The sequence below is a fragment of the Lathyrus oleraceus genome, chromosome 2 (genome assembly GCF_024323335.1).
Source record: "Lathyrus oleraceus cultivar Zhongwan6 chromosome 2, CAAS_Psat_ZW6_1.0, whole genome shotgun sequence".
NCBI lineage: Eukaryota > Viridiplantae > Streptophyta > Magnoliopsida > Fabales > Fabaceae > Lathyrus > Lathyrus oleraceus.
This window is the reverse complement of record NC_066580.1, coordinates 459,248,529-459,320,617: the sequence shown is the minus strand read 5'-3', so window position 1 is coordinate 459,320,617 and position 72,089 is coordinate 459,248,529. Positions and strand designations below refer to the sequence as shown.

At 34.2% G+C, this 72,089-nt stretch overlaps 3 protein-coding genes and 2 non-coding genes across 5 annotated transcripts; 2 read left to right on the top strand and 3 right to left on the bottom strand.

The window, feature by feature from the left end:
* Nucleotides 1-31,698: 31,698 nt before the first annotated feature.
* On the bottom strand, nucleotides 31,699-32,732 carry LOC127123725 (uncharacterized). Its single transcript, XM_051053924.1, has 2 exons — nucleotides 32,255-32,732; nucleotides 31,699-31,982 (listed from the first exon to the last, which is right to left on the bottom strand). Exons 1-2 carry the CDS (start codon nucleotides 32,730-32,732, stop codon nucleotides 31,699-31,701), a joined length of 762 nt encoding a protein of 253 aa, XP_050909881.1.
* Nucleotides 32,733-33,452: 720 nt separating this feature from the next.
* LOC127120369 (patatin-like protein 1) lies at nucleotides 33,453-35,473 on the bottom strand. Its single transcript, XM_051050779.1, has 6 exons — nucleotides 35,019-35,473; nucleotides 34,718-34,904; nucleotides 34,472-34,636; nucleotides 34,075-34,380; nucleotides 33,822-33,997; nucleotides 33,453-33,715 (listed from the first exon to the last, which is right to left on the bottom strand). The coding sequence occupies exons 1-6, from the start codon at nucleotides 35,318-35,320 to the stop codon at nucleotides 33,652-33,654; spliced, it is 1,200 nt and encodes a 399-aa protein (XP_050906736.1). The 5' UTR covers nucleotides 35,321-35,473; the 3' UTR covers nucleotides 33,453-33,651.
* An 833-nt stretch (nucleotides 35,474-36,306) lies between these two features.
* Nucleotides 36,307-36,388, top strand: TRNAS-AGA (transfer RNA serine (anticodon AGA)). Its single transcript has one exon. It is a non-coding gene; the product is annotated as a tRNA-Ser (tRNA).
* A 60-nt stretch (nucleotides 36,389-36,448) lies between these two features.
* Nucleotides 36,449-36,522, bottom strand: TRNAN-GUU (transfer RNA asparagine (anticodon GUU)). The gene has a single exon. It is a non-coding gene; the product is annotated as a tRNA-Asn (tRNA).
* Nucleotides 36,523-52,602: 16,080 nt separating this feature from the next.
* Nucleotides 52,603-56,955, top strand: LOC127120368 (uncharacterized). Its single transcript, XM_051050778.1, has 6 exons — nucleotides 52,603-52,870; nucleotides 53,489-53,721; nucleotides 53,800-54,058; nucleotides 55,661-55,840; nucleotides 55,917-56,072; nucleotides 56,258-56,955. The coding sequence occupies exons 1-6, from the start codon at nucleotides 52,841-52,843 to the stop codon at nucleotides 56,423-56,425; spliced, it is 1,026 nt and encodes a 341-aa protein (XP_050906735.1). The 5' UTR covers nucleotides 52,603-52,840; the 3' UTR covers nucleotides 56,426-56,955.
* Nucleotides 56,956-72,089: the final 15,134 nt, after the last annotated feature.

Here is a 72,089-nt window from a genome sequence, read left to right as displayed (position 1 = left end):
AACTACCGAATACGGGGTAGAAGACCACAAACTCCACTGGGGATAGGGTGAATGAAGGCCAAATACTGAGCACTTATTCAACTTTTTCCACAGGGAAACGCAAACTCTGTTAGAGATAAAAACCACAACAACAGAAAATCCACCATCAACCAGAACGAACCACAAAGGTTACCTCTGCTAGGGGAAAAAAGATAGGACTTACAACTACCGAATACGGGGTAGTAGCCATACTCTGGTGGGAATAACCACAAATTAGGGTTTACATCTACCGCATACTGGGTAGAAAACCAACAACTCTTGCTCGAGGAATAAAAGGTATATAACCACAAATTCCGCCAAGAAGCAAGAACATAGGACTTACAACTACCGATTACTGGGTAGAGGCCCAACAAAACTCCGCTGGGGATAAATGAATTGATGCCGGTTACTGGGCAAACCATTCATTTCTTCCCCAGGGAAGCACAAGAAACAACTGACACAACGCCGATTCGGGATTGATCCGAAAAGACAGACTGAATCAAAACACGTCCTATGAGGATATAGCTCAATAGGAAAATCCATCCCAATATATGTGTTGGGAGGAAACGGAAGAAACCGCCATCCACGAGGACATATCTCAGTGGGGAACTGCAGAAGGAAAGACAGACACTTTCTGCTTATGGGCTGACTCTATATGGAGAGATTAACCACCCGACATCTGCTTGGGAAGATCTATAAAGAGATCTACAAAACCCATAGCAAGGGATATATGGCAAAAAATGCAACATGAATATCTGAATGTTTATGAATATGCATGAATATGCGTGATTTATGTTTGATGAATGCTGACAAAAACAGACAATTCTAACACAACCAGGCCCAGGAATCAAACGCCCGGTACTATACTTCCAGGGGAACCAACTGGAAAGCCAATCTGCTAGAGATCCACATGCTGTAAAGCAAAGATCTGCGGGTACTGCAGGGGATCAGGAGAATCCTGAGGACATCTGCAGGGGATCCCAGCATCAACTGAGAAACAAGAGTTCATGGCTCAACCAAGAACTGCTGCAAAGGCAACTCCAAACAACTCCGGGGGACAACCCACTACAGGAGAATCATCCAAGTAGAATCTAACTGCACAAGCAACTCTACTGGGGAAAGTTGTTAGCTATCCTTGCGGAGGACAAACCAATGAGGGCGAAAGCACCACACAAGTAGATTCTGCAACAAGCCACTCTACTCGGGGAGAACATACATCCGACGGATCACACAAGTAGATTCTGCAATAAGTCACTCTACTGATGATCAAAAGTAATCAGGAAATCGCTCCAATCTTTGGGATGCTAGAGCCACCAACCGACCCTTACTGGGGATTGAGAGAGCTTTCAATAGGCAGAAACTGCCACAACAACCATTCCGCAGACTAATCTGGGAAAAATGGAAAGCAACCATGCTGAGGAGAGACACAACAACTCCGCTGGCGACCGCACTGGGGAGAGACTACTGCTGGAGAAGAACGCGAAGTCTTCAACAACATCTCTGCTTGCGACTATACTGGGGAACAACCCCACCAACAGCTCTGCTTGCGACAATGCTGGGGAAAGCGGTAGAGTACCGGGATATCAATCCACCAACCGCTGAATCTACCACAAGGAGAACACCCATGCTGGGGAGATTACTGCTGGAGAAGAAACTGAGTCTTCAACAACCACCTCTGCTTGGGGAACAACCCCAACAACAACGCTGCTTATGGAACAATCCCAACAGCAAAACGGGAGAAAGAGGATACAACCAAATGCCAGGAATATGAACCAATGTCTTACCTGTTGGGAATCATACCACCCTCGGGAGAGTACCGAGACATTCCCGAGTATCCTTTCATCATTATGAATATTCACTTTGTTTAAAACAATGATTTGAAAAATTCTTTGTTTAAAACAATGATATTTTATCAATTAAAACATGCAAAACATTTGTTGAACGGAAACAAATAAGAGTGCAAATAATTGGATAAAAGCTCAAATTTATTCGATGGAATGGTAGCCTGCAAATGGCAAGACTCCATAGATCTGTACAAATTTGAAATCAGTGATATATATTGGAAGAGGGCTACATTGAACATAATGATCCTTTCTCTACCAACTTGAATCTCGATGTATTCGAAGCTTCAGTCGACGACGAATCGAGAATCTCTGACGAACAGACAACTGGTGACCAGAAAGTCTTGTCAGGACGCAGGTACTTGCCAAATCCCTAATTTTTGCCTAGATTGCCCCAGGGTGAGGTACTCAATCTAGCGGGATGCAAATATACTCTTTTTTCAAGTCTCTAATTTTTGCCTGGATCGCCTTTTCGGGTTCTCCACCGAGACGCTCATTTTTGCCTAAGCCGCCCTTTCGGGTTTTCAACTTAGCGAGCTATTCTGTTTTTCATTTGCATATACTTTTTTTTAGGCAAAGTATTTCTTGACTGCATCTGAATTCACAGGACGAGTGAAATCCTCCCCATCCATTGTTGTAAGCATCAAAGCTCCGCCTGAAAAGGCTCTCTTAACAACATATGGACCCTCATAGTTTGGAGTCCACTTGCCCCTGGAATCGGGCACGAAAGACAAGACTTTCTTGAGCACGAGGTCACCTTCTCGGAACACACGAGGCTTGACCTTCTTATCGAATGCTTTCTTCATTCTCTGCTGATATAACTGACCATGGCACATGGCAGTCAATCGCTTCTCTTTAATCAAATTCAGCTGGTCATAACGGCTCTGAATCCATTCAACATCAGTCAACTTGGCTTCCATCAAGACTCTCATTGATGGGATCTCCACCTCTACTGGGAGAACAACCTCCATGTCGTAAACAAGAGAGAAAGGGGTTGCCCCTGTTGAAGTGCGTACAGATGTACGATATCCATGCAAAGCAAATGGCAGCATCTCATGCCAATCTTTGTACGTAACTGTCATTTTCTGGATGATCTTCTTGATATTCTTATTAGCAGCTTCAACAGCCCCATTCATCTTGGGTCTGTAGGGAGAAGAATTATGGTGTGCAATTTTGAATTCAGCGCACAACTCGTCCATCATCTTATTATTCAGATTAGATCCATTATCAGTAATGATCTTATCTGGCACACCATAACGGCATATCAGTTGGTTCTTGATAAACTTCACAACCACCTGTCTGGTCACATTCGCATACGAAGCGGCCTCAACCCATTTGGTGAAGTAGTCAATTGCTACGAGAATAAACCTGTGTCCGTTGGACGCTTTCGGTTCAATCATGCCAATCATGTCGATTCCCCACATAGAGAAAGGCCATGGTGATGAAATCACATTCAGAAGTGTCGGAGGAATATGAATCTTGTCTGCATAAATCTGACACTTGTGGCATTTCTTCACATATTTGCAGCAGTCAGACTCCATTGTCAGCCAATAGTAGCCTGCTCTCAGCGTCTTTCTAGCCATGGCATGTCCATTGGAATGAGTACCAAATGAACCCTCATGGACCTCAGTCATCAACAGGTTTGCTTCGTGTCTATTCACGCATCTGAGCAAAACCATGTCAAAATTTCTCTTATACAGCACTTCACCACTGAGGTAGAAACTGCCTGACAACCTTCTCAAAGTTTTCCTATCTTTCACAGATGCCCCAGGCGGGTAGACCTGGTGCAGGAGGAAATTCTTGATATAAAAATACCAAGGCTTGTCATCATTCACTTCTTCAACTGCAAATACGTGAGCTGGTATATCCAAGCGCATCACGGCAATGTTGGGAACTTCATTCCAATATTTGACAACGATCATTGAAGCAAGCGTAGCAAGAGCATCTGCCATCCGATTATCCTCTCGAGGAATATGATGAAAGTCAACTTCTGTAAAGAAAGTTGAAATCCTTCTTGTATAATCTCTTTACGGAATGAGACTTGGTTGATTCGTCTCCCATTCACCCTTAATCTGATTGACAACCAGGGCTGAATCACCATATACATCAAGATGTTTGATTCTCAAATCAATACATTCTTTAAGTCCCATAATACAGGCCTCATACTCAGCCATATTATTCGTGCATTTGAAAGTTAGCCTTGCTGTAAGCGGAATATGTGTGCCATGAGGAGTAATGATTACTGCCCCAATTCCATTTCCGTATTGATTTACAGCGCCATCAAACACCATCGTCCATCTGGAACCAGGTTCCGGACCTTTATCAAGTGTAGGCTCATCACAATCTTTCATTTTCAAATACAGAATCTCCTCGTCAGGGTAGTCATACTGAACAGGTTGATGATCTTCAATTGGCTGGTGCGCTAGATGGTCAGCCAAGATACTACCTTTGATAGCTTTCTGAGCTCGATACTCGATATCATACTCAGATAACAACATCTGCCAACGGTCAATTCTCCCAGTTAAAGCAGGCTTCTCGAAAATATACTTGATTGGATCCATTCTGGATATCAACCAAGTTGTATGATTTATCATGTACTGGCGTAAACGCTTAGCAGCCCAAGCCAAAGCACAACACGTCTTCTCAAGCATAGAGTACCGAGACTCACAATCAGTAAACTTCTTACTGAGGTAGTATATAGCAGATTCCTTCTTCCCTGATTCATCTTGTTGACCCAGGACACAACCCATCGAGTCTTCAAGAACAGTTAAATACATGATCAGAGGTCTTCCTTCCACAGGCGGAGACAAGATCGGAGGTTCAGACAGATATTCCTTGATACTGTCGAAAGCTCTCTGGCAATCCTCGGTCCAATCATGAGACTGATCTTTCCGGAGGAGCTTGAATATCGGCGCACATGTGGCAGTCATGTGGGATATAAATCTGGAAATGTAATTCAAGCGGCCAAGAAAACCTCGGACTTGCTTCTCAGTTTTGGGTGCAGGCATCTCCTGTATTGCTTTGACCTTGGCAGGATCAACCTCAATACCTCTCTCGCTGACAACGAAACCCAATAACTTGCCGGAACGGACTCCAAATATGCATTTGTTCGGATTCAGGCGAAGTCTGAACTTCCTCAGACGCTGAAAAAGCTTCAACAGATGCTCAACATGTTCAACTTCCGTTCGGGACTTAGCAATCATATCATCAACATAGACCTCTATCTCCTTGTGCATCATATCATGAAACAAGGTAGTCATTGCTCGTTGATACGTGGCTCCGGCGTTCTTCAAACCGAAGGGCATCACTCGATAACAGAATGTTCCCCAAGGTGTGATGAATGTTGTCTTCTCCATATCTTCGGGTGCCATTTTGATTTGATTATAACCGGAAAATCCGTCCATAAAGGAAAAGACTTTGAATTTAGCTGTATTGTCTACCAACATATCAATGTGTGGTAGAGGAAAATCATCTTTCGGACTAGCTTTATTCAAATCTCTGTAATCAACGCACATACGGACTTTTCCGTCCTTCTTAGGCACAGGCACAATATTGGCCACCCATTGAGGATATGTAGAAGTCACCAGAAACCCTGCATCAATTTGCTTCTGAACTTCCTCTTTGATCTTCACTGCCATATCTGGATGAGTTCTTCTGAGCTTCTGCTTCACAGGCACGCACTCAGGCTTCAAAGACAGGAAATGTTGCACAATATCTGTATCTAGACTCGGCATGTCTTCATATGACCAAGCAAAGATATCGGAATATTCTCGTAGCAAGCTGATCAACCCCTTCTTGACAGACTCTTCAAGAAGTGCCCCAATCTTCACCATACGAATACAATCCTCAGACCCCAAGTTAACTGTTTCCAGATCTTCAAGGTGCGGCTGAATGATCTTTTTCTCGTGCTCAAGGAGACGGGTAATCTCATCAGGAATCCCTTCAACATCATCTTCCTCTGCCTCGAATACAGGGAATTCAAAATTGGGAGATGGCGTTGGATCATTATGTTCAATGGGTTTTAGAATCAACCTGCATAATGATTTTGGTTAATGAAAAACTTTTAGAATTTAAACAAGCAAATCATTATGCAGATGAAAAATGTTTGCTTTTATTCTTGTTTTTATGGGTTTTTTGTGATCACTGATTTCATGCAAAAGGCAAAAAGTGAAAACAAATGGAAAAACAAATGTTTAACAATGCATTAATTGAATGAAAACATCATTGTATATATGCTTTGCCAACAATGTCATCACTTCTCCTTTTGGCATGGGAGAAGGGTTTTAAACAAAGTGAACAATTACTCTGATCTATGGATGACTGTAGGAACATCTACAGCGACCCAATTGTGGCAGACACCACCAGGAATGACGAAATTGTTCAAATCCTCTGCATCCTCTTCCAAGATAGCAGCAGCTTCTTTCTCAGGTTGATCGTCATGGATGAATCCTCCACTCGTGAACAGCCCATGCTCATTAAATGCCCCAGACGAATAGCCAATGCCAGCCCAGGATCTATTGTCTTCAAGCTCGATCACCTTCCCTAAACCAGCTACTGTACCACATTCAATGGCCAGCTTTGCATCTTTATAGGAAGAAAATGAAGGAGACTTCTTCTCGATTGGTTCATCAATAGATAAAGCTTGGAACGGAGTTCCAACTTTATCCTCGGCATCAATATATGAGAAAGAAGACAGGTGGCTAACCAGGAGAGCCTTTTCTCCCCCTACCACAACCAGTTTCTTGTTCTTGACAAATTTCAGCTTCTGGTGTAGGGTGGATGTCACGGCGCCAGCCTCGTGAATCCATGGTCTGCCTAGGAGACAGCTATAAGATGGGTGGATATCCATTACCTGGAAGGTAACTTGGAAATCACTAGGTCCAATTTTGATTGGGAGATCAACTTCCCCAATCACGGTCTTGCGCGATCCATCAAATGCTTTCACAACAACCCCACTCTGCCTCATGGGAGGCCCTTGATATGACAACTTGGAGAGTGTGGTTTTTGGCAATACATTCAGAGATGATCCAGTGTCCACCAGCACGTTGGACATGGCATCAGATTTGCAATTCAGGGAGATGTGTAAAGCCATGTTGTGGTCTCTTCCCTCCTCAGGGAGATCAGCGTCACAAAAACTCAAAGTGTTACAAGCGGTAATGTTTGCAACAATACTATCGAACTGCTCGATGGTGACTTCGTGATCAACATACACCAAATCCAAAACCTTCTGCAGAGCCTCCCTATGGGGTTCTGAATTCAACAGCAGAGATAGAACGGAAATTTTGGAAGGCGTTTGTAGAAGTTGGTCTACAACATTGTACTCACTCTTCTTGATGAGCTTCAGTATCTCATCAGATTCTTCATTCAAAGTGCCTCTTGGGCCAACTGAAGAAGTAAGAGCCTTTTGTACAGAGGAGGAGGGTTGTCTGGAAACATCAAGTGTCGGATTCTGAATATTAACTGCCGTCCCAACCGGACGCTCAGCAGCATCAGAAGCAATAGGAGCCTTGAGAGGTGCAGAGAATACGCGACCGCTACGGGTCAGCCCGCTCACGTCGGCAATATTGGTGATAGACGTCGAAGGCAAAGGCACTTCTACCCCATCTTGCACAGCAACGGGATTATACCTGAACGGCACAGCTCTATCTGAAGAATAAGGCACCGGGCCTGCAGGCTTGATGACCAACGAAGGAGAGACCTTCGGCTTGCTGCTATCATAGCGAATAACAACAGGCTCGGGTAGCTTGAACACTGGCGATATAACGTTCACCTCCGGCTCATCCTCATCAACATTGCGATTTTGCAAAATCTCAATGGTACCTTCATCCAGCAATTCTTGAAGCTCTCTTCGTACCTGATTGCAACCCAAACGGTTAACTAAACAAATACGGCACTTGTCGTGGTCATGCTCCATGTGGCTGTACTGACACGGCAACCGATGTAATTCGACCAGCGACTGTCTAATATGGCTTACATATTTGACCTTGTACTTCCCAGGGCACCCCTGGACCATATTAACAGATTTCCCATGCGCGGGCAATGGGTTCTTGGTGACATTCGGGCCTGAATCTTCAAAGCTCAAAATTCCACATCTCATAAGGTCTTGAACCTTAGTCTTGAGTGGATAGCAATTCTCAATATTGTGACCCGGAGCACCGGAATGATAAACGCAGTGCTGGTCTGGTTTATACCACCATTGGGGATTTGCAGGCACGGCAGGAGGATCCCTGGGAGAAACCAACTTCCTTTCCAATAATGAAGGATAAAGCTCTGCATATGACATAGGAATTGGATCAAAGTTGATCTTCTTCCTATCATAATTCAAATTAGCTTGGTTGGTTGTACTTCCACGAGGCTGATAAGCCTGTTGCTGTGGACGCTGCTGTTGCTGATACTGAGGCTGTTGCTGCTGATGCTGATGTTGAGGTTGCTGGTATTGAGCACTGTCTCTGAATACAGGTGCTATATGAGCCACCTGGTGCTGATTGCTGTTGCGTCGTGCAGGCTTCCTCTGAACAGAGGGTCTTTTGGGCTTGGCATGGGATTGCACAGCATGTGCCTCCCCATCCTTCTTCTTAAACGCCCCATACCGTTTAGAAGAAGAGCTCTCATCTTTGGCTAACCGTCCTTCACGGACACCTTCCTCAAGTCGCATCCCCATGTTCACCATCTCGGTGAAATCAGAGGGAGCGCTTGCTACCATCCGCTCGTAATAAAATGAGCTAAGAGTCTTTAAGAAGATCTTAGTCATCTCTTTCTCCTCTAGCGGTGGAGTAATTTGAGCAGCCAACTCTCGCCACCTCTGAGTGTACTCCTTGAAAGTTTCCTTGTCCTTCTGAGACATGGCCCTGAGCTGATCACGGTCAGGAGCCATATCAACGTTGTACTTATATTGCTTGACGAAGGCTTTGCCAAGATCGTTGAAGGATCGGATATTAGCACTGTCCAAACTCATGTACCATCTGAGCGCAGCACCGGACAGGCTGTCTTGAAAATAATGGATCAGAAGCTGATCATTATCAATTTGGGTTGACATCTTCCTGGCGTACATGACCAGGTGAGCAAGTGGACAGGTGTTCCTTTTATATTTTTCAAAGTCAGGCACTTTGAATTTAATCGGTATCTTCACTCCGGGAACAAGGCACAACTCGGCAGCAGACTTGCCGAACAAATCTTTACCTCTGAGGGTCTTCAATTCCTTCCTCAGCTCGAGGAATTGGTCGTTCATGGCGTCCATCTTCTCATTAACGTCCGGGCCCTCAGACGGCTCGGAATGATAGATGGTGTCGTCTACCCTCGGCATGGTATGCACGACAGGAGGAGCAGCAACAGAGACCGGGCTAGATGCCGGCATGTGAGCAAAAGTTGGAGCAGGAATATCAGGCATGAAACCCGGAGGCATACCCCAAGGGAACCCAGCTGGCATGGCGTGAGACGTAAAATGAGCACTGGCGGCTGGCACGGCCGGAGCTACAATCTCAGAGACGACAGTCCTCTGAACAGGGGTTGCAGGCGGTTGAGCAGGCTGATTCTGAGCAGCAAGGAGTTGCTCCATCAAAGCGCCAAGTCTGGCGACCTCTTCCTTCAGTTCTCTGTTCTCTTGTTCTAGCTGATCCATAACTCTTGCAGAATTGGCTCGAGTATAGTACCGGTGAGTCAGCTTGTCTTCAAAATAAATGAAGAACACAGAGTCAGAACGAGAAGACCGGAAACAAGGTACCTGCTTATGCAAAATGATGCATGAAGTGCTAATGCATATGCTTCATTTTATTTTCAAGGAACCCTTAGGGTATTATTTGCAAATTTTGAATTTTTAAGCATTTTAATTTCATATGGAAAATATATCATTCAATATAATCGAGACAAAGAAGTACAACATTTTTGATTCAATTACAAGGAGAAAAGGAAAATAACATCCTATGGATCCCTAATAGCTCGGGATGCTGGAAGACGAGAAACACACAGCTTCTTGATCTCTCTCTCATAGGCAGCTTCCATATCTGCTTTCTCCTTAGCCATCTGATCATACTTCCTCTTCCAAAACTTGGAAGACTGAGGAAGCAAAGAAGTCCACGTATCGTTGGGATCGTCGATCACTCGATGCTCAAGAAACTCAATCAGAGCGTCCTTCTCCTTAAGCTGCTGAAGCAATTCTTCTCTTTCACGGATCCAAGCACGTGAAAGGTCTTCTTCTCTCAACTCCTCTACACGTTGGGTAGGGAGGGTTGAAGGCCCAGCCACATCCAACGGTGTAGGTCTCGGATGATCGTATGGCATGAGGTATACAAAAGCTCTCTGTCTGACCCAAGAGGTATAGGGCTCCAAAGCAATGCAATTCTTCGGACCCAATTCGTTCCTACTCTTCTTGCAGATCTTGCGCCAAGCGCGGACAAATCTGGCTTTCAGGCCTTGGGGATCTTTACCCTCCTGAAAGAATACACCTTCTAACAGAATGTTATGAGGTTTATCCTTTAGGGGGAACCCAAGCTGACATCGTGCTAGAATGGGATTGTAGCTGATCCCACCACATGTACCAAGAAGAGGCACATTAGGGAATTCACCACAATAGTCAATTATCTGAACGGTATCATACACGCGATCATACCAAGAGATATCGTCATTAGTGAGAGACATGAGTCTCTGAGACCACCGTAGACATCCCTTGTTCTCCTTGAAGGCAAATGTTTGCGGCAAGTGCGAAATAAACCACTTGTACAGCAGAGGCAGACAGCAGACAATAACTCCTCCGCCCTTTGCATTCCTCAGATGCAAAGAGACATAGGCATCACCCAACAAAGTCGGAACGGGATTAAGAACTGAGAAGATCCTAATGGCGTTCATGTCCACAAATTTGTCGAAGTTGGGAAACAACACCAATCCATAGATGAGCAGCACAAATAAAGCCTCAAAGGCATCCTCACTCATGGCCTTCCCATATATGGTAGCTTGAGCGACGAGGAACTCGGAAGGAAGACCCTGAATTCCACCTTTGGTAGTCAGATTAGCTTTAATCAAAGATTCATCTATATGCAACAAATCTGCAATCTCTCGAGCAGTCGGAATACTCTCTAGGCCACTGAACGGCACCTAATCCAGAATCGGGATCCCAATAAGGTGAGAATACTCCTCCAAAGTAGGCAGCAACTGGAAGTCCGGGAATGAGAAGCAGTGATACAGAGGATCGTAAAACTGTGCCAAAGTACTCATCAGACCCTCATCAACCTGAGTAGTCAACAAAGGCAGAAGCTTCCCATAGCGAGCTTTGAAACCCAAGGGATCTAATACATAAGATGTCAGATTCCTTAACTCTTTCACATCGGGTTGTCTAAAGCTGTACTTCTTTGTATGCCTTTTTGGTCTTTCCATGTCTGAAAATTTTGCAAATAAACCCTTTTAAGTTCCTTGAAAATTTTCTCTTTTTTTTATGACATGAAATGCAGATGAATGCATGAATGCATGAATGCAACAATCACACTCAAGGATCAAGCAAGTCACACCAAACAAAGGTCATGGGAAAGCTCATTGTATCCCTAATATCAATCATCCATTTTGGTGGATTTAGGTTTTCACCTTATCAACACCCAAGTTCCATTGATATTAACGGTACATGAACCGGCTCTAACATCCTTAATATCAATCATCCATTTTGGCGGATTATGGTTTACACCTTATCAACGCCCAAGTTCCATTGATATTAACGATGTTTGAACGACTCAACCACGAATCACGGGTTTGTTGAGAGTCACGAGCATGGAGTCTCGGTTAAGAACCACCCAAAGGGAGTGTACTAGGGTTTAAACCTGCCGGACATGTTCTACCAGAGGTTCCCATAATCATAGTCCCATCTCTCGGATATTATCGGAGAAACGAATACTCGTATTCCAAAAATATTCTCGAGAGAGACTCTTATGAGTGTAGTATCGCGTAACAATCGCATTAGATCTTACATCTGAACGACCTCCGCACTACGTCCTAAAAATAGGCCAAGATGGGTTTGGTAAACTAAGGTCCTTGGCTTCTAAGGCACATGATTGAATGAATAATGCCTAACCACAAATGACTTGTGTGACATTATTAATCCAACATGACCTCCACCAAGTGAATGGACTTGCAAGTCAACTGGCTAAGGAATACTCCACACCAGTCAACAAGACTACGCCATTCTCCTATCCTAGAGTGCACTCGAGCTCGGGTATAGAACTCATCTCACAGAGATCACCAAAGCAAACAGCAATTGTATATCAAGCAATTCAAACATTACAATCAATACAGTTATCCCAAATTGTACAAAAATATGTCAAATAACAGATAAACGAATATCATACAACAAGGGTGAAAAGTAGGCAAAACCCACTGAGGAAGGTCTAATGTTTTCCCCAGTGGAGTCGCCACTTTTCTGTAGCGGTGTATTCGTCGCTATATGATTTATCGATTAAACCATAAGCAAAGTATACAATGAATCGAGTCGCCACCGCACTTTTATTTATCCTAAGGACTGGTTAAAAAGCGAACAAAAACCTAAGAAGTTTTACACGTAGAAAACCAATAAAAGATCAGAGAGTCTGGGTAAGGGGTAAATTACGCAATGGGAAGGTGTTAGGCACCCATCACGTCCTAGGTACTCCTAGGGAGCCCTTTTCACACTTATTGTATAAAAATGTTTATTTGTTTTGACATATTGTGCAAACATGAATGGGATGATGAGGAAAGAATGTACAAGTTAGTTATTTTTGTGTTCGAACGGATGAACCCGTTGCCTACGTACCTTCCATCAAAGGTAAGGATCAAAACGCCGTAGTTCGGCTAAAAGATTTCCAAAAATTAGTGAGTTCATTTTTAAACACAAGCATTAAGGCTTTTCATTACCAATGGGAGAAAACTCAACCCGAATCAACAATCCACCATGCGAGGACGGCTTCAACATACTAGTGAGGGGTTAACCCTATAATAAGTATGGAAGACTTACAATCAACTCACTAAGGATAAGGTAAGATTTACATCAACCACTATGGTAATTGAAACCTAAGGCTAATGCACGAAAACATATTAACAATGGACAAGGCCACAAAACATTTGAATGGGTGAAGTTAATTGATTATGAGTATTCATAAAATATGGTCAAGGTATGATTAAGATTGATTCAAATAAGTGTTATGAAATGTGAAGTTTGAAAAGTCAAGGACTTATGGTCCAGGTTTCTAATTTGAAAAGACATGAAGATGTTTGCACAACATGTCAAAGTTTTTGAAAGCAACGTGTGAAAAGGTTTAGGACAAAGAGGGTATGGATGATGGAATGTAAAACTTCTTAGAAAGGTTCACCTCTTGAAATCATATAGAAGATGATTCAAGTGTGTCCTTAGGAATAAGCAATGAGCAAGCAAAGAAAGCAAGGTGATACCGGATGCCATCAATGGACTTATACCAATCTCACAAACAAAAGCGGATACCGGATACCAATAAATGGGTTTACACCAATCTCCTAAAGTAAAACAATGATACCGGAAGCCAATAAATGGTCTTACTCCAATCTCACAAAGCAAAAGCGGATGTCGGATACCAATAAATGGGTTTACACCAATCTCCTAAGGTAAAACAAAACTTGGATGTCGGATGCCAATCTATCTGGACTTATACCAACCTCCAAAGGATGATCATGGGAGTACAAATGCCAACAACATGGTCTTACAATTGCATCCTCACAAAGCAATCACAAACAAGAAAGTGGATGTCAGATGCCAATCTATCTGGGCTTACTCTAACCTCCAACAGATGATCATAGGAATAACAAACGCCAACAACATGGTCTTACACTTGCATCCTCACATACAACAAACAAACAAGCATTTAAGCAATGGACATGAGTGACCAAGTGAGATGGTCTCACACTCTATCCCTTCCAAATCAAAGGAACAATGGCCAATGAGTGGACTTACAGTTGTCCTCAATGGGTAAACTCAAACAAACCACAAAGGTATGCAATGATGATCATGCAATAATGAACAATCAATGATGATAAGTGCACAAAGGCAAGCAAGCAAATATGTACAAATGCAACAAGCAATCAATCAAACAAAGTCATTTAGCACACACTATAACCAAACAATTAGGCTCAATCAAAGGGTTAGACTTAAAAAGTCAACTAGAATAGGGTAAATGGCGCTCTTAACCTTGACATTGAGAGCCAAGGTGAAGCAGATGAAAGGATATGAGGGGTGTGCCTCATCACTCTTATCCCTGGTCAGGGAGAGCATTGAATATCAGAAGGTGTGGGAGTTCAGAAAGATGGAACTCTCTCCACAAGTTAAAGACTCGATAGATCTTGGGCTTTTACTCACTATGCATCAACACATGTGGTGTGAGCAAGGTGAGTGACTCACAGAATAGTAGGAGATAGGCTACATATCTCTTCTATCTACCAATTGCCTCATATGAGGTCTTTTCCTGCTTGGGGACAAAGTCAAACAATCACAAACATTGCCTCTTAAGGAGGACTTCAGACAGGTGCCTGGCTAAGTAACAAGCCAGGTCTTCCAGACTACATGGAGACAAGAGAGTCTACCTCAATGCTTAAGCAAATCAAAGCAATAGCAAGTTCTCAAAGGAACTAAAGCAACTATGGTACCTGAAATCAATCAAATATAATCAGTATACCAATCACAAAGTCAAAACAGACAAGTTATGAACCAATAGTCAACACAATCAATCACATGTGCAAAGCACAAACTCAAATAAAATGAGTTAGCATCCTACAAAACAAACCAAGTTAGTTCATGATAATCAAATAAACCAAAATCAATCAACTTGAATTAATCTCCTTAAAGCAATTGCTTCTTTAACCTGAAAAAACAACTCAAATGTGAGAAGTGAACCCTTAGGCCAAAGCCTAGGGTCAAAGGAGGAGAAAATATTTAAAACAGACCATGAAACATGATCAAAATCAAGATTTATCAAATAAGAACAAACTCCAGTTAGTCTCATATCAAAACTATTCATCAATTGCATTTCATAAGCAAATCATGTCAAACTAGGCAAGATGAGAACTCAATGGTGTAAACAGAATGAACACAAGCATATCAATACCAAAATGGCTCAATAAATTCCAGGAAAAATCATGCTTAAACAAAACACATTCAATGAGCAGCACACCAAATTTCATGTCATTTGGACAAAGGGAAGCCAGTCAATTAAAATCAACAAGTCAAAGCATATTCATACAAGCTCATACAAGACCACAAATCATGTATCAAATTCATGCAATCATAAAACAGGAATCAAGCAGGAGAAATGAATGAGATCAAAGCCATGGCAACCTTTAAGATGTCTACAATACACATGCCAAATTTCAAGGTCATCCAACAAACCACAAGGATTTCACAAATCATGTAAATTGAACACTCAAGAAAAGTTCACAAATGACCAAACAGAGGGAAAATTATCAAACAAATTGAAAATGCATTCAAAAAATCCAGGAAAAATCACAAGCAAACTAGACATCCATAAGTATTATCATGCAAAAATCCAGGGCGATTGTCATAGCATAAACATGGAAAATAAAATCAGGAACATGAACAAGACATGGTTTAACATACATGGTCACACCTTCAAAGATTACATCATATCTCACAATCCAGAAATTCAAAATTAGCAAACCATATACCAAAATCATCAGGAATGAGTCTAGATCATGCATATAAAATTTCAAGCATTTTGGAGCAAGCATCAAGATTTCATGAATGAAATGGCAAAACCTATGCAAAAAGCATACATGAACAAAGACATTAGACCAAAATAAAAACCATCCGTGCACAACTTGTGTTATCATACCTATAAAAAACTAGATGAAAAATGGAGATGAATGCAAAAATTCCCACACAATTTGGATCATCCATGAAGTTCTTATGATTTTTTGAAGTTTGATGATGAAATGAAATAAACATTTAAGAATAAAAATGGATTTTAATGAACGAATGGCATTTTTGTAATTACAGCGCTCACTTAATGAAACGCTGCGTTTCATTAAGTGAGGTGTCACGCGGCTATTGGTGGCATGGCGGAAAAACAGCGGAACAACATGCAAGGCAAGGCGAAATGGATCGAAACACAATCTGGAAAAAAAAATTGAAGAACTCATCGTGTTCTTCAGCATTCATCATCATCAAGAACACATTCACACAGAAATTGGCAAATCATACATGGATCGATTCGTCTTTCAACATAGATCAACAATATAACCTTGATTTATCCTAATTCTAAGCATGGTAAGAGATTCGATCAAAAGAAGTTTTGGTGTCCAAACTTAAAATCAAGATTTCTTCATCAGTACTTAATGAAAACGCACGATTCAAGCTGCAGTGTGTTTTATGTTGCAAGATCTACCTAAACCACATGCTAATTTCAAGATTTGGAAGGTTTGAATTCCTACCCCTTGGAGATGCAGCTCTGGTTTTCGTGCGAATCAAGCCTCCAATTGCAAAAACAGATGGCCTATGATGTTGTAGAGGATGAATGCAAGTGGAATCTTAGCTCAGCAGTGCTTGATGATGAAGAAACTTCAAAATGCCATGGATGAACAAGGTTCCAACAGTCGTGATTCAGCCAAGTTCTTCCGCAATTCTCCTTCAACAGTTGTCCAATTATACCTGCCAATGATAAACACTACAAGAACAAGCACGAAGCACAGTGAAATTTGATGAATCAAAGTGAAAAAAGTATGAGAAAAGTTGAGAGAATTTTGGAGATTTTTGATTTGGATCTGAAATTCTGATTGTGGATCCCGAATTTCTGTTATGATTAGCCTCTTATAGTACCTGCTAATCCAACTGTTAAACATGATTAAGCAAATTGGAAATGGATTAGTGAGATGCTCATGTTATGTCATTTGGCCAAAATGCCCCTTTTTCCATTTGAACCAATGGAACAGTGTAATTCATATTTAAGCAAACCCAATTTTCTGTTTGAAAGCCATTTGAATTGATTTGGCATGAAAATTGCATGTACTTTTCAAATTCATTATTTTTCCCACCAAAACTTAATTGGTTCACTTGAAAAATGACCTTTTTATGTGATACTTTTTGATGAAATGTAATGATGGATCATGATAGTACATGTCAAATGGGATTTGCTCAAAAAAGAATCACTCAATTTGGCCAAATGGTTTGAAAGTTATGCCTCCTTGAAATTCCAAAATTCTTGAAAATGATTTGATCATAACTTGCCAACCACACATGAGAAATGAGTGTTCTTGGACTTTTTGGAAAGGCAAGAGCAAGATCTTCAACTTTCATGTTGGACAAAATTTGATTTGAAGCTTGCTTGGACATGTAAATTTGGGGAGAAGGACTTTCCATTTTTGGCAGTTGAAAATTACAGGTCCTTGCTATTTTGGGAAACTTTTTGTCTGACCTCAAGTCCTTCACTGTGGATGTTTGACATGTTATAGGAGGCTTGTATGGACATGAATGAGACCTTTCCAACCATCTCACACCTTCAAATCCCTGATTAAATGCACAGTTGACCATAGTTGACTTTGCTAGGGTTTTGGTTGACTGAGCCATGTTCTGATGAATTTCAAGCCTCTTTCTCTTGAGATCTTGATTCCAAATGATATCACAACTCATATGAACTCTTGATGAATGATCATGGTGCCCAAATTCTCCAAGAATGGCTACCATCTATTGCTCAATGAATGATTTGACTGTTTGACCTAGTTTGCTTCATCTGCAAGTAACAAGGTTAGATGACAATATTTTTGTACTTTTGGTTAGTAAACAAATGAAAAGCAATGATATACAAATGCAATACATGCTTGGTGATCAAAAATCACACTCACAAGATAGCCCACCCACTAGGAGAGAAGCAAAGGTGCACAATGATCCTTGAGGCAATGATATGATATGACATGATATGATGGGGGATCTTAGGGCAAAAATTGGGGTCTTACACAACTTCTTTCTCATCTCTATCTTCACTAAAAATAACTTTTCTTTAATGACCTTGATTTGATCCTTGTCCTTCATTATTGCTCCACCTAAAACTAGGATTATCTTTCCATCTTGGATTGAAGGTGTTTTAGAATAGATTTTCACTTTGAAAGTTCAAATTCACCTTCATGAACACACCCTCCATTTAAATGTACAAGACTACAAATATCATATCTTAACACTTGAGCTTGGCGAGCAATCGGTTGTGTAAGGTTGGAATTCGCTAGTTACTCTACGAGTTTTTAGTGTATGATGTCATTTCTCAAATAATTTAATTAGTAAAGTTTCAAAAATCAGTGGATCAGATTTATGTTCCCTTCTTGAAAGTGATTTTTGGATAAGTCCTTAGGATCGTCTATCTTGTTGGTGGTATTCTATAGGTGGTATGTGATAAATTATATTGTTGCAGAATTTAGAATAAGAAAATATATTTTTTTGAATACTCTTATGTTATTGAATTCACCACACACTCACTTTTATATAGGCTTGAAGGAAACTGACATAGAAAATAATAAGTTGGTAATCAAGATGAGGACTCTTTGGTTCTCTCAATCTTAATGATACAACTCTACCATAAATCTAAATAAAGATAATTATTATAATATGATGGTTACAATTCTCTCATAATTCATACTAAAGATAGTGGTGGTTACAACACATTAATTTTAACACTCCCTCTTAATGTGTTGCTCTTTAACTCTCATTGCTTCTCTAAGTTGCTGAAACTTTCTTCTAGGTAGTGCTAGAGTAAAAATGTTTGCAAGATGCTCTTGTGAACTGCAGAAAGCTAACTGCACATCTCCTTCTTCAATCACACTTCGAATAAAGTGATACTTTATGTTAATATGTCCAGTATGGCTATGAAAAAAAGGATTCTTTGCCATGGCAATAGCTGATTTGTTGTCACAATAAAGTTGTGGACCTCCCTCTTGTTTATCTCTAATATCTTATAATATTCTTCTCAACTAAAGTTATTTTTGTGTAGCCAAACTAGCTGCTACATACTCAGTTGTAGCTGAAGATTGTGCCACAGTATCTTGCTTCTTCGAGCACCAAGAGATCACACCTAAACCAAGGTTGAATACATAACCTGAAGTACTCTTCATATCATTAACACTTCCGACCCAATCACTATCACAATAGCCTTTAGCTTCAAGTTTAGAATTCTTCTTAAATCTGATTCCATGCTCCATGGTGCCTATGACATACCTTAGAACTCTTTTTACTGTCCCGAGATGTAAATGACTTAGTTTACTCATGAATCTTGAGAGTAAACTAGAAGCAAACATTAAATCGGTCCTTGAAGCTGTAAGATAAAATAAGCTTCCAACCAAACTTCTTTACATGTTTGCATCTACTAATCTTCCACCATCTTCCTTCTTTAATTTTTCAATCACCACTAAAGGAATATCAACAGGTTTGCAGCCATACATGCTAAACTTTTTCCAAATATTTTCGGCATATCTCTTTTGACAAATAAAAACTCCATATTCATCTTGGTAAACCTCAATACCAAAAAAATGATGCAGCAAGCCAAGATCACTCATCTCATATTTTTTCATCATTTCTATTTTAAAATTTTCAATCATTTTCTTGTTGTTACCTGTATACACCAAATCATTAACATAAAAGGCAATAAGAATGACATCATCTTTACCTTGATGTTTCACATACAAGGTAGGCTTACTTTGACTTCTTTCAAATTCTTGCTGAATGAAGTAGTTTTCAATTTCACTATACCATGCTTTAGGGACTTGTTTCAATCCATAAAGAGCTTTCTTCAACTTGTAAACTTTTTCCTCTTGGCCTTTAGTCACAAATTCTTGACGTTGTTGTACATACACCTCTTCTTTAAATTCTCAATTCAAGAAAACTGACTTCACATTAAGTTGGTACAAATCCCAACCTTTTTGAGCTGCTAACGCAATGATTGTTCTCACAGTGTCCAAACGTGCAACCAGAGCAAAAGTCTCACTATAGTCAATTTCAAGTTGTTGTGCATAGCCTTTGACTACTAATCTAGCGTTGGCTCTTTGGATTGAACCATATGGATTATGTTTCAATTTGTACACCCATTTTACTCCAATATCTTCTTTGTCATTTGGCTTTTCAACTAGCTGCCATGTTTTGTTCTTCTCAATTGCATTTATTTCTTCTTTTATCGCATTCCTCCAAACATCTTCTTTGATTGCTTCATCAAAATTTTATGGTTCCACAACAAAATAGGTGTACCTTGCATAAATATCACTCAAGTCCTTCAGTTTAATTGGAGTTGAGCTAGGAGATGATGAACTTGAAATTGGTGAACTTGGAGAGGATGGAGAACTTGGTGTACATGGGGTTGGTTTCTCATTTTCAGCTGCTGGACTCTGTTCTAATAAAATTGCAAGGATTATTTTCTCCATCATTTTGTCTTCTTCCTAATTACAAGAAGCCTTGTCATCAAATACAACATCCCAGCTAATGATCACATTGTTTGTCTTCAAATTGTAAAGTATATTGTTAGAACAAGATTTTGGTTATGCAATTTATCTCTAAGTTTTGATGATAATAAAGAGTGAAACATTTTGGTACCCTAACAAAATTCTCTAAGTGTGCAGGACTCTAACAAAAAATGAATCTAATGAAACAACATCTGACATCATAAAAGTCTAGAACAACTGACTTAGAGTTAAAGGTATTCACTCTGACACTGAAGACAATGATGTCCATAGAATCTATCATCTGAAGACTCTGAAACTCTGCATCTGAAGGATCCCACATATGAAAACTCTGATGATCCTTATATCAGAAGAATGTATAATCAGATATCAGCCAAGAACTTCTGAAGAAGACACAACAGACAACTATCTGAAGAATACAAGATCTAAGAAAAGAATCTAAATTCCGCACACTCTGAATCATGCCCAACAGATCAGGATCAAGAACTTAACAACGAAGTATTCCATATATGGTATAAATCTCTATATGGATAATATTGAATACTCTCCTAAACTGTTATGCAAAGGACAATAAAATTAATGTCATTAAGTCCCATTATTGGCAAGATATCGACATCAATTCTCCATTCAACGGTATCATCTTCAAACACTATAAAAATGCCAAAATATCATCATACCAAAACACGAAGCTATCTTACAAGAATTCTGAACATCAAAATCCAGTCATACACTAAATTCTTGTTTTTCATTATCACACGAGTTGTTTCTCTAAGTGTGACTTTTGATCATTGTTCTTATTGTGTTCATATTGCTTATCTAGAAGCACTAAACACTTTCTTGTAATCTTAAAATAGTTGTTGTAACTTTCCTCAAGTGACTTGTGAAGTCTGTAGACTTGAGAGGGCTAAGAGATCGATGTACTCTTAGACGTTTGTTGTAATCTTTCTAGATTATTGGATTAAGTCCTTATTGAAGGTGAAATCACCTTGGCCGGTTGGACTGGAGTAACTTTGAATTTCAAGCGACCCAGGATAAACTTTTGTGTTGTTTGTTTTTATCTTTGTGCGTGTGGCATTTCCAAAAGTTTGTATTGTCAGTGAAAACATTTCAAACCCCCTCTTTCTTGTTTTTCTCTAACTTCAATTGGTATCAAAGCTTCGGCTCTGTTATTAATTTTCAAATCAAACACTTAACAGTGTAGAGAGATCCAGCGTGAGAAAAACATCACGACCAACACCAATGAAAGAGATAGCTACAACGTTAAACCTCCAGTATTCGATGGAGAAAAATTTGATTATTGGAAGGAAAGAATCGAAAGCTTCTTACTAGGCTATGACGATGACTTATGGGATATTGTTACAAATGGTTATGAACCACCTGTATCTGCTCCTGGTATCATCATTGTAAGAAACAAAATGAGTGATGATCAGAAGCGCAACTTCAAGAATCACCACAAAGCCAGAACGATTCTGTTGAATGCAATATCCTACAATGAATATGAAAAGATCACAAACAGGGAAACAACTAAATAAATATTTGATCCCTAAAGATGATTCACGAAGGCAATAGACAAGTCAAAGAGATTAAGGCTCTGGCCTTAATCCAAAAAATATGAAGCCTTCAAAATGGAGGATGATGAAGTTGTAGAGGTAATGTTTTCTAGATTCCAAAATTTATTTGTAGGACTCAAGGTTCTTGACAAAGAATACACAACTGCAGATCATGTCAAAAAGATTATCAGAAGTCTGCCAAAGAAATGGAGACCTATGGTTACTACCTTAAATTTATCCAAGGATCTAAACAACATAAGCCTGAAAGAACTCATCAGCTCCCTCAGGAGTCATGAGATAGAGCTAGAGAAAGATGAACCTCAAAAGAAAAGCAAATCAGTAGCTCTGAAGCCTAGATCAGAAAGACGAAATCCAGAAAGGAACAAAGCCTTTCAAGTTGAAGAAGAAGACAATGATGATTATGAAAAGGATGATTCTGATGATGAAGAAGATTTATCTCTTTTATCCAGAAGATTCAAACAACTCTGGAGGAAAAGGAATAACAACTTCAGAAGACCCAGATAGAAGGGAGATCGTTCAGAGTCAACTTCTAGAAGCAGACCAAATAAAGAGGTAACCTGCTATGAATGTAAAGAACCAGGACACTACAGAAATGAATGTTCAAAGCTCAAAAAAGATGGTCCTAGAAAAGAAGGATTCAATAAAAACTCCTTCAAAACTAAGAAGAGGCTCGTGGAAACCTAGGATGACTTTGAATCTGACGCCTCAGAATCAGACTCTGAAGAGGAACAGGCAAATGTTGTATTCATGGCTACCACATCTAGAAGTTCATCCGAAAGAGAATCTAACTCTGAAGAGATGTTTTTTGAGCTCTCTTGCTCTGATATGGAAGCCTATTTATCAGAATCTCTAAGCTCTTATCAGAAGCTTCGATAGAAATTCAAGATCCTAAAAAGGGTCCATGAAGAAATTGTTGAAGAGTGTGATAAGCTTGAGAAAGAAGTTTCTGAACTTAAAGGAAACATTTTTGTCCTTGAAAAAGAAAATGAATTTTCAACCAAAAAATGTTTAAAACTTGAAGAAACTCTTTCCAAAGCTCCACCAACTTCTGACACCATCATATATAAATATGAAAAAGCGTTTCAAAAATTTCTAAAAATGGGCTTGAAATAAGAAAAATGGCTTCTATGATTTATGGTGTTAGTCACAATAAGAAAAGAGGAATTGGATATGACTCTGATGAAGATGAGCAAATACCTTATGCATGGGACAAGCCTAAATCTCTTTTTTCTTATCATTACACACATGCACAAACATAAAGATTTAATAATGCTAGAAAACCCAAAGTTTCCAAAAACTCTGGGAGAACTAATCATAAAGGACCCAAAAAATTATGGGTACCAAAAGATAAAATAGTAATGTTGCAGATATCTTGTGCAGCTGAGTTAAAACACCAATCATGGTACCTGGACTCTGGATGCTCGCGACACATGACGGGAAGAAAACATATGTTCCAAAGCCTGGAACTTAAAGAAGCTGGCTTCGTAGGCTTTTGAGGAAATCAGAAAGGAAGAATCAGAGGATCTGAAATGATTGGTAATGGATCTCTTCCCTATATTTATGATGTTCTTTACATAGAAGGATTAATGCATAACTTGTTATCCATAAGTCAATTAAGTGATAACAATTATGATATAACCTTCAATCAAAAAATGTGCAAAGCTATTAATCATAAAAAGGGCATAATTCTTTTCACTGGTAAGAGGAAGAACAACATTTACAAAATTAAGCTTCCAGATCTAAAAGATCAAAATGTAAAATATTTAATGTCTGTAAATGAAGAATAATAGGTATGGCATAGACACTTGGGTCACATTAGCATGAGGAGGATTTCTTAGCTAAATAAACTTGAGTTAGTCAGAGGCATGCCTAAGCTGAAGTTCTCTTCAGATGCTCTATGTGAGGAATGTCAGAAGGGAAAAATTTCTAAAACAGTTTTCAAAAATAAAAATGTTGTTTCTACCTCTAAACCTCAGGAACTTCTTCACATTGACTTGTTTGGACCTGTTAAGACAACGTCAGTCAATGATAAGAAGTATGGATTTGTCGTTGTTGATGATTATAGTCGTTGTACATGGGTAAAATTCCTAAGACACAAGAATGAGTCACACTCTATGTTTACTAGTTTCTGCTCAAAAATGCAAAATGAATTTGACTTTAAAGTCATCAGAGTCAGAAGTGATCATGGTGGGGAATTTGAAAACAAACTTTTTGAAGAGCTTTTTGATTCTAATGGAATATCCCATGATTTCTCCTATCCTAGAACTCCAAAACAAAATGGAGTTGTAGAAAGGAAGAATATGACTCTCCAAGAAATGGCCATAACCATGATCGATGAAACAAATGGAGATAAGCACTTCTGGGCTGAAGCGGTGAATACAGTGTGTTATATTCAGAATAGAATCTTTATTAGACCTATTCTGGGGAAGACTCCTTATGAACTGTGTAAGGGTAGAAAGCCCAATAATTTCTTACTTTCATCCTTTTGGATGTTCTTGTTTTATCCTAAATACTAAAGATAATTTGAACAAGTTTGACTCTAAAGTAGAAAAATGTATTATGTTGAGATACCCAGAACGTTCTAAAGGCCATAGAGTATATAATACATAAACATTAATTGTGGAAGAATCAATACATGTCAGATTTGATGATAAGCTTGACTCTGAAAAGTCAAAGCTAGTTGAGAATTTTGCAGAATTAGAGATAACACTTGCAGGTTCTGAGGAAAAGGCTAAAGAATCTGAAGAAGCAGAAAAGGGAACGTCAGAAGCACCTGAAGTCACATTAAATCAGAAAAGACCCGGAAATGGACAAAATGTTTCTGAATTGATTTTGGGAAACAAAAATGAACCTGTTAGAACAAGATCAACATTCAAAGACTCTGAAGAAACACTTATGGGACTAGTATCTCTAATAGAGCCAACATCCTGTTAAGAAGCACTTCAAGACAAATAATGGTTTCTGGCAATGAAAGAAGAACTTGATGAATTTGCAAAGAACGATGTCTGGGATCTTGTACCAAAACCCAAGGGAACCCACGTGATTGGAACCAAATGGGTGTACAGAAACAAACTCAATAAAAAGGGTGAAGTGGTCAGAAATAAAGCACGACTAGTGCCACAAGGTTATAGTCAACAAGAAGGTATTTACTATAATGAAACCTTTGCTCCAGTCTCCATGTTATAATCTATCCGTCTACTTGTATCTTTTGTTGTAAATTACTTCATCAAACTATATCAGATTGATATCAAAAGTGCGTTTCTGAATGGATATATTTCTGAAGAAGTGTATGTTCATCAGCCTCCTAGTTTTGAAAACTAAAAATGTCTAGAGCATGTTTTTAAACTGAAAAAATCTCTTTATGATTTAAACAAGCTCCCAAAGCTTGGTATGAAATATTGAGTTCCTTTCTTCTAGAAAACGATTTTATCAGAGGCAAAGTCGAATCTACACTCTTCTGTAAAAATATCAGAAATGACCTTATGATCTGTCAGATATATGTTGATGACATAATTTTTGGTTCTGCTAACCTCTCTGTCGTTCAAGAATTTTCTGAGCTAATGCAGGATGAATTCAAAATGAGTCTGATGCAAGAACTAAAGTTCTTTCTGGGAATTCAAATCAATCAAACATCATATGCTACCTATGTATATCAAATCAAATACATAAAAGAAATTATGAAGAAGTTTAAAATGTCAGAAATCAAACCAGCTAAGACTCATATGCACCCCACTTGCATTCTGGAAAAAGAAGAGGTAAGTCAAAAGGTTTGTCAGAAACTCTATCGTGGTATGATATGCTCTCTTCTCTATCTGACTGCTACACGTCTAGATATATTATTCAGCGTTTGTCTCTGTGCTAGATTCTAGTCAGATCCAAGGGAATCTCACTTAACTGTTGTTAAGAGAATCCTAAGGTATCTGAAAGGAACACCTAAAATGGGCCTGATGTACAAGAAAACATCAGAGTACAGGCTTTCTGGGTATTGTGATGTAGATTACGCTGGAGACATATTGAAACATAAAAGCACATCTTGGAACTGTCAGTTTCTGGGAGGAAATCTCATCTCATGGGCTAGCAAAAGACAATCAGCCATTGCATTCTCAACTGCAGAAGCAGAATACATCTCAGCTTCACTATGCAGCACTCAGATGCTCTGGATGAAAAACCAGCTTGAGGACTTTCAGATATATGAGAGTAACATCCCTATCTTTTGTGACAATACTGCTGCCATATGTTTATGTAAGAACCCTATTTTACATTCAAGAGCGAAGCACATTGAAATTAAACACCATTTTATCAAAGACTAAGTTCAGAAAGGGGTAATAAGTTTAAAATTCATAGATACAAACCATCAATGGGCTCATATCTTCACAAAACCCTTAGTTGAAGATAGATTTTCCTTCATTCTGAAACATTTAAACATGGCAGATTGCCCAGAATGAGTATGAACTCGTGTTTCTCCTCTGATCTGATAATATAGGCTCTGACTTAATCATGTTGGTCATCTGGTTTTGGTTCTGATACTTCTACCAGTTAGACGTTATCTGAATTAGAATCCCTTTGAATCAGAAACCCTTTGGTATTCTTAATGTCAGAAACATCAACACGTGGTTTCTCAAACGCGTGGCCTTGGATCTTCTAGACAACTGTCTAGCTCAGAACTCAATAGCCAAACTGTTGAGATCTCCTCGAGCAGTGTGCATATTTTTGAGATTAGGCAACCGTCATTAGCTGCAATTAATTCTCCCGAAGCGTATCAACTCAGATTTCTGAACTAATTAATTTTGGTGTTTCCTATTCTCTATTAACATTATCGTTTTGCATGCTACATGTTGTGTATATATATCTTTCACAATTCTCACTTTCACACTTTTCACCCACAAACCTACATAAACCCTCTTGTGCTCAACATTCTTCAAGTTCATCAACATTCTTCAATCTTCATCAACATTCAACAACAATCTTCATCTTCTTCAAATGGATTCTCAACAACAACAGGTCTATAATTACTCTCAACAAATGGAAGCAAATGAACAACTTGCTGAAGCTCCACAACAAACCACTACTGAAATGGCTACAACGTCAACCACTATTTACAAGGAACCCCATGTCCTCGATCGTCCCCCTCACATAAACCTTTCCACACCTTTTGAAAAGCTGGAGGTTCTGTGTGAATCACTTGTGGGCTTTGAAAACATGAAGCGAAATATAGTTGATCTCACTGAAGATCTGAAGAAATAAGGTTGGGGAAATTATTTTCAGAGACTTTATGGTCCTATTTATACCTTCAAAGTCAAAGAGTTCTCGAGATTCACAGATTGCGATGATCATTGCATAATTTCCTATGTTCTGGGAGTCAAGATGGTCATCACAGAGAACTCAATTGCCAAACTTCTGAATATGGAGAAAACTAGGGGCAGAAGGATTTATAACATAAACCCTAGAGTAAGGTACATGTCCCAGGAGATTGTTCCCACTATTTTCAAACAGAGCTCAGACGGAGAATCCTCCAAGAACAAGGAACTTCACCAGAATCTGAGGGTCTGGATGAAGATCATTATGGGTACCATCCATCATCGTCCAGCTTCAAACTCTTCTAACTACATCAACACAGATCAGAAGTGCATCTTGTATTGCCTTCACAAGGGATTGAAGCTGAATCTGCCAGTGTTACTCTTCAAGTATCTTAGGGACTCAGTCAGGGGTACAAGGAACCATGAAGCCCAGAAACTACATCCCTCTGGGGAGACTCATCTTCGATGTTTTGATCGAAAGTGGGTTGTGGACCATTTGATATCCTACAACCTGATGAAAGATGTGACTGTAGATGTTGGCAAGCCTCTGAATGCCAGAAATTTGAAGAGCATGGGGGTCATTGAAAAAGTCATAGCGATGCCAACTTTGGACACATCTTGGGAAGCTCTGAAGGATCAGAGAAATATTCCTAATGGTCTCTATCTTTTCTCCAAGATAGATCCTCCAGATGTCATTTCCCATTACCTCTAGGATTTGGCATCTCAAGGAGTGAATATCTCAGAGTTCTTAGTGGATTGGCTACCAGAACATCCACCCAACTTCATGAAGAGGATGAGAGAGCCCTCTGAGACAAAGTCGAAGAAGAAGACTCTAAAGCTGGGAGAACCTTCATAATCCAGATCGCCTACACCTCTGGACTCCTATATTTCAAGTAAGTCACATCCCTATGAAACTCCTTCAAATTCTAATTTAAATCAAATATCTTCCTTTTTACCTCAACCATCTTCTACCTATACCCCCTCTGAACCCACCATATCTATTCCAACTCCCTCTGAACCTCACAACTTTAACCCTTCCTCACCCCTCTACAACAATTCAACCTTACTACCACAACACTTCCTATATCTGAATCCTTACTTCTGAATGAACCCATCTCACCTCCCTCCTCAACTCCTTCATCACCATCATACTATAACCCATCTTCTGACTCTAAACATCCAGAAACCACTGACCTTCCATCTCCAACATTGACCCAACTCCAAGTCATAACACTATCTAACCAACCTTCATCTGTCCCCAAAACCTCGGTGCATTCACCATCTGAACCTCAAATAGAACCTCCATCTGAATCTCCCATTGAACCTCCATCTGAATCTCCCACTGAACCTCCATCTAAAAACCCAACCAAACAACCCTCTGAACCTCCCACTGAAACCACTCACACTTCATCAAAACCCATTAATCTATCCTCTGAACCTGAACCAACCTTCCCCACCCTGGAAGAGTCGGTTGTTTTATTTTCATAATCTTTAGTTGTGAAGCTCAGAACACTATCTGAACAATCCAGCCTAAGTGATAATCCATCTGAAGTGAGGAATCACTGGAACGGATTTCTCAGATGGATGACATCTGAGATCTTCAAGCTGAAAGGCCTCTTTGAACAAGTTAGAAATAACTACATCAGAGAAGTTGAGGAGAGGCTAGAGGCTCGTCTGGCCAGAGAAGCTGAAGAGAAAGCACGCCAGGAAGCTGAAGAAAAGGAAAGACTGGAAGCTGAAGAGCAGGCGAGAAAGGAAGCCGAAGAAAAAGTTGTTGTTGAGGTTGTTGTTGCTGAAGCTAAAGCTAAAGCCAAGGTTGGCGCTGAAGAAGCATCACGTGTTACTGCAGAAGAAGCTGCTAAGTCAAAAGAAGTTGCTATGACTCAAAGGGAGTCCTCAAACTCTGACCTTGCTTCGCTGGTTCTCAAGACTCTAGAAGAACTCCATAAGGAACAATAGTTGTGAGAGCCAGACTCGATTAACAAAACTCTGTCAACTCCAGTATTCAGACCCTCTTGACTCAACTACTTCATAGGATGCCTCTTCCACCAAACCCTTAGGCACCTTAGGCTTTATGTTTTGTGTTTCTCCTTTAACTGTTTTGGCTTCTATGGTTTTCCTTTCTCTGTACTTCTCTTAGATTATCTAATGAAATTTTGTTTTACACTAGATGTTTTCTCTATTATGTCTTTTTGAGACTGACAAAAAGGGGGAGAAATAATTAAACAACCTTCTGATTAAATTAATATTTGATTCTCATAATACACTGCTTACATCCTAAAATTCTAAAAATATTGTGCAATCTAAGTTTTCTTGCAGGAAAGTATCAAATTAAACATCTGAGAAACAAGCTAAGCAACATAAGAGGCTCTGGTAAGAAACTCTACACTCTCTAAGTATCAGATTTAGGGGGGGCTTGCTTATCTCAGGGGGAGTCATAATATATCTAACTCTGAATTTATTATTGTGAAGTATCATTATTTCATCAACAATCTGAAGTTTTGACATCATCAAAAGGGGGGAGATTGTTAGAACAGGATTTTGGTTCTGCAATTTATCTCTAACTTTTTATGATAACAAAGAGTGAAACATTTTGATACCCTAATAAAATTTTGTAAGTGTGCAGGACTCTAACGAAAAATAAATCTGATGAAACAACATCTGACGTCATAAAAGTCCAGAACAGCTGACTTAGAGTTAAAGGTATTCACTCTAACACTGAAGACAACGATGTCCACAAAATCTATCATCTGAAGACTCTGAAACTCTGCATCTAAAGGATCCCACATATGAAAACTCTGATGATCCTTACATCAGAAGAATGTCTAATCAGACATCAGTCAAGAACTTCTGAAGAAGACACAACAAACAACTATCTAAAGATTATAAGATCTAAGAAAAGAATCTGAATTTTGCGCACTCTAAATCATGCCCAACATATCAGAATCAAGAACTTAACAACGAAGTATTCCAAATATGGTATGAATCTTATATGGATAATATTGAATACTCTCCTAAACTACTATGGAAAGGACAATAAAATTAATGTCATTAACTCCCATTATTGGCAAGATATCAGCATCAATGCTCCATTCAACGGTATCATCTCCAAGCACTATAAAAAGTCCCAACTATCATCATACCAAAACACGAAGCCATCTTACTAGAATTCTGAACATCAAAATCCAGTCATACACTAAATTCTTGTTTTTCGTTATCACACGAGTTGTTGCTCTAAGTGTGATTTTTGATCATTGTTCTTATTGTGTTCACATTGCTTATCTAGAAGCACTAAACACTTTTTTATAATCTTAAAATAGTTATTGTAACTTTTCTCAAGTGACTTGTGATGTTTGTAGACTTGAGAGGGCTAAGAGATCGATGTACTCTTAGACGTTTTTGTAATCTTTCTAGATTATTGGATTAAGTCCTTATTGAAGGCAAAATCACCTTGGCCGGGTGGACTGGAGTAGCTTTGAATTTCAAGCGAACCAGAATAAACTTTTGTGTTGTTTGTTTTTATCTTTGTGTGTGTGGAGTTTCAAAAAGTTTTTATTGTCAGTGAAAACAATTCAACCCCCCCCCCCCTCCCCTTTATTGTTTTTCTCTACCTTCATCTATAGCCCTTTGACATGGAACTATATCCAATAAAGACACATCTTTCACTTGTTTCTTCCAGCTTTCTCCTCTTTTGTATAGGAATTTGAGCATAGCAAACACACCCAAAAACTTTAAGGTGGTTAACTGAAGGTGTTCTTCCACTCCAAGCTTCAAATGGAGTCTTATTCCATACAACTTTTGTTGGACATCTATTTAGCAAATACACAACTGTATTAACAGCCTCAGGCCAAAAGGTTTCAGGCAAACCTTTCTCAAGTAACATAGACTTCACCGTCTCCATCACAGTTTGGTTCTTTCTTTCAGATACACCATTTTGTTAAGGTGTATAGCCAACAGTGAGTTGTCTTTCAACACCTTCATCTTCAAAAAAATTGTGAAATTCATTCGAGGTGTACTCCTTCCCCTGTCACTTCTCAACATTTTTATAAACCTACCACTTTGTTTCTCAACAAAAGCTTTAAACTTCTTAAAAATTACAAAAACATCAGATTTTTGTCTCATAAAATATACCCATGTCACGCGGGTAAAATCATCAATAAACAAGATTAAGTACCTATTTTTTCCATGAAACAAAGTATTCATAGGACCACACACATCTGTGTGTACAAGTTTCAACACTTGTTTGACTTTCCATACTACTTCCTTTAGAAATGGTTAGCGGTGGTGTTTTCCAAGCATTCATCCTTCACACACACCAGATTTTTCTTCAATTATTGGCAGCCCATACACCATCTTCTTTTGATAAAGCAATTTGAGAGTATTGTAGTTCAAGTGCCCAAGTCTCTTGTGCTATAAACAAGAGTCATTTTCTTCTCTAACCATCATGCTGGATTTTTTTTCATAATTAAGAGAAAGTGGAAAGCTTCTATTGGTGGTCATTTTTACAATAGCAACATTTCTTCTCTTTGAATCAAAAAATTTGCACTCTCAATTCTCAAAATTTAGAGAGTAGCCATGCTCCAAAAGCTGTTCAATGCTTAGCAAGTTCTCATCCAACTCTGACACATAAAGAGTGTCATGAATGACTTTGCTTCCTTGCTTTGTTGTAACTCCAATGTTTCCTTTTCCTTTTACTTCAACATGTTCTCCATTTCCCAATTTAACTTTTGAGCCAAATGAAGAATTAATGTTTATAAAAGCTTCTTTCTTTCCGGTCATATGATTTCTACAACCGCTATCCAAATACCTCACATTTTTATCTTCTTGAAATGCTTTTTGACAACCAAGAACAAATTGCCTTCATGGTCTTCTCCTTCTGCAAATGAATCATTTTGTTGATTGGCAAAACGACAATCCTTTTGAATATGCTCGAATCTCTTGCAATTGTGACATTGTGGTTTGCCCTTATTCCAGCAATCCTTCTCATCATGAGTGTTACTCTTACGAATTTTACACCATTTATTTGATGCTCTTTCATGCCATCTTCTGTCATTCACGCCTCTTCCTCTTCCTCTTCCTCATGAGTTTCCTCATCTGCCCATACCTCTTCCAAATTTGTCACCTCTAAAAGACTCACCTCTATTTTGTATTGGGGGCTTATTTTCACCATTGTTGGGTTGAATGTTGAGTTTAGGTTGAAAGGCACGCTTAGCTAATTTTTCAGAGTGTCGTAACAACCTTTGTTCGTAGGACCTCAAAGACCCCATCAACCCTTGAACAGACATAGTTGATAGGTCTTTAGTTTCTTCTATAACAATCATCATAGGATCAAATTTTTCTGTCAAACTAATCAGAATTTTATCAACAATTATGCGATCATCTATTATATCTCCATGTGACTTCATTTGATTCACCAATTCAGAGAGTCTATTAAAGTATTCATTCAAACTCTCATTCTCTTTCATTCTTTCATTTTCATAGTCTCTCTTAAGAGATTGAAGTTTCACAGTTCTCACCTTTGAGTCTCCTTCAAACTCTTGTTGTAGAATATTCCATGCTTCCTTTGATGTTTTTTCTCTCATAATCCTTGGGAAAATAGATAGAGAGACTCCTCTTTGAATCATCCTTAGAACTCCAGCATATGTGATCTTCTTCTTCTTCTTCTTCTTCTTCTTCTTCTTCTTCTTCTTCAATTCTTCAACTTGTTGGCTTGATTCTTCAACCTTTTCATTCGATTCTTCAGCCTCTGTTGGTGCTAGTTCTTCATACCCGTTTTGGACGAACTCCAAGACATCCAAAGAGGTGAATAGAGTCTCCATTAAAAATCATAATTTTCTCCTTCAAACAAAGGAACTTTAACATTGCTATAAGCGGTGGAAGAGTTGTTTGTGGAAGTCATATTTTTTGTTGTTGTTTCTACTGCAACTGCAAGGATCTGCAACTCTGATACCACACTGTTGGTGGTATGTGATCAGTTATATTGTTGCAGAATTTAGAATAAAAAAATATTTTTTTTTAATACTCTTATATTATTGAATTAACCGCACACTCACTTTTATATAGATTTGAAGGAAACTGATATAGGAAACAATAAATTAGTAATCAAGATGAGGACTCTTTGGTTCTCTCAATTTTAATGATACAACTCTACCATAAATCTAAATAAAGACAGTAATTATAATGTGATGTGATGGTTACAATTGTCTCGTAATACATACTAAAGATACTGGTTGTTCCAATAGATTAATTTTAACAGAATCCATTTATTTACTTGTCAACATGGTTCTTTACATGGTAGATTAAAGTAACACATCATTATAAGAAATTTTAAAATTCTTCTGAACTAAGAAAATGAAAAACAATCATTTTACGCACAACTAAAGTATTAGAAAATGTTGCACACTTCCATCTGATATAATGCTACCGGAATTATTGATTTAAGCAAATGTAATAAAATATAGAGCTTCAGCAATGGAGATATTCAATCTAGTGATCACTCATTCATTTGCCATTTTTATGCTTGAACTCTTTCTCTTTTCTTATATCTGAGAGTTTATTAGCAAACCTGCAAGCATATAAATATCAATATTTGTAAGTTTTTTATTGCCTCCTTTAATTAGGACTGATACAAAATAAATAAGTTATTAGTATCAAATAAAATGAATTAGTACCTTTTGAGTTCTTCCTGAATGGTTCCTTTATCTGGAACTGTTTCATATATGCCAGAATCTAGATTCACTCTAGTAAACTTTTTCTTCAATAAATTCTCACCAGCTTTCACCAGATTATTCAGATTATCTGTAGTAGATATATCCACAGAAGCTAACTCTCCCTCTAATGTATCATCCTGTTTGAAGAAACCAGTGTTATATGATTATAAAATGTGCTCTATTTTTTAAACTTGTTTTTTTTTTAAATACTTACTTGAATTCGGAGGTAGTTGTCTTGAGATTGAAGAGCAGAAAGAAGGACAGAGTTATGATAATCAACCATATCAGTGCTTGCTTCATTGAAACAATCAAGAACTGGAGTTGCACCAGAGTTGAATAACCATGTCAATGCACCCCATTTTGCTACCGTTTTAGCGTTATATTTTCTCTCACTCGTGTTTGATCCTGTCCCAATTGATATCACAAGAAAACGATCATACCCTATACCAACATTATTCCCATTTCTCCCTTGTGGTTTCCTTATCATATCTTTTATCACTTCTCTTATTGCAACCATAGTCTGCAAAATTCATTATCAATAATCAAATGAATAAAAACTTCATTTGTTTAATTTATTTTTAATATGTTTTATCTTCGAGGTGGAACTTTACCGGATTGTTAGCACAAACACCGCCATCGATGAGGTTATATTCTTGAATGACTCTTCCTTGTTCATCTTTCTTCTCAAAATAGTGAGCTGGTAAATAAGTTGGAGCAGCTGATGTAGCTATGCAAATATCAGACAGTTTTACATCTAAAGCTGGCTCAGCATCGATCTGCATAAATTTCAAGATTATTGATAATCTAAACGAGTGCATGCATTGTCATGTATTCAAAAACAAGAATGAACACAATACCTGATAGGAGGAAAAAATGGTAGGTTGAAGTTTCTCAACATCAAAAGATGGAATAACAATGTTTGTCACAGTTTGGCTCAAAAGCGTGTTCCCTGTCAGCTCTCTTATTGTATTATGGAGATACTTTCCATTGTACTTAGGTCCTGTTAAAGCTTTCGCTATGTTCATGATAGGCGCAAATATTCCACTGCAAATTGAATAATAATCCAAAAGTAATTAATTAGTTCTTCTAATGTCCTAAAGTTCTACTAATATATATGCATATTTAGACTTATTTAATAATGATCAGTAATAAACGTACCTTTTTTGTGGAAATATAAGTGGCAAGTTTTTAAGGTAAAATGGAACGATTTCTCTGGCAGCAAATAATGGACGGTTATTGTTCTTTGGATTTGGAGTTGTTAACATGGCTGTAATGAGACCACCTGTACTTGTTCCAGCAATTACATCAAAGTAATCTGCAAGTCTTGCATCAGCACCATCTATCTCCTGAAGTTGAGATTCAAGATAGGCAAGAATAACACCAGGAATGATTCCTCTTACTCCTCCGCCATCAATGCTAAGAACGGTAATGAAATTCACAGGCTTATTAACTTCTTCCATTGATACAATAAAACTGTTGTGTCGGTGAGTATCGAGATAGAGAACTTGGTGCTTTTAGACTATAATGTGTTTTTATATATAGAGTAAGAAATAAATGACTAATGAATGATTAAGGGGTTTCTTTGATGTTTTGAAAGCGATAGGATAATTATTGAGTTATTTGTTTTCATGTGTAATAGGATTGACACAAAATATAAAGAGCTGGATAACAAGTATAAGTAACATAGTTACATAAAAGACACTCATAATATATGTATTTGATGCATACACGATAAAGGAACATAATACTATCATTTTTTTCATAAAATTATAAAATTTCTTGATAGAGGTATGAGATCTCTAGGGAGGATTTTTTACTAGAGAGCATTGAATAATAGTATAAATATATCGAAAAATATTATAGCAGAGAATACACGTATGAATAAATATTGAAAAAAATATTGTAAATCGATCAATCGAATCAAATTAAATCGAACTACATCGATTAATTTAATTCGATTTTAATTTTGAAAAACACTAAAAACAAACCAAATTAAACCGAACCAAAAATAATATTTAGAGTTTGAACATTTTTTATAAAAAAACCAGTCCAAACTAAATTGATTTCATCCCTAAATATAATAGGGTTGCAGATTTCAGTGCAAGTATTTATTTCTAATTTGTAAACAAATCCAAAATTTATGGTCTCATGGGACATGGTACATTAGTAACAATCAGCATGTGAATGTGTTACATTTTTCTTTTTCTTTTGGTTAGTGATGTAAGGTAGATAGGTAGATCTTGCATTAATCGTATTTTTGGTTTTGTTGTTCGTTGATTCCGCGTCTAAACATTAGTTATACAATTAGATAGAATTATAGTTGTCAACAAAACAGTTGAAAGGTAGGTTGCTATATATATATATATATATATATATATATACTTTTTTTTGTTATCTCAATAGTTTGTTGATGTATAAACATCGTTGGCAATTCAAACAACAAGAAGTGGACGTGCCGGAGTGGTTATCGGGCATGACTAGAAATCATGTGGGCTTTGCCCGCGCAGGTTCGAATCCTGCCGTCCACGATTTTTTAAATTTTTTCTGAAATTCTGCAAAATGAAAAAGATTTGAACATAAATCGAAAACACTAGAAGGAGGGGTTGAACCTCCGACCTTGTGGTTAACAGCCACACGCTCTAACCAACTGAGCTATTCCAGCTTCGTTGGCTAAAGCTTGTCTTGTATGTTTTTATAAGAGCATAGTTTCTTCAATCATGAATTAATTTGTATTAAATTTGATGAGATACAAAAGCAGGTCGGTTAATTTAATGTTCAGTATAGTCCAGGCTACCTCTTTTTGAACATATATCAAAACAATGAGAATATGAACCTATATTAAAATGCATATGAAAATGAAAGTATTGTAAAAGGTGTGAGTATTATCTTTGAGAGGGATGTGAGAGTGCATGGACATCGCATGCTATGAGTAAAAAAAATGTAATGGAATGTTAAATACATTTGATCACCAACAACTACACAATGTAGCAGTGATGTAAATTTCAGTTGGTGGATTGAGACAAATTCATGAGTTAATCGAGACATTTGAAAATGAAGCAAAAACATGTCGTGCAGCTCTGAGACCAACATTCTCAAGCAAACAAAATTGGCAAATATGAATGTTATCTTTTTAGTTTTAACCCTTCTCCAAGTGCTAGTTCACACATATCAAAGGTATACGGAGCAATGTGTTTGATGGTAAATTCTTCATTGTCCGACAACTTGGGATATTTAATACTTCAAAATATTTTTTTCCTGTTGCACCTATTGTGATATTGATGGTATAAAAATCAGTTGATTATCATACCCCACATCAAATCAAAACTTTTCAAGGGCATGTTTGGCCAATTAGTTGAAGTTGTGGTCAACCTGACTGGCTAAAATATTTCGAAATAATATAACTACAGTTGGATTGGGTTGGACACATATTCTATTTCTTTACAAAATGGTTAAATTTCATATCGCAAATGTGGACTAATAAACATTATTGTGAGGATTGGTATTGATTACCAAAGTAAATAATAAAAATATAAATTTAAAAAATATTGTTATATTAGTTAAATAATTTTTTTTACCGTATTCGTTTCTCTGTCAAATTTTTGTATTCATCAGCATCGATATTAGTATAACTACTTCTTTCTCCAACTTAAATACTGTGGGAATCTTTTCATAAATCTAAATAAATAATAAAAACAATATTATGATTAAATTTTGGTATAATTAGTCATGAGTGAAATTACCATATTTTGTAATATTTTTTTATAAGATATCAAATAATAGCGTCAACGGAATAAAGTTTAAAAACATTCAAAATGCTATAAAGAAGATAATAGATGATTAACTATTAAGAAAATATATAACATGTTAGTCACAATCTATAAGATATAAATAAAATTGAAAAACAACATAGGGTGATTAGATTATACGACTAAGTATTCATAACATTGACTCAAAATGTGTAAAATAAGTAATTGCTCAAAATATGTATGAAATAATAAAATTAACAAAGAAAGAACGACCTTATGCTAAATATTCTTGAAAAAATATACAAGAAGCCTTTATACATTCAAATAAATACCTCCTTTCATGTTTATAAAACCAACAAGAGCTTCAGTTGCATGTGCGCCTTCAACATTGTACACGACATCAACATCATACACGATATCGACACGTCAACGATGATAGTAATTTAAAAAAATTAAATTAATTAAACGTAATCACACATATATCACTATCAAAGACCCGCCCAATCAATTTAAAAACCCTATTCTAATTTAAAATTTCTTAAATTAAAAATAAATATAATTTTAATAATTAAAAATAATATATAAAAAATACAATTATATATTAATCAAATCAATCAACAAAAAAATTCAAAGTATTGTTTAAACTATAAAAAAAATCACACAACTTAAAATTTCTAATTACTTAAAAAGAATCTTTCTCGAAATATTATTTTGAAGCAAATTTATTAACTAAGTCTTTGTATTTTAGTGTCTCCAAAAGATCATTAAATATTTAATAAATAAAATTACATCTAAAAAATAAAAAATAAAAAATTATTATTTAAAAAATAAAAAGAATCAAAAATTAAAAAATGAAAGAAAAAATATTAAGTCTTCAGTTACATTTAATTTTTATATTTTCTATTCATCTTTAAATAGATTAAAATCATTACCATTTATCATAATAAAAAAAAAAACTAAGCAATAGTAATTAGAAAAAATATGGTGCAACATAATTAGAACAAAATGAAAAAATGGATGCAACTGTAATTAAAAAAAATAAATTCAAGAGAGGATTGAACCCACAACCTTTACTACCATGTTTGTTTCAATTTTGCTTTACTTTTACTCGGTCATCGATAAATTCATGTTTACTTTTTATTTGATAATTTATTTAATATAATATTAACTATATATTTTACTTATTTTAGAATAAAATGAGACCCCTTAATTTAGAGGCCTTAGGCTAAAGGTCGTCTTGTCCTTACTCAAAGCCGACCTTGATTATTATACACGTTTGGAGTTATGTTATTGGTGATGGGTCAATATGTTTAAATTGTGTTCTTCATAATCATTGTTCGATCTCCCGCTCACATGAATGAGGTCATGTTAGCCGATACATGGGACTTCATTATCATTATGCACTTACGGTTGTGTAACTTTACCTTCTCACGACCCAAAAACACCTAAGAATTAGTTCAGCCTGGCCATTTAATTGCACAAAATGGCACAATCATTTTAGAAGAAGGATATTTTCGTATACACCTACATAACCGAATAACCATTAGAATTTGGAAGCCCTGTTACGAAGTCTAGGGGAATATCCTCTCACACATTAAAAGGAATTGAAAGCAGTTGTAGTTGTTCACAAAACCAATTCAATGAAGAACATGGTGAAATTTGCAAATGACAACACTCTAGCAGCTGAAGATGTTGGTGATGTTCTGATTATGAGGAAAGATGACAAGAGGTCATTAATTTTAAATGTGTTGTACATGCCAGGCATGAAGAGTAATTTACTCAGCATAGGTTAGTTAGTCGAAAAGAACTACAAGGTGTCGATCAAAGACAAGATGATGAGAGTTATCGACTCAAATGGAAGGTTGATCTTGAAGGATCCAATGTCTCAGAATAGAACCTTCAAGATTGAACTAAATGTGATGGAGCATAAGTGCCCTACAACAACAGCCAGCAGAGATGAATGAAGATGGCATTATAGACCTGGCCATCTCAATTTCAAAGACATCATAGATTTGAACAGAAGAAATATGGTTTCAAGATTACCAGAAATCGACATTCCAAACGAAGTGTGTGAAGAATGCATACAGGCGAAGCAACATAAGAACAACTTCAGTAAGGATGTAGGAAGTAGGTCGAAGGCAATTCTTGAAGTCATATACTCTGATGTATGTGGTCCTCTCCAGGTGGATTGCAAGGAAGGTAACAAATACTTTGTTACATTCATAGATGATTTCAGTCAAAAATTATGGTCTTACATAATCAAGAAGAAAAGTGAAATGATCGAGGTATTTGTCAAGTTTAAATCTATGGTCGAAAGACAGAGCGGTTGAAAGATCAAGATTTTGAGGGCTGATGGTGATGGAGAATATGTGTCGAAAGACTTCGATGCATTATGTGTGAAAGAAAGGATTGTGCATGAGGTGGTGCCACCCTATATTCCACAACAGAATGGAGTCGTAGAAAGGAAGAATATAACCATTATGTATATGGTTAGAAGTATGTTAAAAGGCAAGCATCTACCAAAAGAATTATGGGGAGAAGTTGTGTCGACTGCGATATATATCCTGAACAAATGTTTGACGAAAAAGCTAGAAGGAATCACGCAAGAAGAATGTTGGCCTGGTGTCAAGCCTCGCTTGAGTCATCTGAGGGTGTTTGGATCTATAGCACATAGAAATGTGTCAGATCAGTTGAGAAGAAAACTTAATGACAAGTTGAGTCAGATGATCCTGATAGGATATCATTCGACTGGAGGATACAAGTTGTTCGACTTAGTGAATAAGTAAGTGGTGATCAGTAGGGACGTAATCATAGATGAGCTTAAGGAGTGAGATTGGACTGAGAATGTCAAGAAAGATTCAGTGAGAATCTTTTGTGATGAACCAGCTAGTGAAGTCGAAAGAGAAGTTCGATAGGAAGAAGTCAGAGGTGAAGCAAGCACAACCAGACCTTAAAGAACAAGACACATGCATGCAAGGTTGCAAGAATGTGTGATTACATCAGATGATGTGGTCAATGAAGAAGGTGAGCTGGTACATTATGCTTTCTACGCATATGTCGAACCTGTCAATGCAACTGAGGCATTAAAAGATTCGAAGTGGATGAAAGCAATGGACGAAGAGTTGAAGTCAATCGAAGTCAACAACACTTGGTCACTTGTCGAATTTCCCCAAAACAAGAAGGAAATCAATGTGAAGTGGGTATGCAAAGTGAAGTTGAATCCTGGAGGAGAAGTGACTCGACGCAAGGCGAGACTTGTGGCGAAAGGATTTCTTCAGAAAGAAGGAATCGACTTCGATGAAGTTTTTGCACCTGTTGCTAGGATTGAAACAATCAGGTTGATTATTGGTCTAGCAAACATGAACAACTAGTAGATGTGTCATATGGATGTGAAATATGCATTCCTTAATAGCCTCTTAGAAGAAGAAGTTGCACAACCAGTTGGGTTTATGAAACATGGCGAAGAAAGAAAAGTGCACAGGCTGTATAAAGCCTTGTACGGACTTAAACAAGCTCCAAGAGCTTGGAACAAGAAGATAAATGGATTTCTAAGGGAGAAGGAATTTGTGAAGTGTAAATCTGAACATGGAATATATGTAAGAAGAAGCAAGAATGAATTGCTTATACTATGCCTCTATGTCATTGACCTGTTGATAACATGTAGTTGTAAGAAGGAGATCGAAGACTTGAAAGGTGATCTCCACAAGAAATTTGAAATGTCAGATCTGGGTGACATTTCATATTTCCTTGGCATCGAATTTTACAAGAGTGGTGGAGGTTTGATGGTGTGTCAAAGAAGGTATACATGCGAAATTCTCAAGAGATTTGAGATGCAAGATTGCAACCCAACTTCGACTCCAGCTGAGCCCAGATTACAATTGTCGAAAGATTCAGATGAAGATGAAGTCGACCCAACCCAATATAAAAGACTTATTGGGTCACTTCGATACATTTGTCATACAAGGCCTGACTTAGCATATAATGTAGGTATGGTGAGTAAGTTCATGTAGAAGTCAAAGGTATCACATCTAGCAGTGACGAAGAGGATACTAAGGTATCTGAAAGGAACTCTAAACTATGGCATTTTGTTTCTTGCAGTTGATGAAGGAAAAGAATGCAAATTAGTAGGATACACTAACTCAAGTTGGTGTAGTGATGCCGAGGATCGAAAATCCACAACTGGCTATGTGTTTATGCTAGGTGGTGCACCAGTTGCTTGGAGTTCGAGAAAAGAACCAGTATTGGCATTATCATTGTGCGAAGCAGAATACATAGTTGCTTCCCTTTGTGCATGTCAAGCAACATGGATGGTGAATCTGGTCAAAGAGATAACAACGAAGAGTCATGGAGAAATTACCATGAAGATCGACAACATGTCAACTATTAATCTGGCGAAGAATTCGATAGCACATGGTCGAAGCAAGCACATCGAGATGAGGTTCCATTATCTTCGAGAGCAGGTAGCAGATGGGAAGATGAATGTGGAACACTGCAGAACTGAGAATCAGATTGTAGACATCATGACGAAGGGAGTACATGTCGAAGTGTTCAGAAGACTATGAACTATGATGAATGTAGATAGCTTAGACACAATGAATTAGGTGATATGTTGAATTGTAATTCCTTGTGTCGAAGCATGTTGCTCGACAAGAACAAGGAAGTGTCAAACCACCTAGTGTATTAAGTTGTGTTAGTGTGTCGAAGTGTCGAAGCATGTTGCTTCACACAGGATTTCAACTTATGCCTATTTTAATAGTGTTAGCTATTTTGGGCTTTTATAGTTTTGGGATTTGGCTTGAGGTCCAAGTTAACCTAAATCTATAAATATAGGGAGTAATCCTTATTTTTGTAATGAAGTGAATAGAGCATTCACAATATTGTATTACAGTATTTTGCAGTTGCAAAGTGAATAAGAAGTTTTCCACAGTTTGTGGGCAGAGAGAAACTCTGCAGAATTATATTACTCTTCTCATTCATCGTTCTTTCATCCTTTCTTTCTTTCTCCATTGTTCTTTATTTTCATTGCTATTGTGTGGGTGATAACAATCTTGTTCATCAAGATTGATTGAAATTCTCCATAAGTTTTGGGAGATTTCCAACAAATAACACTTTTTATGACGAAGCTTTCACCACATATAATATAAAGCTGAGGGTGCATGTAACGAGAGCGTCTTGTTTTATTTTAAAAAAATAATAATCAAGTTGTTACCTTGGTTTTATGAAAAAACGACATAAATATATGATCAGGGTTTGAGATTCGATTCCCACCTCCGACAGTTTTATGTTTTATATGGAATCAAAAATACGCCTTTAATTTGTATAGATTTTACATCGGATATGTTATCTCGGTTTTCATTAAAACCGAGATAAATACTCTCTAAGTTTTTATTCTTTTTGGAACCAAAAAGACATATTTATTTTTTATAGATTTTACGTCGGATATGTTACCTTGGTTTTCAGTATAACTGCAATAAATACCCTTTATATTTTTTATTCACTTAATGTTTACCTCATTCACTTCTCATACCCTTTATATTTTGTGTTTTGGACCAATTTTTGATTTAATATAATTGTCTTGAAATTATTACACCAATTTGATGAGGAGCTACTTGATTTAATGTAATTATCTTGAATTTATTTTGTAATGTAAATCCACTTGTTTTTATGAAGGTCTATTTTAACAAGTTTTAATTTATAAAAAAAAATGCACCTTAAAGTGCATGCCGCTAAAACACACATTCATAAAAATAAGTGGGTTTGTTTTAAGAAATCCGACATGGGCTTGCTAATCCGTTTGTTTTTAAGGTGTGTTTTAACAAACTTTAACTAAAAAATAGTTAAAATACACACACGCACACACACTTTTATATATATATATATATATATATATATATATATATATATATATATATATATATATATATATATATATATATATATATATATATATATATAATAGGTGATATACTGACAATGCAAATTTATTTTATATTGCCAACTAACGACGACCATGCATCCCGTCAAATCAGACTAAAATTTTTAAAATACTTATATAACATGACAAAATGATATAATCTTATTAGATGACACTATAAAACTTTTGTATACTGTCAGTGTATCACTATTAAACTTTTATATATATATATATATATATATATATATATATATATATATATATATATATATATATATATATATATATATATATATATATATATATATATATATATATATATATATATATATATATGACAGAGAAAGAAATTAATAATCAAATTAATTATGTTAGGTATAAATTTATTTTCAAAATAAGTAGTATTTATTTGTTCAATTTTACATATTATTTACTATTATTTTCTTACTTTTCTATAGTATATTGCATTTACAGTATGGAAAGTGATAGTTTAGTGACATCAAAGAAGTCCTTGATAAATTTAATTCATAAGTCAAAACTTATAGGATGATTTGCGAGACGTTACAACAAGAAAATGTCAATCATTTGAAATTAAGGGTTATAAGAAAAAAAAAGATGACGGTCGAACACACAATCTTCCAACTGCATTTGAAGTGGCAACACTCATTGTGGGTGATTTTGATTCTGCAGATGTCTAAAGAGATATCATCGTAGAGGAAAGATTGAGGCTTTTGCAATGTGTTTATTTGACAATGCAATCATGTTTACCCTTACAATATCCAACTTAGTTTCCACGAGGAGAGGATGGTTTTCACCCAATAATACCATTAAATAATCACTACAATAAAATCAGATTTTTACGACACATAGATGGACGGTTATTCTGTCAGTATAAACTAGTTTTTCACAATCATTCAATAGAATTATAACGTTATGTCATGTCATACTAATATTTTAAACAAATTGTTAACAATCAAATAATAAATATTTTGCTTATACATAGCAGTAGAGGTTACATGGTTTAAAACCCTAATGCTTGAACCTAGCCAACTGCGCAACCACTCTAATTGTTGAGTGCATTTTGCACAAAGTGATAATAACATTGTTTGTCTAAGTGAATTGAGAAATTATTAGTAATTACTGTTAGAGCTGAAAAAACATCCCGTTAAGGTACCGACTTTTGTCAAAGTTCTTCCATGCTTTGATGTTGAAAAACATAATGCTTGCATATGCTAATTTTTTTTATAGAAGTAGAAGTTTGTGATGCTTGTTATGCTAATTTTTCATGTTAGTAACAGTTCTTATGCTTGCATATAAGATGTTGGATCTATTTTCATTAAGCAGAGACATGATTGATTTAATTGTGTGATTATTATTTAGCTGTATTTGATGCTAGCTATGCTGATTTTTCATGCTAGTAACAGTTCTTATGCTTGCATTCAAGATGTTTGATCTATTTTCATGATGTTGAAATCTAGATAGGAGAAAAATAAAAGTTGGCTCTTGATTGTTTTGAAAAAGAAATAGAGTTTGGTCCAGAGCCGCCCTGTGCAAGTGCAGCAAGTGCTACCGCATAAGGCCCCAAAATTTTGAAATTTTTAATTTTTTTTCATAAATATTAATAAAAATAAATAAAATGTTATTAAAAAACTCAATAATTGAAAAAAATAGTATGGTAAAAACTCAATACATATAAAAATTAAGATTGATCAAAGCTCAAAATAATTATAATTAAACTAATTTTTTATTAATGCATAATTATATTTTTGATATATTTTTTAAAATTATTATAATTGTATTTTTTTATTTTAAATTTGTGTCCATTATTGAAATTATAACGGGCCTCCGAGATAATTGGGTCGTTGATCATGTTTGTTATTGTTTTTTTGGCTGGATTGCAAACTTAGTTGGTAAAACTACTTCCAACTCTAGATACTTTGTTTGTGTGTTACAAATGTAGAGGTGCAAGGTTTATGACAATCACATTCTAGTAATTATGTAGAAGGCATACTTTAAATGTATTCACCTTTTCCGTGTTCGACGCCGACACGACTTTTCCATATGTGATGACATTTAATAATTTATGTTCCATCCAAATTATTACTAATAATATATCGACATGTTAGGACGTGTTAGTGACGTGTTTGGTGTTTGAGTTAGATGATTAAAACGTTAAAGTTAAGCTTTCTTATTTATTTTATGACTTGGTTGGTTATGCAAGTAATTTTTTTTAGGCTTTAGTTTGGAAAATTGGCACATTGTTTGTTGCTTTAGGTGAAGTGGGAGATGATGATACAAACAATGTTTGGTGTTTGGTTCTGATATAAAGAAATTATCTCAAAGCAAGACATTTGTGTCCAATATGTAAGGGAATTTAATTTAACTAGACCTCAGAGAGTGTGTTAGTATAATTGCAAGCTCGCTATAATCGGAACTATATGGGATAATTGTACAAAGTTACAGTTCAATCAAGGATTTATCAAGTACTATTTATGCACCCATAAAGATAAGAAAGGAAACATGTTTATGATTACTGATCTGCTCAAATTTACAAGATTTGTCTATATTTTTTTAAACTATGTTGAGGAGATTTTATGGAGAACTTAGTGCCATAGTTGATGAAGAAGGCCTTTAAATGTTATGGTATTTTAAAATTTTCAGGTTGTTATGGTAAAAAATCAAGGGTATAACTACAAGGTACAACCAAGGCCTCTTAAAATAACTCATTATTCAGGTTGGTTAAAATTTTAGTATTGTACCTTGTAGTTATACCCTTGATTTTTTTCAAGTATAATTTCAATAGGAACCTATAATTTTATAAGAATATGTGATTATGAATTCTCCTAATTAAAATTTGTTCTTTGTCATAAAAACAGTGAATAATCGTACCGGTTTCAATATCTTCCGAAACCGTTTTGTCGCGACCGTTGAAAATACACTTGACGCAAGTTTGGATGTATTATTCTGTAACAAACTTCCAGCGGTATGTTTTTTGCTATACAATAGATTTTTTGTTTATTAACATTTCTCATATAGATTGTCTTGTTCTTTGTATGGTGGTATCATTTACATTAAGATTTTTGCTTCTTAATTGTCTGTATCATTGAGATTCAAGTAGAAAACTAGTTATTTTTAAGAAGGTCATTATTTTTCTACTAGTTATTTTTAAGAAGGTCATTATTTTTCTATAATCCTCATAGTTAAAAAACTTTAGACTTTAATATTGAAATTAATACTTGAGGTGAATTATGCCTTGTGAGGGACAACTTGCTTGGACATATAAAATGAATAAGGGACTATATAAAGGGTCAAAAGGGACATAAGGATTAAGGTTTGGTTGAATAGAGTATATTGAACTGTGTCTTGCTTTGCGCTCTCCAAAAATGACTTTTATGTTATGTTTGCTTTTGGAGAAAAAGTTTCACTGTTCAATATGATGACATTCAGGGTATGCAACTTCTTTTGTCTATTTTCTAATTAATGTATAGGCACCTTTCTCTCTCAACTATCTATATCTGGTGAGTTGTATGGTGTAATGGTGTGTCTTTATGCAGATTTTCCCCAAATTTATGCTCTTTGTGGTGCTTCAGTTATGGGTTTCCTTGTTGTGGACAAGTCTAGTTTTTCGAGCAACTTTTCATGGATGAGCCTACATCTGGTTTAGATGCTAGAGTTGCTGCAATTGTTATGAGAACAGTAAGGAACACAATAGACACAAGAAGAACAGTCGTGTGTACTATCCACCAACCTATATACTAAGAGAGCATGTCTAATAAAATTATAAATTTTCATGGTATTTTGTTTTGTTAGAATTGAATATTGTAATATTATTGGTATTCTACTAACATGAAGAGATGAGATAATGTAGCAATTTAAAAAAAAAAAATACAATTAACGGTGGTTCTAAACCGTCGCTATTTTAATGAAATATTTCTTATACAATTATGGCGGTTACAATCGTTGCTATTTTTAATGAAATATATATTACAATTATGGCGATTATAACCGTCGCAATAATATATTGGAGGCAGTTTTAAAACGACGTGGAATGTTACGACAGTTGGAGCGACAGTTTTACAAACCGTTGCAATATAGCCTTGTGACGCACATTTATGGGACGGAGTTATGACTGTCGTGACATGCAAATTGCGGCAGTTTTAACCGTCGTAACCTTCCAAAATGAACAGAAACTTGCCAATTTTCTTGTGGTGAATATTGATAAGAATACAAACGGTAGAACAACCTAACTCATCCCTACAAAACCAGTTGGTAGAGTGAGGGTTGTCCCCACTTCTAAAGTCATGTTCAGGCCATATATTGTCCGATGTGGGACTCTGAACACACCCCCTCACGTTCAGGACTGGACATCTGGAGCGTGGAAATAAGAGGCTCTGATACCATGTTAAGAATGTGTGGTTGGACCTAACTCATCCCTACAAAATCGGTTGGTAGAGTGAGGGTTGTACCCACTTATAAAGTCATGTTCAGGCCATATATTGTCCGATGTGGGACTCTGAACAAAAAGGTTGTTTCAACAATTTTTGGTTGATGATTATAGCATGGCGGAGTCTTCAAGATTAAATGTGTACAAAACACATCAAAAAGATGTAAGAGCTCAGATGGATAAAGAACTTATAGATGTAATACTTTGCGGAAAAATTAATGTTGCAAATACAGAAAAAATAATAGTTTTACCATCATCTTTTACAAATGGGGAACATTATCTAATTCAGATTATCATGATACTATAAAAATATGTGGATGGGTTGGATATCCAAGTTTTCTCATCATATTCACTTGCAATAAAAAATGACTTAAATTACATAAAGTGTGGACGTAACAAAGACTCAAACTAGAAGATATACCGGATTTTCTTTGTCGTGTTTTCAAGATTAAACTTGACCAATTGATAAAAGACATAAAGCAATTGGAAGATTACAATATATTCATCTAGGAAGTGAATCAATTGTATTACTTGAGAAGATTGCTTAATAATGTCATAGGAACAACATTAAATATTGATGAATTTTCTACTTGCTACTAATACTGGGTGGTCGAACAACGCATTCAAGGTTTCATATTCCATTAAATATTGATGAATTTTCTACTTGCAACATTGTACTAAAAAGTCTTTTAGCTCAGTTGATAATAAAAGCTAGACTTATTATATGAGATGAGACTTTGATGATGCACAAATATTGGTTTGAAGCCGTTCACAAGACACTTAGAGGTATTCTTAAATTCGACAATCCTAATAGTAAAAATATTCTCATTGAAGGTAAAGTAGTGGTTTTGGATGTTGATTTTAGACAAATTGTCCATGTTACATCGAAGGGAACAAAAGAGGATATTGTACATGCAAGCATTAATTCATCTTATCTATGGGATTTTTGTCAGGTAATGACATTAACCAAGAACATGAGGCTTCAAACTGGATCGTCAAGATCAAATATAACTCAAATGAAGCAATTTTCATATTGGTTATTGAGTATTGGAGAAGTTAAAATTGGTCAGGATAATGATGGAGACTTAGAAATTGAAATTCCAGATGATATGATCATAAAAAATTCAGGAGACCCCATTACTTCTATAGTTGCTGATAGTTATCCATTTTTCTTTGAGAATTTTCATGATCCATCATATTTTCAAGAGGGAGATATATTGGCACAAAAGAATTAAGTTATTGATATCATAAATGATTACATGTTGTCTTTAAGTCCTAGTGAAGTTAAAACATATTTAAGTTGTCTTACTCCCGAATTGTTGAATACCATCAAAGCTTTAGATCTACCAAATCATGAATTAAAATTAAAGGTTGGCGTACGTGTTCTCCTACTTATAAATATTGACCAATCATCAGACTTTATGTAATGGCACGCGTATCATTAGTACTCAAATAATAAATTTTGTGCTTAAGACAAGGGTCATTTCAGGAAATAATATTGATCAAAAGATTTTTATTCTAAGTTTGTCATTGAGTCCTTATGACATGAGAATTCATTCAAATTTTAGCGTAAACAATTTCTTATGTCTGTTTCTTTTGCAATGACAATAAACAAGAGTCAAGGTTAAAATTATTTCACGAGCTGGTTTATCACTTCACGAGCTGGTTTATCACCGACGACGATGGTGATGCCACTAATAACACTTCAAACATTGTTTACAAAGATATCTTTCAAAATATGAACAATTTGCGTTACCTATTATATGCTATATTATTATCTAAGTTGATATTATCTAAGTTCATTTCATTGTTTATTTAGCAAATTATTTGTTACTATCAATTTTTCTTCGCATGTATAGTCCATATGTTGATTATGCTATTGAATGATATATTTTAATGGTTAAGAAATTCTTACTCCAAAACATGTATATCTCAATATATGAATAAGTATATGGAATTTTATTAATTTTATATCATGTTTAAACTTGCAGGTGGACGGTGTGAATTACCATTTCAAAAGGATTTGTTGCAATGTAATTATCATTGATGGTTATCTTTAGTTGTTGATTGGATTTTGTTATAAGGAGTTTTACTTTCTCATTCAAATTTACTCTTTTTTTTCTTCCAAGTCTCATAATCAATTTACTTTATACTTTTGTTCAATTGCAAGGAAAGTCAGAGAAGAACAATTTATGTTTTGACATTCTATTCATATTTTATGATTTTTTTTAATGTTGATATATTTTTTAATGTTTTTATATGTTTTTATTGTTCGGATGAACCTATAACTTTGTGTTTGATAATATATGGAAATTAGAATTGAAAATGAGTCGAGTCGAGTCGAGCATGACTTAACCCAGCTCGACGCAATAACAATTGCTTCAGATCAAACTCGAATCGAATTGTACACGAACTCTTTTTTAAATTTAAATTCGACTCATTTAAAGTTCACGAACAACTCAGTTCAATTCATTAGATTCAACTCATTAGGTTCAACTCGGTTCTTTCACGAATTTAAAAGTTATTTTTTAATAACTTAGAGTAATTTGTCCTAATATAATCATCAACCACTTTTAGATATAATTATTTTATTTAATATATAAGTTTAATATTTAATTATTATGTGATGTTAATTTATTTGTATTTTATTTTTAGAAATATTTTGTCCACTTAAGAATTTAAATGATCAATTAAAATCGATAAATTAAAAGAAAATAAATGGCTAAAATTCAGAGTAAGTTTTTAAACCTACTCTTTGAATCAATATATCCATTCTCATATATATAATCAAATTAACTTATGAACCTAGCGAATCGAACAACTCATAGTTTATGTTCAACTCACTTAGTTAATAAACTTAGAATTTATCTCATATTCGATTTATTTGGTTTATGAACTAAGTTCAACGAATTAATTTTTGAATCAAATTTCAAACTATATTCGATTTGGTTCGATTCATTACTAGTCCTAATGGAGATATAAAATTTTGTTATTTTTATATTCATATTTTCTGCTATAAAAATGTAATATCTATCCATAATTTGTCGCGTGCATGACCCATGCAAATGTTATTAAATAGAATTAAACCAGAATATAATATAATTATCATATATTTTCTCTTATCCTACACACTAAACGAACACTTAAGAATTTAAAACAAAAATAATAACAGTGAGTAAAGAGAAAAAAAATAGTAAATACAAGGCTAAATCACGTTTTGGTCCCTTAATTTTATCTGATTCGTGAAATTAATCATCTATTTTAAATTCAAATAGTTCTAATATTTCTCATATTTTTTTTATAAAAAATCGATAAAATATTTATTTTTAACTTATATTTTTATCTTATATATGTTTCACAAGAAAATTATTATTTATAAATATAAAAAAAATATTAATTTTAAGAGTAAAAATATGAGAGGGGAGACCAAAAGTGTTTAAATTTAAAATAAGAGGATAATTTTGTGAATTAAATTATAATTAAGTCTAAATATAAAAACAACAAATTAAACTAATATTAATATTAAAATCTAAATTATTCTTTTTCTTAATAAAAATTATTGATTTATAAGTATCAATGATAAAAAATATTTTAAAAAAATATTCCTACTAGAAATTAAAACCTAAGTAAATAATAGTTGAACTACCTAATCCATTCTAAATTAACATTCACTCACTTATGTAGTTATTTTAAAAAATATAGTTGATTTTTTTAGTCAAAGTCAAACGAGTGCATAATGCTTACTAGTACTTACTTATTTATAACTTTAAATAAATGTAAATTAGCCGTTTTATTTGTTGAGTTAATATGGATAATATAATTCTATTAAACCAATACGTTATTAAGTAACTGTAAGAATATATATATATATATATATATATATATATATATATATATATATATATATATATATATATATATATATTTGTGAAAGTGATACTTAAATTATTATGTAACTTATATATTATTGATATTGTAATATTTTCATATATTCATCTAATCAAATAGCTTTATTTCAATATTTATTAAAATAACTCAAAAATTAACTTAATAGAGTGAAATTATGATGTGATTTAATTGAGTGCATCTTAAAAAAAAAACTTTTTTTAATATATAATAGAAATTATTTTTTTCAACTCCTGCTTCCATTTAGAAAAAAAAAATTTAAGCATCTCTATAATTATTATGAGAAAGTTCCGAAGTATAGCTTACCAAATTTTTTTTTAATAAACAAAATTATTTTTAATTAAAAAATCTATTCTTATTATTATTATTATAAAAAACTTACTGATTTTGTAAGTACTATATTTGAGTTAATAGCCATAATCACAATTAATAGGTATAGCAGATAACTGTGGTCCTGAAAAAAGTAATTTTATTGAGTTTGTGTAAGGACATAATTGTCCTCAAAAGAATTGTACTATTCCTTTTGACCCCGGTGGGTCCCAATCTTCCTTGTGTTAGACCGCGGCACCACACCGTTAAACACGCCAAATTTATTTTCTTGAGCAATTTACTATATCACTTTCAAATTATTTATTTTATATTTTATTTATCTGTTTTTCAATCTGTGGTCAATTGAAACAGAGTTTGGTTGAATGTGATAAATAAATAAAAAAGAAAAAGAAAATGAATAAATAGAATATTAGTACAAAGTTTTACTTAGTCTGAGAAGAAACAAGAAACCCAGCATAGGGGAAAACGCATTCTTCTTCTTCTTCTTCTTTTTCTTCTTAGTCTATAGATTATGCCATTTGGGGTTTTTCTCTGAGACATTGATTCTACCTCCAAAGCTGAAACCTTTTTCTCTTTTGACTCTCACCCAAAACCCTTATTTCTTCTTCCATGCTGTTCTTGTTCTCTTTCTAGAACACCAATGGTAGGAGACATGTGTTTCCTCTACAAGGTAGTATATACTTTCTACTTCCTATTTACCTTTTTCCTATGTCTCACAATGTCCTTCTCTTTTTACCTTTTATAGCAACTATTTTGTTCAATGGTGTAGCTAAGATGCTTTCTCTCTCTCAATAAAGTAATTTGGAAAATTTCATTTTGTTGTCTTCATACATGTTTTTATCATCTAATTATAGTGCTTTTGACTCTAACTGAACTGATTTTGACATTAGTATGAGCTCATTTTGCATGTTTTGATCTGATTTTGTTATCTCAATTTGAGGGCTCTTTATGTTTGGTACCAAATGTATGCATTGCATGTGTTCTGTTTGACATAAGTCCTGCTATTTTTGTTGCATGTCTTGTTGGAATAATGCTCCTAAAAGTTTTCATTTTACTTTGGATTACTAATGTATCAACAAAGTCAGATTAATATGTACTATTGGGTTGAGAGTTTGTTTACCTTATTAGCTTCAAAAACACCAATTTGATTATTTTCTATGTTTTTCTTGGATATGAGGGATGGTTATGGTAAGACTCCATGAGTTAACCTAACTGGTTTAGTTTTTAGGAATGAAAGTTGTCACATTGTTTACATGGTAGTGACTTTTTCGTGGCATGTGGATGGCAGGATATTCTTGTTATAAAGCCTCCCAAGAAATCCCCAATGTTGTTAAGGATGGCGGTTTTTATGTTTTCAATGGTCAGCGTTGTTTCAATCTTCTATGTATGTATAAAGCAGATAGGTACTGAAGCGAGGACTATGTTTACGGACTTCAAAGTCATTGGTAACCTTACTCAGAGTAGAGTGAAGCAAATGAATCCTAACATACTACATTATCCCGAACCATTATCCTTTAGCAGGTAATTGGAAGAATTTGTTGTTAATCATTATCGGCTGGATTTCATTAGGCACGTATTGATTGTCGTATTCTTTTTCAGGAATGAGTGTGCTCCTAATCCTGTCATGTTTTTTGCAATATTGTCGAATCAGAGATCGGGCAGTGGGTGGTTTGAGACCCTTTTGAATAGCCACATTAATGTGAGCTCGAACGGCGAGATATTTTCTATTAGAGAGAGAAGGAGAAATGCTTCTTCCATTTTGAAGACTTTGGATAGAGTATACAATTTGGACTGGCTCAATAGTGCTTCCAAGAATGAATGCTCTGCAGCAGTTGGACTCAAGTGGATGCTCAATCAGGTATATGCACTTCTTGTCATGTTTTCAATGCATCTACACTTTTATTAATATTAATGCTAGTCCGTCCGATTGGAAATTTTGTGGCCTTTTTTGCCATTCTTAATTATCTGTCATGGGATTGTGTGAGGTTTGTGCTGTAATATATGTGCATTAGTTTCTGTAGTTTTGCGTACACACAGGCCTAAAAGCTGAAAGAATGCCTAGATTTTTCACAATACTATTCAAAATTCATTCAATGGTCACCTTAATCTTAGATGAAAATGTAAATTATAGAACATTTTTTATTCTGCCACCTCGTCGTCTGACTGAACTTCTAAACCATGTATATCAAATTTGTTGTAGCTGTTGACAAGAAGAGAATACACAGTTTTTATTATTCCTGATAGCAAGCAAAAGCAAAGTTTACCTCTGCATTAATCTACATTTTATTTCAATTGCTGACTTCCAGTTGTAAAAATTGGTTAGAATAGAACTACATAGCATCACATGAATAAAACACGAGTTTTGAAACCTGCAGTGCAAGTATCATGTCACTGATTTTTTTTCTGTTGAAACAAGATATGGGGTCAGAGCTTTATCCTAATGTGTATTTTGATTAACTTTGTTAAAGCGTAAGGTGGTCTCCTGTTGGGATAAACAACTTAATTTAGAGTTTATAGAATAAATTATTATCATATAAGTGCTTATGTATAAGTTATTTCTATATAAAAAGATAAAGATGAAGTCAAACTCTTACATAAGCTATTCTAGAGAGTTTATGGAAATGAGCTGAAAACAATTTATGGACATGTCATAAGCTGTTTCCTGAAGCTTTCCCAAATAGTGTCATTACTCACAAGTCCTTATGCCAATATATAAACTCAAATAAGTCAATCTAAATCGAGCTTAATAGATCTACTTGTAAGGGGAATGGGGATCACAATGTCTTGTTCCGAAGAAAAAAATTTCCTTTCTGACATCCAATGTTAGATTGATGTCACACACTTTACAAACTTTACTTTTCAAATATTGACATTTATGTCCATGATTGATAAGTGAATCTTACTAATGAATCTCACTAATTTATCACTTGTGTCCATCTCTCTCTCATAAATTGATATTAAATAGAGAATATATAAATGGAGCAAAGTCAAACTCGATTTATATCTATGTATGGGACATGTTGAAGGAGTCTCATGCATACCTTTGAGTTACGACCTTTCGCTTATGTTTTCAAGATGCGAAAATGTAACTCATAAATTACATCTGCTAGTTTTAAATGTAGAAGCTTTGATCTACTGTCAGGTGTTTCATATGACACTGTCTCTTCTTTTTGGTTCCCTAAGTTTTAGGTTTTCCCATCCCTGTCTTTATGGTTTCTCATGAGAATTGTATGATGTCGAGAAATCGTATCAAGGATATTTGGTAGTGGAGTTCTAGTATTTTTACACTTGCATTTCTTGTGGCTATCATTTAGAATTGGTGGAATTCGGCATCTGGCACATACCTCACATCAACATGCTCTTTCTTCTTTCTATTTCACTCTATTTTCTTCCTTCAAGTTTACGCTGAGTCGCTGACGTTTCATTTGACACATTATAACATATCTGTTGGTTTGTGCAGGGATTAATGGAGCACCACAAGGAAATAGAAGAGTACTTCAAGCGTAGAAGCGTTTCTATCATATTTCTTTTCAGGAGAAACTTACTACGCAGAATGGTATCTATGCTAGCCAATTCCTATGACAGTCACGCCAAGCTATTGAATGGAACACATAAATCTCATGTACACTCTGCAGAAGAGGTCTCTCCCTACACTTTTCCTTCCTATATTATTCTTAATTTTTGTGAAATGAAGTTAACATAAATTGATCATTTAGGCTGATATTCTTTCAAAGTACAAGCCTATCATAAATTCTACATCATTGGTGGACGACTTGAAGGACATGGAGATGAAATCTGCAACCGCATTACAATACTACAATAGCTCTCGGCATATGATCCTTTACTACGAGGATCTTATGAGAAATCACACTGTAAGGACCTCACCATATTTCTTCTATCCCGCTTTGACTTAAACTCAATTCTTGTGGTTTATGCCATGAAACCAAACAAACTGCATGGGAAGAAATTTCATTTTATCAACAGATATTGTAACCAAGCATCCTAGGCTTGTTGCACATTTTTTAGACTATGAGATTCACTATGTTGTTTGTTGCAGAAGCTAAACGATGTGCAAGAGTTTTTAGGATTGCCACAAATGGAGTTAACGAGCCGTCAAGTTAAGATACATAAAGGACCATTATCAGATCATATTCAGAACTGGGACGATGTTAACAACGCGTTGACAGGAACTGAATATGAGAGTTTCCTTGAAGCTGACTATTAGGTCACGGTCTCTTCTAACCATAGTTAAAGTTGTACATTCCAACTTCACTTCCTATGCAGCATGATGTTTTAGCTTGAGGGCATGTTAGATGTTCAACCCGTCAATATCCTACACCAACACGACACCGATACCTCACTTCATGAAAAGCCTGGAGAGTTTGGGTTTGATTCTGGAACACGATTGCGGTGTTTCTGAAGCCTTTTCTTGTCACCACATCCTAATTGATGAAATGAATACCTATGATTATTATAATAATGGCTTTTCTTCTGAGTTAACATGGATATATGCCACTGCCACCTAATTAGTTTATGTAAGGTAGAGCTCAAATCATTTTTTGTGTGATTAGTTTAGATTGAAAAATATTAGGTCTCACTGAAGTTTATTCTAACCTAGTTAAATTTTTCCAACAGTTATTGTTGGATGAATTTATACAAATCTCACTAAAAAACCAGTGATTATAAATGTATTAGAAAAGATATGCTGCGAAAAAGAGTTCTTATGTTTATACTGGTAGTGATGTTCTCTATTTCTATATTTTTAATTTGAAAAGTAATTAGTTCTTTTACTAATGTATATATTTCTTTTATGTATAAAAACACATATCTTAAAGTCGTGACATAGCCAAGTCTGTAAGAACATTTATACGGTTCGGAAATAACATAGAAATTAAGAAACACTAGACTGTTAAAGTCGTGACATAGCTATTTTTGTTTTATAGATTTGCAATTTTTCATATTTTTTTGGTTAAAATAAATATTTATTTCTTATGGTCCTTTTAAGATAATTTGTTATAAATGAGTGGTAGAAGTTTAAAATATAGTTGCCATTAAGCTACAATTTTTACTTACTTGATACTTAATTTAGAAGGGATGAATAAAATATAGATTGAATCTCTTAAAAAATTAGAGAATTTAAATTAATATTGAGATTTTTTTATTTATTTGATCTCTTATAAAATTAAATTGGACCATATTAATTCTTAAATCATTTTATTCATAAAAAACATCTATGTAACCTGAGTATTTTTTTTATTTTATTTTATTTTTTTAATATCATTTATGTTGAGGTGGCTTTGTGTATTTTAATTTTATATTATTTTAAAATTTACATAATATTTATGTTATTGTTCAATTATTTTAATTTTAAAAATGATCAAAATTTAAAAGATATTTTAAATTTTGCCACATTTCAAACTCGAACCACTATCATCAAAGTTGCATACTAAATATATATTTAAAGAACTAACTTATTTTTTGAGATATTATTAATAAATTAATATTAAAATGTGTTTAGATTTAATTTTTAAACTTTTACACACAAGAGTGATTTTTTAATATTATTCAAATGTAAAAAAAATTCATTCAAATATATTTTAGTAAATCAATTTAATATAATATTATTTAAACATGTAAATTTTATACATACAAGTATAATATGTTAATAAATATACATATCAGTTTTATTAAATGTTTTTGAATAATATCTAAATGTGATTTAAGTGCTGTAAATTTTATTTAAATATTAATTTTCAATAATATTGAATATTTAAATATGTTTGGATGATATTAAAAAATATATATTTAATTTAAATTACAAATAATTTAAATATTTTGAGTTCTAACATATTTTAATAGTAGTTAAATATATTTGAACGTGTTTAGAATGTATTTAAATAAATATGTGTTTATAGATAAATATATAATTTCTTAATACCGTTGCGAAATTAGAAATGATTGAGATTGCGAAAGTTATATTGGAACGAAGTTTTATACGCGATTCGATGCATCTTAAATTGGAGACAATATTATTAAAATTATTTATTTTTTAATAAATATTTGGTTTTAAATACATTTATGATTAAAAATTTAGATTAATTTGAATTAGAAAAATATGAACTATTTATAATTTGTGATTTAAATGTGTTTGAATAATATCTATCTGTAATTTTAGTGGACGTGAATTTTATTTGAAGATTTATATTCAAACTGTTTTAAATATTGTTAGTAATTTAAAAATAATAAAATAATATATTAATAAATATTTAATTTGTGCAAACTTTAAGTAAAATCATATTGGCTCTACTGGCATAACATTGCCTTTCCTAACTAAGAGACTCTGGTCAGAATAACGAATAATACAGTTTAAAAGTAAATAAAATAAATTGATTTAAAAAGGAGATTAATTATTATGCACAGTCAGTGTAAAATATTTTATATTATCAATACACCGCAATCATCCTGTCGTATTATTTTTTAAATATTTAAAATATAAATCAAACTTTCAAATAAATCAGTGATTGTGATTAACTGATACTATTTAAAATAAAAGTCTTTTCAATTAATTGACCGTGTTTAAAATAAAAGTTAAACTTTTCAATTATATTCTTAAAAAAAAATATTAATTGAAAGATTAATATGATCCGGTTTAATTTTATAAAGAATTAAATAGAGATCTTTTATGAATAATTTGAGTTATGAATTTTTGTGAAGGACCAAGAATCTTATTCAAAAATAATTAATACATACTTTTACATGTAAGGGTGAAGCTCATTCTAAAATTATATCTAACTTTTCTAAATTCATATAAAGTCTTGTATTTGTTGTTGATGAAAATTTCAATCATATATAACTATTTTGAAAGAAAAATGATAATAATTTTATTAAATATCTAAAAGATTATTGATAGCTGAATGAATCTCTTCATAAGCAACATAGTAGTAACCTATTTCATTTGAGATGAACCAATTTTTTTTTTTTTATATTTTAAATGCATTGGAAACTCCAATAAACAAATTCTTAAATTCTCAAAAGCATGACCGGTTAAAGATAAGGAAGTATTTGTTTATTACTAATTTATTAGTAATAAAACTATCCACTTAATATGATTAAAACATTTCTATATATCATAATTATTACAATTTCACACCAAAAATATCAAAAACTTAACTCAAATGGAGAGATTAATTTAAATTTATGATAAAGTAAATGTAAATAAATGTACATAAATAGATCGATATTAAATGTTTGAAAATATTCTTATACTTCCTCCTTTCTTTTTAAGTGTTATTTTTTTAACTTTTAAACATATCAAGAAAATTAATCATTATTGTTACTTTTCAAACAATAATTTTTCTTTTACCTATAATACTCTTAATTATTTATTATATTCATTTTACTTTTTCTTTAGAGAAATAATTACCTAGGGGTAATTTTGACAAAAGTGCAATTATTATTATCTTGAACTTTGCAAGAAATAATTAAAAAGAAATAATTTTTTTTAAGAAAGTGACACTTATAAAGGAATTGAGGGAGTACTAAGAAAGAAAGGCGAATGAAGAAATATTTTTATCCTAAGGGAGTTGGTTTTATTTTGGAATGCGACAGATCCTAATATGTAATATGACCAAATTTTAGAGAGTCGTACATAATTTTTTTTATAAACATACAAAAGAAACATATAACTACTCTTATTCTTATTTTGATGGAAGTTTAACTAAGAATCATAAATCTCACAAAATCATTTGTATTTATAACAAATATGATATTTTGGATCGAACTCTAGTTTTGACATGGATAACTTCATGTTTCGACAGAAGTTGTATATGTTGTAGTTGAAGTCTGTTCAAGCATGCATGAGTCGAAGATGTACATGTTGTAGGCAAAGTCTGTTCAAACATGCAGAAGTCAAACATCTGCATGTTGTAGTTGAAGCACGTTGTTCTATAAGTTAGCTTGTTGCTTAAGTTAATTTATTACTTAAATTCTCTTAACGTTTAAGTTAACTTGTAGTCTATAAATAAGTTGTTCTCTTAAGTTGTTGAGAGAGGGTTAAATGTTGGTTGTTATTATTCACTTGTAATCTTTTTTGCCCTAATTGAAAAAATGAATAGAAAAACGGTTTTAATCGATTCTTGTTCTTTTTCTTCCCTTTTTTCTCTCTTTGTAAACCTAACAAAGTTTCTTGTTTTTGTTCAAGAAACTCAATCTTTCTAATAGTTGTTATTTGTTCATGATACGGCGATTATCGCAACAAACTGGCGCGGTGAGCATGGATAAAATGTCGTCAATGAAGTATGAGATTGAGAAATTCACCGGTGTTAATGATTTCGGTTTGTGGCGCTTAAAGATGCAAGCCCTATTAGCTCAACAAGATTTGTTAGAAGCACTGAAAGGATCAAATAATATGGATGTTGCCCTAATAAAGAAAGAGAAGACGACGATGATCGAAAAAATCCACAATACCATTATATTGAGCCTTGGTGATAAGGTTCTCCAGCAGGTCTCAACTGGGAAGATGACATCAGGTGTGTGGAGCAAACTCGAAGGATTGTTCATGACTAAATCCCCGGTAAACCATATGTACCTGAAGTAGGCTTTGTATTCATTTAAGATGAGTGAAGATAGAGTCTTGATGGAGCAGTTGGATACGTTCAACAAAATGATTCTTGATCTGGAAAATATCGAGGTTAGTATCGATGATGAAGATCAACATTGTTACTGTTATGTTCTTTACCTAAGTCTCATGCTCATTTTAAATAAACTATCTTGTATGGAAGAGATTCTCTGACCTTTGAATAAGTTCGATCAACCTTGTAATCTAAGTATTTGAACGAACGAAAGGAGCACAAGCCATCGTCTATTGGTGAATGTTTGTCAGTTAAAGGGAAATTCTTGAAGAAAGATGACAAGTTTGAGAAGAAGAAGAAGAAGGGTAAAGGTCAGCAGAAGTCTTATGGTAGTGAAGCTCTTGGAATTAGGTGTTGCCACTGTAAGAAGGAGGGTCACACAAGAAAGGTGTGTCCCGAACGCCTAAAAGATCATGGTGCTAAGGATAACGAGAATGCAACCATTTTTCGATATGATTTTGAATCGTTTGATGTCCTCGTAGTTTAGAGCAGTAATTCTTGCAAGGAATGGATCATGGATTCAAATTGTACTTGACACATGACTCCAAACAAAGATGTGTTTGAGGAATTATGTGATCAAGATGGTGGACCAGTGTTGCTGGAAAACAATAAAGTTTGTAAAATTGCAGGTATTTGATATGTGAGATTCAAGCTCCATGATGAGTCAATAAAATCGATTGGTGTCAGATATGTACATGACTTTAAGAGAAATTTGATTTCTCTTGATGAATTTGACAAGAAAGGATATGCGTTTAAAAGAGAGTAAGGTATCCTAAAAATTGTCCCATCTGCTCCTTTGTTGCATTTACTCCAACGTTGCAGGTCCATCATTCACAATTTCAAGAACATCTTGAAATCTAAAGATCATCTTCATTTGTGCACACCATTGGTCATAGTTTTAAAGTTTATATATTAAAATATTTACAAGGAATTGATTTGAAGTTGACTTTGAGTTTGTCATCGATCTTAATCAAGGATAAATGATTGTATTGAACCAGACTCTAATACCAATTTCGTTGAAGCAATTTGATATGAATGATATAAGAATCGAGGAAGAAGCAATGGGTTTCTTATGCACTTAGCTACTGCAGTTTTACAATTAAGGATGATCAAAGCAAGAGAATAAATTTGACATCAAAAGTGGAATTATTTTCATTGATTGATCTAGGTAATTATATTCAAGAAAGACTCTAACAAACTTAAGTCATACACATAACTTGCATAACTAGTTTCTCAACACACTCTAACTACCCCACATAAATAACTACTACTTGACATTTAAAAACCAACTAGGTACAAACTTTTAGACCAAAGTTACAATTTTAACATAGAATTAGTTATAAACTTTCCGATTAAAATTACAACCCGACACATAGTTATTTATAAACTTTAAAACCAAAATTAAAACTCATCACAATGTTATTTACAAACTTTCAAAACAAAATTACACCAGAATCCTTAGATAATCAAATACTTCTATATTATACCCATCTTAGATAATCAAATACTTCTATATTATACCCATCTTAGATAATCATCGTCTTATGTAATTCTTTTTTGTCTCTATACTTCACTAATTTGTATTTTTCACAAAATCAAAATTAATTATTCCATCCAATCTCTCAGTCAAATCTCACAACATTTGAAAATTTTGACATTGTAACTTATATGCAAATTGTAAGTTATGCAAGGTCCACGCTTCAAGAAAATAGACCCGAGTAAAAAATGATTACTTAAGATTTTTTCAAATAATACATTGTTGCAATATAAAAAAAAACATATACGTGAATGATGTTTGAACATTTAATTCGGAATAATATTTATATTTTTTTGAGTTTTTTTTCTATAAACAACACACCTTACAAGTGTGTATATATAAATGTTCAAGTCTTCATTTTTCTAATCAATATGAGATTTTCCCACATTTTATTTCTCAAAATTTTCAACTCACACTTATTATTCTCAACAAATAATAAGACAATATTGTAACCGTGGAGCATATTAAAAATTTAATTTTCCTTATATCATGCCAAAGTTCGGATACCAATTGTTGAATTGTAATAGTGAATGATTAGTTAGCTTCAAATCATAATCTTAAATATATAAGAAAAATGACTCATAAATTATATCTAAATTTTTTGGATGAAAATGTATTTGTAGTTCTTGATCATTACCTCGTTTGTTACTACTATTTGTGCTCTCTGAAACTTTCCAACATGTGATATATGTTAAGCCACGATTTAAACACGCAACGCAATATCAATCTTCTTTTTTTGGTGAAGAATTTTTCTTAAAAGCCCTTCTATTTCACGGACCAAAACTTGCCGCAAATCAGAAAGACATGGATCCTATACTACCTGGCCACTGTGTAAGCTAGATTCCTTATAGATTGGATAAAATATTATTTCAATTTTGAATAGTTTAATTTATCGCCTAAAATCTCAACAACTAGTATTAAAAAACCGCTATGTCCAAAACCAAAGGACAAAAGGAATCAACAATTTACAGAGAGAGAGAGTCAAAGCTCCTAGCATGTGCATTGGTGCATAGTGCATTACAGTTTTAACACAGTTGCTGTTCTTACACAATGCAACTTGCATCACACAATACCAATCTTCTCTATTGTATTTAAAACATATCTCTCTATACATGTCTTTTTCATTGACAGATAACAAATGAATTTTATTTAAGGATAAGAGTAGAAAAATAAGTAAAGGCAACACAAAAGAACTTTAGAACCAAATCTAGTATATGTACTAAACTTTTTTGGTCATTGATCTTTATGTATAGTTCTTTTCTTCTCTTGAAATGTACTATTAACCACAAGGGCAATACAATTACTTGTAGTAAAGGCTAACATAAAGAATGGTGCATATTTATTATTCTATAGACACATACCTGGCCATTCTATAGTGTTACCACAAACAATGGTTTGTAAGTATTCATTTTTGGTGAAATTGTCTACTCATAAATCCATTGCATGTTAACTCTACCATCAAAAAAGAAAAACACTTTAATTTCCACTAGAAAGTATGGTGAAGTTTTGGCTCTTTTTTTTACTCTTTAACTTTGGTTAAAAGTTTAAGATTCTAAAAAGTTGCATGAGCCATGAGTTCTTTCATTTCACTAACTCCAAAGAGGGTTTTTTTTTTAGTATTTTTTTTTCATAAAATATTTATTTCTAGTTCAAGTAGAGAATATGGTGATGGAATCTTCCTTGATGCTTGGCTATCTCTTCATTTGTTCTTTTCATTTATATTATTTTTTGATGTTCCCTCATTGTTTGGAGCACATGGTTATGCTTTTCATGTTCTTTAAATACCAATGAGCTATAGTGACCATTCATATATTTTCCCTTCATTTCATCAAGCGCCGTTTTTTAAACCCTAATTAAACTCTTTGCAGCTTCATCTTCTTTTGCATTCCTTCTTGAGTAGTATTTTCTTTTCTCACTCTCATTTGAAACTTTGAGTTAACTATGACACATTTCACTCATTGTTTGATCTTTTTCCTCTTGCTGGTTTCGAGTGATCTACTTCCCATTATAGAAGGAAGGAGTTTGAGAGAGAGCATTGGTTCATTTGAATCATCATCCATTGAGAGAGTGACAACAAGAAGTTTTGTTTTGAGCTCAAGGAAGTTGCGGAATAGTCGGAGAAATCTAGAGGAAAATGTTGAAGCTTTTCGACCTACAACTCCGGGACATAGCCCCGGTGTTGGCCATTCTGTGAAGAATTAATCTAAGAGTGCATTGTTAGTATTTTCTATTGAGGAATACTACATGATTTTATCTTATTTCTGTTTCATTTGAAGACTAGTGATTAGATGTATTATGGGCACAAGAATGCGTACTAATTCTAAGTTTAGGTTCTCGTCAGTGTATGCATGCATGTATTATATTTAGTGCAGTTTGTACCTTGGACTATAATAAATATAAGCATGTATGATTCTTCTACATAAGAACTAAATCTTGTCTTTCATATGAATTTAATAGGAATGATCGATGTTTTACAATGGGACAAATTAAGATTTGTATACCACGATTGGTGGCCACAAGAGGTGTTTATATTTAGTTTTTGTTTTGCAAAATCATGTTTTGAATTATGATATATCCATTATATATATATATATATATATATATATATATATATATATATATATATATATATATATATATATATATATATATATATATATATATATATATATATATATATATATATATATATATTAATGATCAAATACCATCGAGGTGCTAAATTTAATAAATTGGCACATTCGATAACTATTTATGGCATATTCGTATAACAAAATTCACCATTGAATTGAAAGTTATTATAACATAAATTATGTCTATAAAATTTAACATAATCATTTGATATTTCAACGAGAGGTTTGAAAACTAACATCTTACAAAACTTCAACAAAACTATTAATTTTGATTATTCTCTTTAATATATTAAATAATTTTTTATTGATGTTAAATTTTATAAATATGATTTATATAATAATAGTTTTCAATCTAACAATAAATTTTATCATATCGAATATATCATATTAATTAATTTGACACTTATTTCAAGAGTAAGTTTTTTTAACTTATTCTAAATTATAGCATTTGGATTGAATTTAATCTAATGGTTAAATTAGTTTTTTTTACACAATTAACTATTAAATTAAATTAAATTCAAAGACTATTATGATTTGGAGTAAATTAAAAAAACTTACTCGTAAAATAAATTATTTCCATATATATATATATATATATATATATATATATATATATATATATATATATATATATATATATATATATATATATATATATATATATATATATATATAATTTTTATAAAAATTTCATTATAATATTTCAACTAGTATTTGTCATCCCCTTAATATTTCAATACAAAAATCTAAAGATCATCATGTTTTAAAAGTCACTTAATATTATCATCGGTGATTTCCAGCGTATAAAAAAAAGATTAATTACTATGCACTGTCAGTGTACAAAAATTTATACTGTGGATTTATCACCATCATCCATTTGCATTATTTTATAAGTGTTTAAAATAAAAGTCAAACTTATTTCAATATCCAACGTCTATGATTAACTGATGGTATAAAATTCATTTACACTATCAGTGTATTTCAATTAAATCCTAAAAAAAATCATTGAAGATGTCCTCGATCGAATTATAAAATATTTTCATTTAACATACTATTTATATAAATGTGGTTAAACTATAAAGCCCACAATTTCAATTTAATTTTAATTTAGAAATAATATATTTTTAGAGTAATATGATGAGGTTTTATTTAAAAAAAATTAAAACATGAAGTTTATTACCATATTTAAACGTGGGCTTTATAGTTGGGAGAAAGTTCAAATAGTGGGCCTATACACAATGTTCTTGTAGTGTTTAGAATATGATCATTTTATTTAACACGTTCTCAAATTTGACTACTACCCCCTTACTATTCTCTAAAACTCAATGTTGCTAATCACATTTTAAATAACTAAATTTTCTTGTGAATTATAGTCAATTCTCTCATCTAGCAGTTTGAGTCAATTTTGAAAAAAAAAATTTAATTTAAAATTAAAGTTATTTGTAATTCAGTTTCATTTTAAATGATTAGTTAAAAAAATTAGATCTAATTCAATTTTAAATAGTTTAATTTGGATTGATTTTTTTAATATCTAAATCACAATTCATAATTTATTTTAGATATAATTAATCAGAGTTCTTTAAGTTATTTTTTTAATAGGTTGATCTTTATATTTTCTTTTTAATAAGTTGATCCTTTAAATTAACAAACGTATGCAGTGTTACTCTTTTCTTGAATCTTTGATTAAACGAATCAATAACAACATATTTCAACATATTTGTTAATTTAAAGAACCAAGTTGTTAAAAAAAACTTAAAAAATCAACCTCTTATAAAAAAACTCAAAGGTCTTTATTTATTTTATTAATATTAATATTATAAATATACTATGAAATAATAAGTTTAAAATGAAATATAACATATTAAAATAAAAATTACATCAATTATATATAAATAAAATAAAATAAAATAGAGAGAGAGTATAACTAATAAGTGTTTGTTACATTTTAAATAATAACTACACCTTCCGGTCACTATTATATCTCTAATACTTTAATTGTTTATTAACTCATTAAAATTTTTCTCTCTATAATAAATAAGTAAGAGATATTTTGACAAAACTACAACTAATACTTTTAACTTTAAAAACAACAATTAAAAAGAAACAGAAATTCTTCCAAAAAACTATACTAGAAAAAAAACTAGGGAGTATTAATTAAGATACAGAGAGATAAATGCTATTTCCTTCGTTTTTGACTTTTCACATATATTAAAAAATGTAATAATTATGATATGAAATAGAGAAATTATGAAGAATTTTATAAAATTATCCTTCATTAATTATATTAAAAAGATAAATTGACATAATTGAAAGGAGAGAGAATAATAAATATTTAAGAGTATAATAAAAAAATAACATTAATAAATCATTGATATTATAAAACCACTTATATCGTGGTACAATTTTTTTTTTCAAAACGATTTATAATAAAAACGGAGGGAGTAATTATGAGAAAAATCATCCGAAGAATAAATGTTAATTATAACTAAACCACATATTTGTAGTTGGAAAAAATAGTTGAACTTAAATGATATATTAAGATGATGTGACATATTCTATGATTATTTTTTTAAGATTAATATTTGTTAGACTCATACTTACTATTATGTTCATCCACTCCATCTTTTCTTCTTCTTCTTCGTGTTTTGTCCATTGCGAACATTAATGAGATAGACAAATAATATTTTTCATTTTTAATCTTTAGAGATAGAGTGTTTGCTAAACATTCAAGCCTGTCTCACTTCATTTTTTTTTTGGAAGGGAGGACCAAGGTTTTCGGTCTATGCCAGTGACCTCTTGTTTTTTGACAAGTTTTTACAAAGCAGCCATAAATATGATGAATATATCTAGGGGTGGCAAAACGGGCTCGGCCCGCGGGGAATGCCCGTTTTGCCCGCACTTTTGTGCGGGGCGGGCCAAGGATTTAGGCCCTCATCCTCAAATGTGTCCGCCCCGTCCCGTCCCGTTATTTTCGCGGGCTTTTGCGGGCACGTGTATTTACCTATATTTAGGGGTGGCAAACGGGCATGCCCGCCCCGTTTAGGCCCGCCCCGCAAAAGCCCACAAAAAAACGGGGCGGGGCGGGACGGTCATAGTTGAGGATGCGGGCCTAAAACTTAGACCCGCCCCGCAAAAAAGTGAGGGCGGGGCGGGGAAAGTCTGCGGGCACCGCACTCTTTAAGTCTAAAAATGCAAAAATATATGTAAATACACGTGCCCGCAAAAGCCCGCGAAAAAAACGGGGCGGGGCGGGGCGGACACATTTGAGGGTGAGGGCCTAAATCCTTGGCCCGCCCCGCACAAAAGTGCGGGCAAAACGGGCATTCCCCGCGGGCCGAGCCCGTTTTGCCACCCCTACCTATATTTTTGCATTTTTAGGCTTAAAGAGTGCAGCGCCCGCGGGCTTTCCCCGCCCCGCACTCATTTTTTTGCGGGGCGGGTCTAAGTTTTAGGCCCGTATCCTCAACTATGACCGCCCCGCTCCGCCCCGTTTTTTTGTGGGCTTTTGCGGGGAGGGCCTAAACGGGGCGGGCATGCCCGTTTGCCACCCCTAAATATATCCGTTTATCACCCCTTTATTATTAGCACACTTAAAAAAAACACTAATTAAGAAAACACAAACACTATCATTTAAACTCACTTTTTTGTGTTTTTTTTTTAGAATAAGTTTGTTAGGAAGATGTAATAACAAATTCAATTTTAATTAATTTTTAATTATGAAAAAACGCGAGAGGTGCCAGATTAAAATTAATTTTTATTTTATTTTATTTTTAAAAAATGTATTTTTAGAACAAAATAACCAAATAAAAATAAAATTGTTTTTTTATTTATGGTAAGAAAAATAAGTATTTCTTACTTGAATTTGTTAGGGATAGAATATTTCTATATGCTTTATCTCTTCTTCTTGTTCATCTTTTAGGGGGAAAGGTGATTTAAAATCAAATTTATTCAAACTTATGTCTCTTAAATGTTTTTATTTATCTACTTAGATATGTTATTTTTACGCATGCTTAAATTTTATATTTGTGATGTTTTATTTTTCGTTTTGATGTGGAGTTATTTTTGTCCATTTTATCATAGTGTTTATTTAATTTAAGTTAATAGATCATCTTCAATTTAAATCTAATACCGTATATATTCAATCTTTTGATATTCTTATGTTACATATTTAAAAATATGAATGTTCCACCTACTTCAATTTTATATATGATAGTACTATTTTATTTAAAAAAAAATCAAAATTCTATTTTGAATTGATAAATCTGAATGAGAACAATTTAAAAAAATCCATGAGACAATAATAGCTCTCTTATTTTAAAAATATAATTTTATTCACCAACCAACAAGCCCAAATTCACAACAATTTGTTGGTTTACAAAAGGATGTGGCGGCAGATGTTATCACTAATATATTTGGATGAATAATAAAAAAAACTAATTAAAAAATATGGAATAATTATATGTCCGGTGTAGTAGTTGTAAGAGTTGAATTTGAAGTTTGAAAAAAGCAACATGAACGACATGACATTAGTATGTTGGAATACCCGAAGGAATCTGTGTGTAGGGGCAAGAAAATGAATCTTGTCCGAAACGTTTGGGCTTTCATTGTCGTATTTACGGGCCCAGTTACCCTACGAATGATGACAGCGCCGCCATTATGTGTTTCTCGAGATATTAATTTCTTCATTTTCCAAAAAATGGATTAATTAAGAGTGTTAATTAGTGTTGGCAGTTGGCAGCACAGTGCACCAGATAGTGACACTTTTCGAGTCGCCTTTTCTTCAGAGTTTATTATAATTAAAGTATCCAAACAGGATTTGACATTGTAAAGATAAAGTTGAAAAGGACGTAGGAGTACGTAATTCTTGTAGTAATTCTTAACGATGAAGCAATAACAATATCGACAAACCAAGATATTTTTATTTCTTCGTTTTTTTTTTATATATAATATTAGCGTTACAGTTTAGACATTAGAAAAATTCTTGACCGGATCTATTTTAGTGAAAGCATGTTTATTTATCAACTAAAAGAAATTTTATGACAATCGCATGAAAAGAATCTATATTTATTTATTTATTTATATTTATTTATTATAGTCAATGCATTTGAATATATTACGTATCTTTTATTGATCACTATGAGGGGAAAATATTTATATTAAGTTAAATACTTATTTAAAGATCAAAGACTCGCTCAAATAAATAAGAAAGACGTCATATATTCACCCAAAATCTTAAGGTGATATGTGTATGAGTTCTCTCACTTATAAAGTGTTTAACCTTGATTTTTTTAAGCAATTTGAGACTTAAAATTCACACTTGTTTCTCAATACAACTCACATTTATTTCTCAATAATCTCCCCCTCAAGTGTGAGTCCATCCACTATGCTCCACTCAAGAAAGCTCTTTGATCCACATGCTTGTACCTCCGTTGAGAGACACCCTTATCTCGTCATGGGCACTTCGACGGAACACGTCACCTGACCACCGTGTTAGGAAGACTTTTGGCACAGAGACAATCTCTTACTCGAATTAGGCTCTGATATCACTGATGGATCATCATGGGGGGAAAACATTCACATTGGGCCAAACACTCAACTAAAGGTCAAAGACTCGTCCAAACAAGTGAGAGAGTGTTAGCTAAGATTTTCGACATAGATAAAAATCTCAGCATGAGCACAAGTTAAGGACAATTAGATGTTTGATGACGTGTACGTTGTTGAAGTCTCAAGTTGAGGAAAATGGGACTTAGTATTTTTTAGGAATGTATTTAAAAGACATTTCGACATCAACATTTTTGTCAGCATCAGGCGCGTCGAAGTGGCAGTTATTTGGGCACGCAAAGGTATTATGTTCAAAATAAGTAACTACTTCTTAGTTTTATTCTGAAAGAAGCGTGGAGGGAATGTAGAGACGAAATGCATGAAGAAGTCTATGTGGCTAAAGCTGAAGAATGGAACGTTATGAAGTTGTTATTTCATATTAGTACAAATAGAGTTTCGAGTGTTAGGATTCAGGGTGTTCATTTGGTTTCATCATAGAATCTCACATATACCCAAAGTACCAGCGTTAGAGAAAAAAGTTTTATTGAGAGAATGTATGAATTCTAAAACACCGCCTTTATTTTAATGCAAAATTTTCAATTCATTTTTACTCTAACTACATTATCACTTTAGTTTTTGTTCTTACAATATTCTTGCTTTTCATTACTGTCGAAGTCACGCTTTTTATATTCTTTTTATAATTATTTCGACAAAGGCCAAATCAATCCCATATCAACCAACACTATAAAGCAAAGTTTTTAGCACTATGTCATAGGATTCTCTAGTTGATCCTTCAAGTAACTTTTAATAAGAGACTAGCTGTTGTTTACCAAATTTCAATGTAAACAAATTGACACACTTAGTGGGACATGTGCTAAATTCTTGTAAGTTGTAGATACTCATAAGTTTCTTTCATAAACTTATTTTGTGTTCATGAGTTGTTCTGGATACTGTAGCGGGAAATTCATGATCATCAAGCTATTGACAAGCTAGAGATCAAATAACAAGAGTCATCACCGCGCTTTTATTGTTTCCAAGGGAAAAGGGAAAAAGTACGAACAAAACCCAAAAGTAAGAAGTTTTCAAATCAAAACTAATAAAAAGTCAGAGATCACAGGTAAGGGGGTTGATTACACAGAGGGAAGGTGTTAGCACCCAAAGTATCCTAGGTACTACTAGGGAGCCCTTTTTGTGTGCATATGTATTTTGTACAAAGTGATGTTTACAAACAAATAGAATGGGGGGATGAGAAAAAAATTCATTAATTATATTTTTGTGTTTGACAAGACCTTCAGACTTGTTCCTACGTACCAACATAAAAATGAGGGATCAAAACCTCGTAGTTCGTGATACAAATTTCAAAGTGGATGCATTACTTTTAACAAAAATTAAGTTTGAAAGGCACAAAGGCCTAAAATGGTTTGAATGAGTTAGTTCTTTTTGGCTTTTTTGAAAGTTTAAGTCAAGTATAGTTAAGTCTATTTACAAGTTTGATTTAAGAAAAGAAGTTTGATAATGCAATGGCATAAGGCCAAAGTTTATATCTTT

Excerpts from the sequence above, each read along its gene's own strand:
- LOC127120368 (XM_051050778.1), top strand. The coding sequence starts at position 52,841 with ATGGTAGGAGACATGTGTTTCCTCTACAAG. Across the intron at positions 55,841-55,916 it reads ATGTACACTCTGCAGAAGAG|GCTGATATTCTTTCAAAGTA; the intron begins GTCTCTCCCTAC and ends TTGATCATTTAG. Across the intron at positions 56,073-56,257 it reads ATCTTATGAGAAATCACACT|AAGCTAAACGATGTGCAAGA; the intron begins GTAAGGACCTCA and ends TGTTTGTTGCAG.
- LOC127123725 (XM_051053924.1), bottom strand. The coding sequence starts at position 32,732 with ATGAGAGAAAAAACATCAAAGGAAGCATGGAATATTCTACAACAAGAG. Across the intron at positions 31,983-32,254 it reads AGGTGACAAATTTGGAAGAG|CATTTCAAGAAGATAAAAAT; the intron begins GTATGGGCAGAT and ends GTTGTCAAAAAG.
- LOC127120369 (XM_051050779.1), bottom strand. The coding sequence starts at position 35,320 with ATGGAAGAAGTTAATAAGCCTGTGAATTTCATTACCGTTCTTAGCATT. Across the intron at positions 34,381-34,471 it reads GTGTTTGTGCTAACAATCCG|ACTATGGTTGCAATAAGAGA; the intron begins GTAAAGTTCCAC and ends TGAATTTTGCAG. Across the intron at positions 33,716-33,821 it reads ATTCAGGAAGAACTCAAAAG|GTTTGCTAATAAACTCTCAG; the intron begins GTACTAATTCAT and ends ATATGCTTGCAG.